This window comes from Cyrtonyx montezumae, unplaced genomic scaffold, assembly GCF_038088225.1.
Source record: "Cyrtonyx montezumae isolate F1298 unplaced genomic scaffold, pur_monq_1.0 scaffold_18, whole genome shotgun sequence".
Classification (NCBI taxonomy): Eukaryota; Metazoa; Chordata; class Aves; order Galliformes; family Odontophoridae; genus Cyrtonyx; species Cyrtonyx montezumae.
This window is the reverse complement of record NW_027071914.1, coordinates 17,025,450-17,094,111: the sequence shown is the minus strand read 5'-3', so window position 1 is coordinate 17,094,111 and position 68,662 is coordinate 17,025,450. Positions and strand designations below refer to the sequence as shown.

At 54.1% G+C, this 68,662-nt stretch overlaps 3 protein-coding genes across 3 annotated transcripts in view; 2 read left to right on the top strand and 1 right to left on the bottom strand.

Moving 5' to 3' along the window:
- Positions 1-5,142, top strand: part of LARS1 (leucyl-tRNA synthetase 1) — a 21,776-nt gene extending 16,634 nt beyond the window's left edge. The window contains exons 27-31 of the mRNA XM_065734923.1: positions 305-415; positions 1,735-1,839; positions 2,925-3,020; positions 3,724-3,856; positions 4,779-5,142. Coding sequence (XP_065590995.1) covers positions 305-415; positions 1,735-1,839; positions 2,925-3,020; positions 3,724-3,856; positions 4,779-4,984 — 651 coding nt within the window. The 3' untranslated portion in view covers positions 4,985-5,142. The remainder of the gene's footprint in view (positions 1-304; positions 416-1,734; positions 1,840-2,924; positions 3,021-3,723; positions 3,857-4,778) is intronic.
- Positions 5,143-8,240: 3,098 nt separating this feature from the next.
- SH3RF2 (SH3 domain containing ring finger 2) lies at positions 8,241-25,168 on the bottom strand. Its single transcript, XM_065734929.1, has 8 exons — positions 24,777-25,168; positions 16,320-16,589; positions 15,019-15,114; positions 13,559-13,870; positions 11,947-12,041; positions 10,650-10,831; positions 9,248-9,579; positions 8,241-8,675 (listed from the first exon to the last, which is right to left on the bottom strand). Exons 1-8 carry the CDS (start codon positions 25,146-25,148, stop codon positions 8,409-8,411), a joined length of 1,926 nt encoding a protein of 641 aa, XP_065591001.1. The 5' UTR covers positions 25,149-25,168; the 3' UTR covers positions 8,241-8,408.
- A 7,778-nt stretch (positions 25,169-32,946) lies between these two features.
- On the top strand, positions 32,947-35,674 carry GRXCR2 (glutaredoxin and cysteine rich domain containing 2). Its single transcript, XM_065735016.1, has 3 exons — positions 32,947-33,216; positions 34,669-34,884; positions 35,495-35,674. Exons 1-3 carry the CDS (start codon positions 32,947-32,949, stop codon positions 35,672-35,674), a joined length of 666 nt encoding a protein of 221 aa, XP_065591088.1.
- The last annotated feature ends 32,988 nt before the right edge of the window (positions 35,675-68,662 follow it).

Sequence of the window (68,662 nt, the reverse complement as noted above, 5' to 3'; positions counted from 1 at the left end):
GCTCAAGGGTGGACTTAAATGTAGATTTAAAATTCATTTCAGTCAATAACTTAGGTACACTAATCTGTTGTTACAGACAGGAGTAAAGACTAGCAGGAGATGTCAGTGGGTTTTGGCAAATTTTACTTTTTGAATGTTTTTTAAGGATAGGAAAATGAAAGTGTAGAATCAATGATGGTGACAGTCCTTGATGGTATTTTGGTAAAGCATCAAGGATATATGATACTAACAGGCAAGTATTCCGGTTTGTTTCTTTGTTTGCTTTCCTGATCCCTATGTTTAATGGATATTCATCAATATTTAGGCCACTGGAGGTCAACTGCCAGACAATAAAGTAATTGCCAGTGAGCTTAATGCCTTGCCAGAGCTGAAGAAGTACATGAAGAAGGTTATGCCTTTTGTTGCCATGATTAAGGTAAGTGTCAGAGGGACAGCTCTCATGCTGATGTTATCCTGACCCTGCATGAAGTATCACCAGCCAGTTGAGGGACTTGGTCCTTCTGCTCTGTTCTGCACTGGTGAGACCACACCTGTGATACTGTGCCCAGTTTTGGGTCTCCCAGTACAAGGAAGACATAGACTACTCTCCCAGTAGCTCTAAAACATCTCTTCAGAGGAAAAGAGCACAAAGCAGCTGCTATGAAGCTTCTTGCTAAGAGAATTTTCAAAAGAGGTAGTATTTTATTATGCCAGCTTGTTTGCAACAGATCAGCTGAACTTTGTCATACAAGCAGATCAGTTCTGAATTGTACCTTTTTTATTATTATTATTTCTTTAGTCTGGCAATCGTTAAAGATCCCATTGCATGCAGGGAATGGGTTGGCACGCTGAGACTTACCCAAATCATCCCTGTGCTTTGAAAGAAGAGCAGTAAGCAATTGCATATAAATACGTACGAGCTCAGGTTCCCCAGACTGGTATGTTGTTCTCTGAAACAGATTATTCAGCAGTTCCAGGGTCTAAGAAGCATTTCTGCTTGTGCTTCCTATTTGTCAGAAGATAAGGCTTTGTGATTTACCAGGGGAAAGCAATTCATTGTTAGTGCAGGGGGATCTTGCATGTTAAACTGATGAGGGAACCATGGCTGTGCTGAATGTGATGAAGCAGAGCTTCAGAGGAGACAGCTGACAGGGCACGTGGAAGCAGGAGACTTATTAAATTCCAAAAAGGAAGTTCTGCTTTACTTCAGTAAAAAAAGTAAAGAAGTGGCTGTTATATTGCTTTTAATACTTTAACGATTGTTACTGTTGCTGTTGCTTTTCTATACTAATTAGTTTACCTTTATGTTAACATATAAAGTGGTTATTTCCCTGCAGAGAACTGTTTTATGACTGTTGTGGACGTGTTCAGCTGCTGTATGCTTGTTCTTTATTCTAAACTAGGTCACAAGACTGAGTTTCATGCTGTGAAACAGCACTGAAGTGCTGACTTATTGGGAGAATTCTCAACTTGTGCATTAAGTGGAGATTACAAGTGACAGAATATAAAACACCTTTTGAATTCTGTATTAAAGATGTGTTATAATTGCTTTTACTCCTCCCATCAGTGTCTCCAGCTCCCTGCAGAAGATACCCTGTTACAGGAGAGTTATTGCCTCTGTGCTAGCATGTTATGCCAGCAGAGAGCTTGCATATTTTAAAGCCTGGTCTTTTCATGACTAATACAGTTGGACTGCAATTTTAAAGCATCATATTGCTGTATTAGATGGTTTTAATGCCTTTTTTCTTCTGGCAGGAAAACCTGGAGAAGAATGGTTCACGTGTTCTTGATCTGGAACTGGAATTTGATGAACGGGCAGTGCTCATGGAGAATATTGTCTATCTGACAAATTCCTTGGAGGTTAGTATGAGCAGGCCAAGTACATTACTTGGTTCTTACTGGGGGAGCTGGAGGACCAGCCTTTCCAGTGCCACTTCTGAAGAGACATTTTTCTCTGACCGAACCGTTCAACTGAAGGAATTAGGGCAAGTTTACAGGCATCACTGGTACGAGTGAGCACAGCTCTTAGCCTCAAATCCTCAGACTCTTATAATGGCACTTGTGAGCTGTAGCAGATTATTTACCCTCTTCAAGGAGCAGAATCTGCTCAGGGCTTTTAAAACTGTTTTGACGTAGAATGGCAGTCTAGAGCAAGCTATGCCAGCTTAGTATGATCATCAGAATATATACATGAGGGCACAGCTTGGGCAGCTTTGTGAGAAGCGTCTGTAACTCCTGAAACAAGCTTTCAGAAATACTACAGAACGTCACTGTTTTGAGTTGAGTACACTTTTATTTCATATTGCACATTTTATTTGTCCTACATCAGAGCAAAGTCGAGAGCAAGCAGTACCTGCTTTAAAAATAGCTGTGAATTTGCTACCAGCGCTGAACTCTGGAAGGAGATGTCCTGCTGCACAGTGGATCTTTCATGCAGGAGAGATGAATTGAACTGCTTTTTTACACAAAGTTTAAAGGTGTTGTCGTGTTCAGAACCTTGGCATGTTTCTGGGTGAGCTGGGAGCTGGCTGGCAATCAGCTCTGCTATGGAAGACTATGAAAGACAGCTGTGGGGTAGTCAAGTTTAATCCATGTTTAATGTGAGTGTGTGGTTGCTGCAAATGAGCCATGTCGTTTGTTGACCTAGATTAGAAGGAGTTACCTGTATAGAAGGTGATCTGGCAAGCCAGGGGAAACCATCCCTCCCAGCTGTGCTGATCTCAGACTTGGAGAATGTGTCAGTGTTCTTCCCTCCTCCTCCTTCTTCATTCCCTACTCCTTATTTTAGAAGGCACGATGAGAAACTGCAGCTTGTTGAGCAGCAGACACTGAGAATGTTGGTGTGAACTTGAATTGCATGGAGATCTGGTAACTCCTCTTGTTCCCTCTAAAATGATCAAGCTTCTCTTGATTCCCTCCCTTCTCCCTGCCCACCTTTCCTGCAGCTGGATCACATTGAAGTGAAGTTTGCTTCTGAAGCAGAAGATAAAATAAGAGAAGAGTGCTGTCCTGGAAAACCGTTCTCTGTATTCAGAACAGAGGTAAACAACAGCAGAACTAAAATATTCAGATACTGGAGGTCTGAAAACTTGAGTACAAACAAAGCCTCAAATATGGCATTTGAAAGCTTACTTGGAGATGTAAATGTGCTTTGCCTACTGCCCTTCAGATAAGGTAGATTGTTCCAGCTAAAACACAGGCTGAAGAGTGGAGAGCTGGGAGCTCCTGGTCTTGCTGCTCTGAATTTCACTCTGTTACTTACAGCTTCTGCTGGTGCTGTACTTGCTGTGGGGCATTATAAGCTTCCGTGAGAAACTTTCACTTGCTGAATTATGTAGTTTTTTTGAATGCTTTCAGAGTTCTCCTGTTAGCTTACAATGGGTTAATAAATTGCATTCGTTTGCATAAGAATCAAATACTTAAAGCATTCTTCCAGCTCAGTCCTGGAGTTCTGACAGTACCAGTGATAATGCAGAGGTCAGTGAAACTACCACAGCAGTAACATACACGAGTGTTTCTAGCTCTAATACTTCTCAACAGTAAAAGTCACGGATTGTTTTTCCACAAAAGTGTCCTAATGCTGCATATGCAGCATCTGTGTTGTGAAGGTCTGTGTGTGTCCTGCTGCTGGCCTTCCGTGCTGCCCGGGACACGTGGTGGTGGGTGGCTGGTTTTAGCTGCTCGTTTCCTGAGGCTTGGATCACAGACATGGGTTCCCCTTTCATCTTTTATTAACTCTTACAGCCCGGCGTGTCGGTATTTTTGGTGAACCCTCAACCATCAAATGGGCACTTCTCTACAAAGATTGAGATTAGGCAAGGAGATAATAGGGAGGCTGTGATCAGGCGCTTAATGAAGATGGACAGAGGCATCAAAGGTAAGTGCTGTGCTGACATGCAGCTGCCCGTGCTGGTCAGGTTCACGTTTCCACGTGAGGTGGGTGCAGAGAGCTGCTGTGCCCGTGCCACAGTGTGAGTACAGTACAGGTGCAGCCACGGCTCAGAGGGATGTTTCCATGCAGAAAGAAACAGCTTTCCTAGGGGAACAGCCGCTGTGTTTCTGTTGAGGAGTGCAGAAAATAAGAGTGGAGAAAATCTGAATCAGTGTAGAACTGAGATGTGGAAATGTTAACGGAAAATTGGGCTTAATCCAAGAGCTTCTGACAGCAGAGAAATCTTTCCTTGTTTTTGTGCAGCTTGTGTTTATAATAATGTTTATTTGTCAAACAAAGAGCTACTGATGGATGGTGGTGCACAGGGAGGTGGATGTGATAGCGTGTAGCACAATGCATGCAGAGGGGAACGTCCTCTATACAGAGATGTGTGTGCATATCTAGTGCCCTGCTGCAAGGTGGGGATTTTGAAACGGTTGGAAGGGACTCTTTCCAGCTCTGCATCTCTTCCAGAAGGTGTCACTGTTCTGCTGGAGCACAGGAGAGAAAGGCTGTGTTACTGGAAGTCCTGGGCTTCACAGCGGGCTTTTTCTGCTCTGCTTAGCAGTGTTCTGTTGGTGTGAATATTGGAAGGGAATTGTATTACACAAAAGTTCTCACCTGCCTCTTTCCCCCAATCTCTGAAATTGGTTCCTCAAAACGAAGGCACTGCTCATTGCTCACAGCTGACACGAGAACAGAGACAGCTGTGGTGCTTGGAGCAAGGGCTTGGGACTTGGAGATTAAAAAAGGACAGAGGTGCAGTATGTGCTGCACTGGATGTGTGAAGTGTTGCTTTGATGAATTCTTTCTGCCCTGCAGCTTGTGTGTGATCCCGTGTCCTCATCAGCTGCCTGTCTTATTGCAGATCTCTCTAAAGTGAAGCTGATGAGGTTTGATGATCCCGTGCTCGGCCCTCGCCGTGTTCCAGTCCTTGGCAAAGAGGAAGCAGAGAAAACTGCAATTCCTGAGCAAGCCATCTTCCACATCGACCTGGCTGGGAAGCGTGTCTGCGTCACAGAGAGCGGCCTGACCAGGGACGTTGGTGACACCATTGTTTATCTGGTTCATTAATTATCTGGTTCGTTAAACTCCCTGTGTGCAGTTGCTCCCTGGCAGTGAGAGAGTTCATAGAGTGACTTTGGAAGCATTCGTAACAAAGATGTGAAATCGTCCTTCAAAAAAAAAAAAAAAAGCCCACAAAAAACACTTTGCGTGTGGATTTATCCTCGCTCTTTAAAATATGGATATAATGAAATTTTCCTCTGTCCCTTTGGGTTTTTTGAAAATAAACAGTTTTCCCAAACATGAATGTGGCAGATCTTCCTTTCCCACTGGGTCTGTGTGCTCAGAAGCATTCCAGTGCGTCAGGGTTTGCACTCCTCTCTCCCAGCCAGACTGAGCTCCAGGCAGAGAAGTTGGTTGTAAATCTCCTCCAGTATAGAGTGAAAAGTCACTTGCAAACTTTGGTACTTTGCTTTTTCAATGACACGAGTGACTAAACACCATGAGGGCATTTCTGCATGGACTGTCAGGTCAGAAGCAGCTCAGTAGTGGCAAACTTTGAGGTAAAAGTTAAGTGTGAAAACTTCCATGCTGCTTAGGATGTAAAGTAAGGGCTAAAACCTGACTTTTCTTTTTCTCGTGAAGCTGTTCATAACCCTTCCCTTTGAAGTAGGTTTAGGTATTCTCTTATGGGTCCCTATGTTGTGTCTTTTGGAGTGGAGGGCAGCACTGCTCCCCGTGATGTCAGTGCTGTGAGATGGGTGCTGCTCTGCTCCCCTCCCTGCAGGGCCTGGCAGCTCTTCCTGCCTCGAAGCCACGCCTGGTGTTAGGAGCTGGTCCTTGGTAACTGTGTTATTATAGAAGTCCATATAGAACCCATTAGGGTGATGGGATGGCTGCTCACCGTTGCACACCACGCTGCAGTACTGTGTTTCTGATGCTCTGTGTGGGGATGGTGTTGCTTTCCCCAGGTCTGCTATGTGAGAGGAATGGGGTCAGTGTGTGCCTGTGGTGTGTGCGAGGCTCCAGCTCCTCACCCACAATGTGGCTGCCCTACAGCGTGGGACTGCACACCTGTCCTGCACATAGCACGCTCCCAGGGCACCTGTGCTGTGCTGTGCCTGTGCTGCAGCTCTGTTCTGCCTGGTGCTGTGCAGTGGCAGTGCTGGGCCCACCTGCAGGCTGCGGAGTGACAGTGCTGTAAGTAGATGCTTGTACACTGCATGTTTTCAAACCTTTGTTTCTCGGTTGCAGAAATAGAAAACAAATATTTGAGGGCGAATACAAACCAGAAAACGAATATCTTTTTGTTTATTGAGTTTTCTTCTCCTTTAAGAGTACGTGAAATTGAAAAAGCCTTTTTAAAAAAATGAACTTTGCATCGTGGAAAAAATACTGAGCATTGCTGAATTTGTACGGTGTCTCCCAACCATGGAGCAAATGTCAGTGCTCTGTGTGCTCCTCCTGCCCGTCGCTGAATAAGGAAAGATGCTGCATGTGTGTTTGTGGGCATACCCTGTCGAGCAGTCCCTGCTGTGCTCTCCTTTATAGGAACAAGGCTGCAACATTTCCCTGCGGTGTTCACTGTGCTCAGTGCAGGAAGACATCAGAATTCATGGCCTGGGGACCCTGGGAAGTTACTGTCCATTGATCCTCGGTGTCCTCTGGAGGTGTTCAGCTCAGGGCTTTGATGAAGAGGGTCCTTTGTCCTTTCAACTGTCACCCCCCCATGGCTGAGCTGGGGGGGGTCCAGAGTCTGCAGTGCAGCTGTGCTGAGCGCTGCCTGCACTGAACTGTGGCCTCTTAAACATGGAAGTACTGAGACTTGGGGCGACTGGGAAGGGAGGAGGAAAGAGGAAAGGAAAGGGAAAAGGGAAACCTAAAGTTTCTATAGTTACGGTTACATCAGTTATATGTATTTTGAACAGATGAACCTCAGGAGCCATTCAGCAATGAGTAAACCCTCTGAAGTACTGATAGGTGTACACGTGGACTTGCCTGTTCTGGGCTGCTCTAGGGATGGGTTTTGTCTTTCTGGGTGCTGCCTGGTGGCTTAAGGAAAACTAAGCAGGACCAGGTTGGGAAATAAAAGACTTGGAAGTACATTTGAGGGCCTTGGGGCACTGCTGCTGCAGCCCTGGCTCAGCTCCCAGGGTCCTGCAGGGGGTTCTCCTTCAGCCTGGGGATGGGAGGATGGTCCACCCATGTGAGCCATCTTCCTGTGGTGCTCCTCAGTGGGGTGTGCAGCCCAGGTGAGCACTGAGCTGTGTTCACCTGTGCATGGCTGTGCCACTGATCAGAGCTGCTGCTTTATGTGGTGGCCTGTTCTCCATTGTATGACCATGGCATCAAAGCACCGAAATATCCTTTGAGAGAAACTGGGAGCTGCCCCAGAATAGCATCCTGCTCTTACCCTCTGTGCCTTTCCCCGTTGCTGCCCACAGCAGTGGCAGTGCCTCTCCTTTCCCTGCTCTCTGGTTGCCACCACACAGTGGGGTGGGGCTGGGGGAGCTCTGTGGTGCTTTGTGTGAGGTCTCTGCTGCAGGATGGGCTGCACAGCTTTGCAGGGCCCTGTGCAGTGCTGCTTTGTCTTGGAGGACGGGGATGGTGCTCTGCAGCAGTGATGCTGTGAGCAGGGGATGGCGGGAGCACTGTGTGCTGTCACAGTCACGGACAATCCCGGGCATAATGTGGTTCTGTTCCTCTCTGGGTGTGTCTGGGATGGGGCTGTTCATGGCTGTAGAGCTGTTGAGGTTTCTGGTTTATTTTTAAGGGGATGAGAGGAACCTTTGGCAAAGCACTGCTGTTTCCTCTGGGCTGTGCAGTGCTGCTGAGGGCATGGCTGGGAGCTGTCCCATTCACTGCCTGCTCTGCCCCTTGGAGCTGGGAAAAAAAAGCACGTTTTCAGTTTGTTGGGATTTGATGCAGGAGCTCAAACAGTGCAGTGGGTGAAGAACTCAGAGCTGCTGCTTGTGCTGCTGGAAATCCCTTCCTGCTCCTCGAAGAGAAAGGGTCCCCCAGAGCTGAAGTGCAGGGCTGTGTGCTCGTGGACACTGCCATCAGCCCCGCAGTTTGCTGGGGCTGCACGAGGGCTGTGCTGTTCTGCAGCACCAGCAGGGCTGATTCCACGTGAGTGGTATGTCATTAATGGCTGTGATTGCACAGCAGTCTGGGATCGATGTTCGCTGTGGCTCGGGTGGAGATTGGTGGTGTTAACAGCAGTAACGAGCATGTGGGACAGAGCCCTGTCCGGTGGGAAGGTGGCATTTACTGCTTGGACCCCCACGGGCGCTCCCAAAACCCCGAGGAGATCACAGCACGTGGCTCTGTACCCCCTGTGCACATCCTCCCCTCTCCCTCCATCCCCGGTTCCCTGTACGGAGCAGCTGCTGTGTCACTGCACTCCCAGCCCAGTGTGGCTCCTGGGGGGGTCCCTGAGCCCCACACTGCCCCCCAGGATGAGGAGATGTGTGTGGGGCCGCGGGCACTACCGTCAGTTGGCGGAGACGCTGCTGTAGCTCTTCCTGACGGGGAAGGTCAGCGGGGCCGACAGCTCCAGCGACGCCGCCCGCGGGTGCAGCGCAGTGCGTGGGTGCAGGGGGCTGATGCTCAGGCGTGGGGAGGGCGGCTCGGGGGTCCCCTCGGGCAGTGGGGGCTCGGCCGTGGGCTTGGTGCTGCTGCGGGGCAGGCGTGGGGAGGGCTGCGGGCCGTGCCGCTTGGGGGGCGGACTGTGGTTCTGGAACCGCACCGTCTTCACCTGCTGTAAAGAGAGCAGCACGTCACCGTGAGCCCCAAGCACTGCCCTGCCAGCCACGGGCCTCCTGTGTGCCGGGGGGGGAAGAGCTGTCCTCGGGGCGAGGGCCTGACGCCCAGCTCTGGGGTTTGCTCTTTCAGTAGTTGAGGGTATTAGGAGAAATTACTTCTCTGAAAGAGCAGGCAGCTGTGGGAATGAGCTGCCCGGGGTGTGGGGCAGCCACTGCCCGTGGTGGGGTTGGAACTTGATGGCCCTCGGGGTCCCTTCCACCCCGAGCCATTCTGTGGTCTGTGGGCACAGCGGGGATGGGTTGGGGTTGGACTTGGAGATCTTGGAGATCTTTTCCAGCCTTAACGGTTCTGTGATTTATGGGGACCTCAGTGGGGTTTGTGCCTGACCTGAGACTTCAGAAAGCCTCAGAGTTTGATCCCAGCCGCTGACCCCATGAACACGGGGTCACTCTGAAGGACACCCTGCAGCACTTTGCCTTTCTGAAGGGCTCAGTTCCAATGGTCAGCAGCACCCACATCTGAGGTTTGAGGCAGGCTCCCAGCCCAGCGGCCGTGCTCCGGCCCTACCTTATCGCTGCTGTTGCGGGAGGTGTCCGGCTTCACCAGGATGGATGGCGGGGCCGACGCAGGCGGCCGCGGCGCTGCCTCGCCCTTCGCCGTAGGGTCCGCGGTGTCCAGGATCACCGAGCTGCAGACAGATGGGGTCCTGCTTTCCCCTCCTCTGACCACGAGTGCTGGTGGGGCTTCGTGGGTGAAGCCGGGCCTCGCGCCCACCTCGGCGGCGCTGCTGTGCGGTGGGCTGCCGGTGTGCGGGTACGGCTGCAGCCCGGCCGTGGGCACGCGGTGCAGGGAGCTGGCAGCCTGCAGCCCTGCCTGCCCCGGCCTCTGCAGGGACCCATCTGGGGGTGAGAACAGGGGAGGAGGGTTAGCGGGGTCCCAGCGGAAAGGCGTGGGGCAGCAGCGTGCAGTGGGGATGGGCAGCCCTGCAGGATGAGCTCCTGGCTTTGCCTGACCCCCCTGTCCTGCGCTGAGCCCCCCCGAGGCAGCACACTGCAGACCTGGCGCTTCCCATCCTCTGCCATCGTGTTTTTGGCCACGCACACCACTAAGTGTGACCCTTGCACCCGAGCCCTTCCCTGGTCCCCCCGGTGGCTGCTCCATCTGGCAGCTCCATCCAGGCTGCAGGGCTGGGAGTCTCACACGTTATTTCCTTGACAGTTCCTCACTGTTTGCAAGATGGATTTTTTTAAAAGAGCCACCACAGGTGCGTGGGCTCCTCTACAGTAAATCAGCTTTTAAGGTAAACCCAACGTTGAGTGTAAAGCCTCTGCTGGAGCCCCTTGCAAATGAGCCCCGGGCAGCATCACTGCCCACCTGCCCCAGCCTGGCAGGGCACGTGCTGCACAGCCACGGTCAGAAGTCAGTCCCGGAGCAGCACACCTCTCCAGCTGCAGCCTGCTCCTGTCTGTGCACCTTGGATGTTCCCAAGCTGTCGGACTTGGCTCCTGAAATAGAACGCTTCCATTCTCTTGCTCATCTTTCCGTGTGCTTACTGCTAATTTTACTCTATTCTCTTTGGGTATTCTCTTTGGGTTTTCAGAATAGGAGAAGTATTCAGGATATGAGCTCACCAGAACTCCTACGGCAGCGCTGCTGGGTTGTACCCTTTTGTTCTCAGTTTCTTTCTTAATTCCTGAAAATACCTTAATTTAACCTTCTGTAACTGCCTCCGTGCACGGAGCTCCCAGGGCACCCCGTGACAATTCCCACACCTCTCTCTGGAGCACCACAGCCGAGGCAGAGCCCGGTGCTGTTAGCACAGCCGGGGCTCCTCGCTCCCCGGGCACACAGTGATGCTCAGCACCGTTCCCGCTCCCTTTGCCCGATGCTGGCAGCCCCTCGTGGTCCCTGCAGCCATCCCCGGCTCAGCTGTGCTGCCGCAGCCCCCCATCCCCCCCCCCGCACTCACTCCTCCTGGTGCAGCCGCGGCCGCGCCGCAGCGATGTGTGCCCCACGGGCAGTGCCGCTCTCCACGCGCGGCTCTGGCGTTGGCCGCTCTCCGGAGCGCTGCCCTGCGAGGACAGCGAGGCGGCCGACAGCGTCCACGAGGCGTAGAGCGTGGGCAGCTTCGGGTCGGGCACGCTGTGCTTCCTGCGGGCAGAGCAGCGCGTGTCAGCGCGTGGGGGGGGCGTGTCAGCGCGTGGGGGGGGCGTGGCAGGGCGTGGGGGAGGCGTGGCAGCGCGTGGGGGGGGGGCTCAGCGCGGTGCAGCCCTCCGGCCCTGCGCTCTCTGCGGGGCTTTGGAGGGAACTGCAGAGTTCGCTGTCACGGTGGGCGTGGGGTCCGCGTGGGCACGTCCCCGCAGGGCTGAGCGGTGGGCGCTGCTTCTCCAAATAGCGGAGTGGGAATCCAGGGGAGGTTTCCTGGTGGGTCCCCACATTCTCTTTGCAGACACTGTTCTGAGCTGGTTGGCCAGGACTGTGCCCCTCTCCGGTGCATCTCAGGGAAACTGAGGGCGTGGGCCATTTTTTATTGCCTGTATCTGTTAATGATTGCTCTTTCTAACGCATTTGCTCAGTTACATCCACGGCTTCCAGCATCTCAGTGCCTGCTCTAGAGACAGTGATGCCACTGCGGGAGCAAGAAGACAGCATCCTGCAGGTCCCCACCCCTCTCTGCTGTCCTCGTGCCCAGTGGCTGCGGCACTGCCTGGGGTGCAGGGCCGTGCCCTAAGGTCCTCCTGCAGCCCTGCACTGCTCCTGGGGTGCTGCTGTTACTGCAGAGAGAACTCGCAGGGAAGATCCTGCCTGCAGCGTTCAGCTGGGGGATATGGATAAAAGAAGGGCCGCCTGGGCTGAAGAAGAGTACATCTTGTCACAGCATCTGTCCCTGAAGCGGTAGGCAACCAGCCAAGGGCAAGGGGAATGCTGCTGTGCCACCCTTCCATGCAGGTGCCCATTGGCAAGAGGGATGGAGGACTAACGAGCACATGGCAAAGCACCACGAGGAGTGCAGATGTGTGCTCTGCCCGGGCGGGGCGGTCAGAATCTGTCTCAAACCTTTCCAGTACTGTACCTAAGTTCTTCCATACTCCTACAGCAGCCTCTGCCCCAGCAGTCCCTGCAGCTCCTGCTCAGAGCAGCTGACACCAGTCCCAGGCACACAGCCCTACACCCCAGTGCCCTTCCTGCAGGTGGGACCCCAGGGAGCTGCTGGGACGGGGGTGGGGGCGGGGGGTGTGGAGTGGTGCACGGTTTGCCTTACGCACGTGTTGGCTGAGAGGTGATGCTGCAGGTGGGGGAGAGTGACGATGGCCGCCGAGTGCCTGAGTGATCCCGGGGCAGGATAGTAGGATGCACTGACCTAGGGGGAGGAAGGAGACAGACAGCAGTATGTTAATGCGAACAGGGGCTTATTTTAGCCCCCAGAGGAGCCATTGAAATCATCCGTGCTTCCAAAAAGACAAAGAACCTCAGTGAGCTGCAGAGGGATGCAGCAAACAAGGCACAGGGTCGTTCAGTGAGCACAGGCTCCTCTGGGGAGGATGGACCCCGTCCTTGCACTTGAAAGCAAATCTTTCAAATTGCAGAAGCAAAACAGTAGAGACAGTGAAACGTTACAGGCTGACACCGCCCCACCCCAATGTACCCCAGCACAGCGATGTGCCCGGGAGCAGTGCCCGGGAGCACAGCCCTTCCCGAGCATCCTCCTGTCACAGCTCCACGCCGCTCCCGGGGCGGTGGAACTGCTGCCTCTTCTGACACCTTTCCATGCTCCCACCGCCCCAGCTCCGTGGCTGTGCCCACCCCAGGCAGCCCAGAGCCCACACAGCACACGGACCCCGAGCATCTCCTGGAGAAAAATGGCTGCTCAGAAGGAAGGAAACCTGAGCGGTTCCAAGGCAGCACCTCAGCACATCTGTGCTGCTGCTTTTGCTGTTGACAATCGCTCACACTGAGACACTTTTGGTGAAATTATATTGGGGTCATGAGGCACGGTACCATTTCAATTGAATTATGGTTCTATTGTAGGGCTTCATTTCCTCCCACATAAAAGAGGGCCTAATATCCAGGGCTCTTTGCAGGCTAATGCGAAGCACAAAATGCCTGCTGGGTTTTATTGCACGGACACCGAGCACCGGGGCTGCCTTATTGCTTTATAAAACGTTGGAACAGCCTTCAGCGTGAAAGATGCCACATAAATCTAAACAAAACCTTTCTGCTCCCATTTCCGATGATCTGTGAAGATCCTGTATTGAGATCTTCAGGCAGAGCATGAAGCAGTAACGAGGCTCTTTTCCCCTGCAGCCAGCAGGGGATGCACTGCCAGGGTCAGCCCGGACCCCCAGCAGCTCGGCACAGCCGGGGGGGCTGCAGGTGGGGGCTGCCCGGGGAATGCCCTGCATGGCAGGAAGCAGAGAGCTGCAGCAGCAGTGGATTCAGGATAGGGCAGTGACCCCGATTCCCATGAGGCCTGACACTGCTGCTCCTGCAGATGCTCTCGTGCTGTTGCGTTTGCCCTTCGTGCTGAAGCCTGCCCTGCGGGGACAGCCCAGCGGGTGGGTGCTCCCAAAAGCAGGGGCTGCAGTCGGGCTTTGATGCTGGGGCTCAGGATGATGGGACGGCCCCCGGGCCCCCTGGTATCCCACTGCCCCAACAGTGCCATTCAGAGCAGTGCCCAGGGCCACGTCCAGGAGGTCTGGAGATGTCCGAGGATTGGACTCCAGTCCCTGTCTTTCTAAGGGACTCTAAGAACGGTCTTTTCCTGTTCAAAAGTGTCCCCAGCAGCCCGCTGAGCTGCCATCCTCGGGCGCTGCCAGTGCCACACCGTCACACACACACTCTGAGTGCCCACCCCACGCCGCCCCACAGCAGCCTCACCTGGGCGGGGGTCCCGCGGGGGGGATCCTGCTCGCTGCCCGCAGCGGCCACGCTGGGGTTGCTGGAGCTGATGAGCACCGGGGAGCTGATGCGCAGCGCGGGGCGCTCAGCGGGAGCGTGCACCATGCGGTTCAGCGTGTTGAGGGCGGTGGTGATGGAGAAGGGCCGCAGGCTCTTGCGCCGCGTGTCGGGCACCTTGTGCAGCTCCCGGCCCTGCGCCCGGGGGGAGGCCACGCTCAGCGGGGTGCAGCGGAGCGGGGTGGGCCAGGAGCCCCTGCTGCTCTGCAGGAGCTGCCGCGCTGTCGTGTTCGGCTGCAAGAGACAGAGGGGAGGTCTGGGGGCCGCTGCGGGTCCTCCTCCGTCGGCAGCGCGGCCGCGGGCAGCACACAGCAGCTCCACCGGGGTCTGTGGGACCCAGGGCTCGAGCGCTTCCCTGGTGTCCTTCCAGCGACCGGTCCTGAGCGCCCAATGACCGGCGCAGAGCTGGCAGCCAAATTGAAACTGGTTCAAAGAACACGTTGCTCAGAGCCCGGCGCTGCCATCGAGGAGCCCCCACTGCCTGCAGCTGCACGGCCTCCGCGGCACTGCTCATGGGAAGAGCCCGGCCCGGAGCTCACCGAGCCAGGTTCAAGCTGTGTGTCTTGGAAAGTGCTGATCACTACAGCATTAACACGAAGGGCATGTGGTGACAGTGTTTTTCACCAGGATGACTGCCAGGGGAATTCATCACGATTTACTGCTGACATGAACAAATTGCAAAACTTGGAGATTCTCACCCACTCAAGTGAGGCAATGCGGCCGGCTGGGGATGAATGGGAGCTGGCGTGGGGCAGGGAGCTGCTGCTCAGCGCTGTCACTCTGCAGCACGGACTGATTCTGCATTTCCTTCCTCCTCACTTCTTACAGCAAGGCTTAAGAAGAGTCATGTGTGTACATGTACACATACAGGGTGGGCACAGCGTCATTTCTCTGTGTAATTAAGCTGCAGCCCGAGCCCAGCTTCTCTGCCTACTCTAAGAGCAGCGTGCTCAGTAAAGGGCACAGATGGGAGCATCGAAGCTGGGAAAGCCCCGTGCGTCCCACAGCAGAGCCACCACTGCCTCCTCCGTGGTTAATTCCCAGCTCCTCGGTGGCACTGTGTGGCCCTGGCTGGCTCATTTCTGTTAACGTCAGGCTTAAATGAGTTAAAATGATTTAATTAAATGAAAAGATGTTTTACCAAATCTATTAGAGTTCAAACAAGACGTTCTACCACTGTCCTTTTATAAAACAGCCACAAAGAGGTGCTTGCTGTAATTATGGTGATTAGGAGCGTTAATTCTGTTTCTAGGAATTCTTGTTGGTGCCACACTCCCACTCTCCCGCTGCACCACAGGAGCACAGTTTGTGTCTGGAGCAGTGCTGTGAGGGCTCTGCCCCCCCCCCCCTGCACTGCAGGGCTGTGCTGGGGCCGTACCCACCTCCACAAACAGCACGGGGAAGATGCCCACTTTGTCTCCCAGCTTGCCCTCGGCCCAGTTGCCGTCCACCCTGCTGATGACGGTGATGATGTCGCCCTGTAAGGCAGAGCTCTGTTAGCAGGCGGCTCGCCCCACGTTTCACAACGCTGCAGCTCAGTGCTGCTCCCCTGCCAAGCCCTCTGCTCCTTCTGCTCCGAAAGGCAAGTCCTTATTCAGCACAGTGCTCGAGCATGGCTTTAGTTTAAAGGCATGGATGAGCAGGGTCATGGGCACGAGCCTGGGGAAGGGGGTGTGGGACACAGAGGCACTGTTTGCAGGCTTCCACCACGTGGAAATGTTTCTGCAATCCCCATGCCCAGAACGAATAACAAAAATGGCATTTTAGCCCCAAACGAAGCAAAAGCCCGACGTGAGTGGTGGGGCAGACGGTGTCAGGCTGCCACAACCCTCAGACCAATACTTCAGGAGCTGAGATTGCCCGATGCTATTGCAGTGCATGTGTGTAGAATGATGGCAGGGGTGGGCGGCAGGCGGGGCTGGGGAGTGGGGGTTGGGGCAGCTGTTCCCAGCACGGGGCTGCTGCACTGCAGGGCTGGTGCACCCCACATCCAGCCCTGGCCTGTCACAGCCCGGACTGCCCCGAGCCTCCTTCAGCTGCCGGAGTGCAGGGAGCATCTGTGCTGTGCTGGGGACGGATGGTGGCTTCTGCAGGGACGCTGCTGCCTCCAGGCACTGCTCTCTGCTGTGCTCTGCACTGCCTCACCTCCTCCTGACGGCACAGGGACAGCTGACTGCCGCGAGCTGCAGTTGCACTGAAAACCATATCCTGCAGCCGAGAGCAAACACAGGCTCTGCAGCCTTTGGGGAATGAAAGGAAATAGAGGAAAAGTTCAGGTTGTGCCTCCACAGCTGCCTCAATGTGTTGAGGCTGCGTAAGAGAAATGCTCTCAGACCTGGAAGCACTTCTCACTGATACGTCAGTGGGCTCTTTTCAGGCTCTCCTGTGTTCTGAAGGGAGAGCAAACATCCACCGGCAGCTGCTGCTCATCAGCTCCAGCAGCCGAACCCGGGCCTGGGATGGCTGCTCAGGGTCGCACTGCGCTCTCGTTCTGGCAGCATCCGCTCACCCCCCCGGGGGAAGCAGGGTCTAGTCGCTGCTGTCCCTGTCTGGTGGGGCTTGGAAACCTTCCTGGCTTTCAGCAGAGAGCTGCTACGCTGCTGCGGGGCAGCAGGACGCAATCCGAAGCAGAGAACCGGCCCAGCCCGTACTGCCCATCCCTGCCCGCGCAGGGCGGTGTTACCTTGTGGAATGACAGGCAGTCGTTGTTCTCGCTCTTATCCCTGCTCCTCAGCTCGAAGTTGTACAGAGCTCTGCAGAGGGGCGGCGGCAGGGGCGGCTGCTTGAGGACCTGCACGGAGCTGGCGGGCACCGCTCCGCTGACGCCGTTCAGCTCTCCCAGGTACCAGCTCTCGTCCAGCTGCCGGAGCAGCACGATGACGTCCCCCTTGTTGAACCTCAGCTCCCCGGGGTTGTGCCCCCGGTGGGAGAACAGAGCCCTGGCTCTCGGCACCTGCGGGATGGACAGCACAGAGCTCAGCCGGGCAGCGGTGCTCAGCACGCACAGGGATAGGGATGAAGCACGCGCTGCCACCAACCCCCCCCATCCCTTCTTGGTGTCTTTTTCTAATGAAAACAAGCTCCAAAATACTTCTTCTAAACGTGTATCCGGATGAAAAGGAGGCTGAACTTGTCTGAGAATATTAAGAAACAATTAATGCCTTAAAGCAGTGTTCCCATGGGATCCTACTGCTGCTCTGAGTTCCCTTCTCATGAAATCTGTCTGGGAATGAGGTTATTTCTGATCCGGGGTGGCTGGAGCTGCCCACAGTGCACATCGGGGGAAGGGCTGTGGCTTTATTTGGGTCTTTAAATTGGGGTTACGGGAACAGAAGCTCCTTGATGTTATTGTTGCATTGGTATGACATGAGGAAGAGGAGATGTGGCAGAACCAGCAGAGGAGAGGGACCTTTAGCACTCTGACTCTCATCGAAATAAGCTCATTTAAAATAACAGCCTTCCTGGCCCTTACCCACTCCAGAAAACTCGATTTTCCACAGCAGGCAGCAGACCACCACGCTGAGTGCAGGCGGGCCCGCCCCGGCCGTGCTGCAGTGATGGGGAGGGCCGGCAGCAGGAGCTGCTGTCCTGCTCCTGGTGCCCCTTCCCCGCTGTTCTGTGCTCTGCTGAGCAATCCGAGATGCACCTCTGCAAATGAGCAAGCTGGAGGTGTGCTTGTAGTGCTCGTGGAGGACCGATGCAGATACCTTGAGCACTGTGCTGTGTCCCACAGAAGCACATCCTACCCGAGCACAGCGACCTGCAGTTGTGCTCTGTGATGTGGGCATTGTTGTGAAGCACAAAGCACAGAGTGAAGTGGCTCAGCAGGGGCTGTGCTGTGCCCACACAGGAGCTATCAGCTGCTGCACGATGGCAGCACTCAGAGCTGGGGAACCGCTGTCCTCCTGGCATCGGTCACACAGCTCTGCTGCTTCAGCACAGACCGCGTTCGGACGCTGGATTTCCAGCAGGAGAGCTCCATCTGACATCACACCACTCCCCAGACCCGTCCCTGGAGCAGCTGCCCAGCCTGAACCCTGCGAGGGCAACGAGGGGAGGAGGGAACACAGCACTGGTTTGTTTGGAGCACCCAAAGGGCCTCAGGAAGTGATTGGGGTCTGGGGGAGAGAAATGCTTTCAAATGCTGAGGAGAAAGGAACCAGGAGGAGAAAAACTGTATGTACTGCATCTTCCTCAAAGCATTTGGAACAGGAAGCAATTAGTTTAATGTTTCGTTCTAATTGACTCATCTTGTCTGTTAATTTGCAGTAATAGTAAACACATGCACTTGGCTTAGTAACACCAAAAAAAAAAAAGGGAAATCATAAAACCCAAATCCAGGAGAGCTTCACTGTGCTGTCCCTGCTTGGTGACTGGGCTGCAAACACAGTGCCCGAGGAAACCCACCACAAATGCATCACAGCACACGGCCACGTGCAGGACACAGTGCCACGGGCACGCAGCGTGTGTCAGGAGCACCCCAAGAAAAGGATGGGCACACTGTGGAAGTGGGCACGTAGAGCAGGAACAGGAGGACGGAGAGGATGAGAGTGGCTGCACAGCAAAGTAAGGCTGCGCATAAAAGGCTCCAAGAACGAGTTATGGAGATGTACTGAAAAGGATAGAAACTGAAATGAAATGCAAACCTATTACTAGCGGGAAAAGTTGAACGGGTGATGGGTGCTGAGAAGTCTGGAATGTTCTCTCTTCAGCAAGAATCATCATATCTACAGAATTCGTTTTAGTCCAACAGAAATTGTTTAATTATTTCTGGCATTTGGTATCAGCTGCTCCAGGCAGCCATCCAACACGTCCCATGTGCATGCGTGTGTAAGGGAGCGGCTCAAAGCATCTCCTCATAGCTGGGAGAAAGTGCACCGTGGTTATCTCCAATGGGCTCGTTATCACCTCGCTGTCCCGGCGGGGGAATGTGAGCACGTGGTCACAGCACTGAGATACTGAAAGTGCAGAGAGGGTCACAGGGGAAAGCAGCACCGGGAGCTGCTGCGGGGGACGGCATCCAGACATGGATATCCCCATAGCACCCAGCGGCCTCGTGGGAGGAGCAGCTTATTTCTAGGACAGTGCTAATCTCTGCCAAGAAGGGAAGAAATCCAGACCCGGGCATCTTCCAGCTCCGCTGCTCTCCGCTGCTAGCTCGGCCTTCCTCCCGGGGCGGAGCTCCGCGTTCCCCCCGACGGGGCGGGATCCCCGCCTGCCTGCTTTGTGGCAGCGCGTTGTTCGGGGCTCCTCGGGATCCAGCCGGGTGAAAGGAGACATTTGAATGTAAATTAATTGCCGCTGCAATTCTGTTTTTCTGCTTTTAGGCAGAGGAGATAACTCCCGCTTTGTCGCGCAGAACAAGGCCGTCCGAAGCAAGCCTGCCGCTTCCGTCTCCTTCGGGTAATTACGTCTGAGGGCTCAGACGGAGGCATTTCCGCGTCCCCCCCCCAGGTGTGCTCCCACCTGCCAGGTGCCAGCAGCCGCTCCCAGCGCCGGGACCGTGTTCCCGTGGGGCGTGGGGGCTGCGGGCACAAACTCGGGGCCGCAGCCAGGCGTGGGAGCACGGCCCGCAGCTGAGGGCTGAGAAAATGCAGGGCGAGCCTGGGTGCGAGGAGAGGGCACGGAGCATCCCGCACAGCGCGGGGGGCGGCGGCGTGGGGAGAGCACTCGTGTCCTGCAGGTCCACGGCCCTCGGCATCTCGCCTCTTCTCAGCTCTGCCCGCTGCTGACCTGGCTCGCGCTGCAGGAACGGGAAACGGAGACAGCGACGTCAGGAGGTGTAGGGCAGCCCCTATGAGGGCTCTGCAGCCGTCTGTGACTCAGTGCCGCCGCTCCCGGCCCTGGGGCTCTGCGGAGCTTTGCGGCAGCTGTGGTGGAGCACATGGCCATATTAGGCTTCACCGGGCCCGTGTGAAGCCACGAGAGAGGTTCGAGATGAGCAGAGCCGGCGCCAAGCCACAGCAACGCAGGCGTGACACCTGCGCTTGGCCGTGTCCCAGAGCTGCGTGCTCCTCGCTGCAGGCAGCGTGGCAGTGACGTGGGGCTGAGGGCCGAACCGGGGCCGGATCAGGGTCCCCACACCCGGAGTGGGGCCGGGGCTCTGCTGCACCGCCGGGCTCTGTGCACGGCTGCCCTGTGTGGCTGCTGTCAGGTGGCAGTGCCTGTGCTGCAGTCAGCACGCTGGGATGTGGTGTCACAGCTTCGGGCCGCACGGAAAACAAATGTGTCAGCCCTCCGTGCCCCGTCAGGACGCGCTGCTTCGGGGCCACGTGGGGCTGCCATGGCTGCCTGCCCCAGCGCTGCTCCTTCCACTGCACCACGCGTGTGCCCTGCGGTGCCAGAAGGGGATCTGTGCTGGGGGGCAGTGCCAGAGCTGCAGAGGGGCAGAGGCAGTGGCTCACGATGTCTCCGTGCTGTGTCCTTGCCTCTGATAAACCTGCCAGGTTTTTTGGTTTTGCTCTGCCCTGGCAAGGTTTCGCCTTCGCACTGTTTCAGAGGAGTGCTCACGTAAGGACGGTGCATCTCTCCGTTCCTCCGGGACCTCTGCCCAGCAGATGTTTTGGTGGTAAGTTTATGGCCACCGTGCAATCCGTGATGAGCTGCCCTTGGCTGACCTGTGGGTCGGGACTGGCACCGCCCCTGCCCATGTGCCACGCTCGCTCTTGCCCAGGCCTGGATGCTGGATGAAGGAGCTGCTCTCCTCCTTCTGCATTCTGCTTCCAAAAGGATCCTGACTGCCTCTGGAGCCAAGGTATGCATGATCCCAGCAGATGTGGTTTCCCAGCAGGTGAGGCTTGCTCTCCCTTCCCTGCAAAATCATTCGGATATTCTGTGTTCCTGGTTGTCCTGGACACAAAGGAAACCATTGATTTCTGACAGAGAGATATCTGTCCCTCAGAAATAGCACCCAAGCTGTGTCCTACCTCCTGGCAATGGTAGAAGAGGGGCCTTACCCAGGCCAGGAATAGAAAGCTGGGCTCAGTCACCCACTGACGGGTCCTAAGGGAAGAGTTTTCTTAAAATCCATCACCATTCAGTTGTACAGTGCCTTGCACAGCGCAGCCCTGAGCCTAAGTGGACTCTGAGTACCTGAAGATTAGTAACAGCAGAGGAAATTGCTGCACTGAAGGGCAAGCAGTGCAGATTCCCACATGAGGAGGGCAGAGGAGAGGTAAAGCAGAGTGAGAGCGGGCCCAGCCTGAAGCATGGCTGCCCCTGCTGCGAGCCGTGCTCCTCTTGGCCGCCGCTGAGCTTCGCCTGGCAGAGCAGTGTGAGCTGTCCCCGTGCCAGGGAGCACCACGGACTCCATCCAGGAGCAGAGCTGCACGTGCCCCAGTGCGGCCGGGCAGCGGTGGGCAGCAGAGGTGGGGAGCTCAGACTTTCAGCCTCCTCGCTGACCGCGGCACTTAGAGGTGAACGCGCTACCCTGCAGAAATCCTGCTGTTCTATTCCTGACTTGCCATCTGAGTCTGACTCATTGCCTTGGTAACAAATTAAAACACTTTCATGTATTTGCAGCTCAGCACCTCATTTTGTGGAACCTGGGAAACTGGCTCCTGCTGCCGGCCCCAGTGCCCTGCACGGAGCGGCCCCGGAGTGCCAGCCCTGCTGTGCTGCCTGCGCTGCCGCTCCGTGCCACCTCGGAGCCGTGTGGGCTCTGCATGGGGCACCCAGCAGCCTGCCTGCCCCTGGCTCCAAGCTGCTGTTCTGCCTGCAGGGTCTGCCCAGGACGGGAGGACGCCCTGGTGCCACGCTGTGTAAGTCCAGCTCTGCTTCACGGCCACAACTGAGAGCAGTGCTATTGACTGCAGCTCTCACGTCGCTGGGTGATCGATACTGATGTGGCTGACCTCCACCATAGACACAAGAAGCTGAAACCACACATGGAGGAGGAAAAAACTTCGCAATGGTGAACGCGTGTGGGGCGAAGACCAACACTCGAATCACCCTGACTGGGGCAACGGAGGTGAACTGTGGCAGATCTCTCCTCCCAGGGCATCACCAGACCCCACGCACAGCACACAGCAGCACCGTGCAGGTGGGAATGGCCTGGGCCAGGCTGGCCCTGCGTGGAGCTGGGCTTCCCCCCGCAGCTCTGAGCCCGGGCCTGGCACAACAGCACAGTGGCCAGCTCTCCTCTTCCAGGGCGCTGAACAGTGAATGGGTCAGGGATGTGTTCACCCCTCCTGGGTGCAGCCACGAGCGTGGTACCGAGTGAGGTTTCACAAAGATCCAGCGATCCAAATCCTGTCTGTCAAATTCAGAAAGGAGCTGGAGATGTTTCTGGAGGAGCAGAAAATACCGAGCGCGGGCACTATATATAGTGCCCATGTGAAGGTGGCACCGTTGCAGCGCGGTGTATTTTTATCCCCGCGGAGCTGTTATCTGCCCGTCTCCCACGGCGTGCGGGAGGAGCGGCCGCAGCGCGGCTCCTGCGGGGGGCGGCTGAGGGGGATGCGGTGCGGAGTGCTCTCCCTGCCAGCTGTGGGGCTCACTGCCCTCCCCCTGCAGCCTGCCTGGGCCCCACACGTCACAGCCCTGCTGCCCACAGCGCCGGGCGGGTGAAGGGATGTTTGACGGAATCGCATCCTGCACGCGGCTGGGGGCGGCTCCGAGGAGTTCAAAGGACTCAGTGTAAATAATTTGCGCGTTCACCTCCTAGCAAATGCTTTCATTCCCGAGTTCCAGACGGTTTATTACGTGGGGATCCTGAAAATCCAAAGTCTTGTCCTCAGCACAGACGGTGAAGTCCTGGGGCCCGGGCAGACGTCCCTGGGCAGCGCCTCGCAGCACGGCCACGTGCACCCAGCCGGGCTGTGCACGGAGGCACTGCGAGAGGGCTCCGATGGGCGACGAGGGGAGAGCTTGGGATGGGCTGCAGTGCAACTCCCGGCTCCTTGCAGCTCCTTGCAGCTCCTTGCAGGTCCTTGCAGCTCCTTGCAGGTCCTTGCAGCTCCTTGCAGCTCCTTGCAGCTCCTTGCAGCTCCTGGCTGCAGCCTGCTGCTGCTGGTGCACGCGGAGAGGTGCGGATCTTTGGTTTGCTTGCCACGAGGGGATTTATTTGATGCTTTTTTCATGCATGCTTATGTGGATGAAGAGCAACAAGCTGGCAAGAAAGCATCTCTGGGAGGCGAAACTTCATTCGAACTTGTGATTTCTCAGCTCCGCAGAGTAAAGGAAGTTTATTTATAGATGGTCTTTTTTGTAAAGCAAAACGCGTCCTGTATCCTGCTGCTGATGGTGTACCAGGCTGCAGCACAGCACGGTGTGTGCTAATTTTATTTGCTCTGTAGCATGAGGTGGTGCACAGTCCCAGTGGTGATCAGCAGTCGGGGGGGGGGGGGGAGGGGTGTTTCTGTGGAGACCCCACCACCTCCCAGTGCAGGGAGTGCTGCACCAGGGATCAGGGAGAGTGGGATGCAGAGAGCTGTTCCCTGGGCTCCCAAAATAGAGCAAGCATTTGGGGGTGGCTGTCTCACGGGAGCACAGCATCAGCCCCACAGCAATCCCAGTGCTCCCTGAGCAACTGCTGAATGGCTGTGGCCAATCCAGAAAGTTCCCTTTAGGGCCACACGACCCCAGCAGGGACGGGATGGGACAGGGACATGCTGTGCTGCCCGTGGGGTGGTGGGGACAGCCACGCTCCTGGGGACTGAGTGCAGTCCGGGGTGCTCAGGAGCTGCCTGCGTGGGGTGGCTGCCTGCACTGCTCATCACTGAGTGCTTTTGCCCCTCCTTTGGGATTTTGGTAATGGGGTCACTCCAGGAGTGTTAGCAAAGCCTTGAGGACGCTGAGGGAGGAAAAGTAAATCAGCTCAGTTCAAACTTTTCCACAGAAGAGGTCTAAAAATAATCGTAAGCTCAGATTTCTGTTTTGGGAGAACTGTGCTTGTTAAACAATGTTGATAATAATAATAGTAATAGTAGTAGTAAGTGCAGTATTACAGACTTCTGCTGCCTTAGCCAGGCCTGTGGAGAGGTGCTGACTCCGGGCTGAGCACAGGGTCCTCAGTGCACTGTGCTGTCACTGTTTGGTGGCCCTGGTGGTGGCAGCTGGCACAGGGTCACACCGTGGCCCTACAGCCCCGTGGGCACTGCCCCCACTGCGTGCCACCCGGAGCCATGAGCTGCCAGCAGGGAGCTGCCACTGAGCAACACCGGCTGTCCTGAGCACCAGAATGACAAAGGGCTGAGGGAGGAAAGGTGCAACCTGTGTGCTGCACACCCTGCAGAGAGCTGCCCTCCGACTGAGGCGTGTGCTCCTGTGTGCTTCGGGGCTGTGCTGTTTCCCTGCAGGAAGCCCCAGGAGCTCCAGATGTTGGCTTGGAGCGGGGACGACCCCCTGGTGGCACCGGGGCCCCCGGCCACACACCATCCCCTGCCACACAGTGCTCCACAGCTGGACAGCAGCACGGCAGTGACAGATCTGCTGCAGGTCTGCCGTGTCTGCAGGGCTGAGCAGTGCCCCAAGTTTATCAGAGGGGTGGCACAGAGTAGTGCAGGTGGAAGAAAAGGACAATCAGAAATACAACCCCAAACTCAGGCAGAGGCAGGCCCCCTTCGTAGGTCTCATGCCACATCCTAATTATTGCAGAAAAGCTTTCGTACTGTTAGAGATGATGAGGAACAGCTTACAGCTTTAAAATTAGCCAAGGAAAGCATCCCTGGATAAAAGGAGAGCTCAGTATTTTTCATCACCAAATCTTTTGCTAAGGACACAGATGTCCCTGTGCTCTTCCTCCTTAATTCTAGGGACACTGAGGTGCCTTTCTCCACCCCCAGTAGTTACAGCCGCGCGCCGACCGATCTGATGGCTATCAGACCCAGTGAACCGCCTGGAAGTTACAGCATCAGAAACGCCCCCTGAAGGTCAGGAGGGACCTGAAAGCTGCAGAGAAAAGCAGCAAAGTTTGCGTTAAGGGGAAGGCAAACTGGTTTTGTGTGAGCCCGGGACTCAGCGCAGCTACTGCTGCGATGAGCTCCAAATAGAGAAATATCCCGAGGAAACAGCAGCGAGATTTGCAAACGAGAGAACGGTCCCTCTTCCTCCGAACGCCAGCGCGGCAGTGCTGGCACGGGAGTGGGGCACTCGCGGCGCACACGGAGCCCCGTGCTCGCGCAGTACGGGCGCTGCTTACCCCGTCCGCGGTGCTCCTGGGGGCGGCGGGCGGGCGCTGCTGGGTGGGCTGCGGACCCCGCGGGGCCCTACGGACGCAGGCGGGGGAGGACAGGAGCCCGGAGCGCTGCACGGAGCCAAAGCGGGGCGCGTTCTGCCCGAAGCGGACGCCATCCAGCAGGCGGATGAGCAGCAGGTTGGCCGGCAGCTGCTCGATGCCGCAGAGGACGAGCGTCCTGCACTCGGGGCACCGCAGCTCCTTCTGGGACTTGAGGATCCTTTGCAGACAGGGCTTGCAGAACGTGTGCTGGCATGGCAGCACCTTGGCCGTGGCGTCAAGCTTTTCGAAGCACACCGGGCACTCCAGCAGGTCGAGCAGGGCCAGGTCGTCCATGGTGAGCACCGAGCCGCCGTCACGGCTGCGCTGGAGACGTCCGCATGGCAGAGGCAGAGGCGCCGGGCAGAGGCAGGCACCCTGCGCGGAGGGGAGGAGGAATCAGAGCAGAGCTCGGCTGCTGGAGCCTGCACCGCATCCCACCTACATGGCAAGGCAGTGCCTCACGAGCCCATTTGCAAATGCCTACTTTGCACTCCCATCCAAGCTGCGGTGAGTCACTGCTGATTCAGGAGCGAGGGGGCCGTGCCCAGCAGCCCCGCGTGGCACCGCGCAGCGGGCAGGGCGGGCACCGTCCCTGCTGCACCCCACGAAGCTCCGGCCCTGCTCTGCTCTGCGGGCACCTGGCGGCACGGCACGGCACGGCACGGCACGGCACGGCACGGCACGGCACGGCACGGCGCGGCAGCCCGATAAGATCAACCTGAGCTGTTTACTCCCGGCTCCGGGAGCAGCCCCTCGCACACCCATGCACCGCCTCGCTCCTGAGATCAGTCCTAATTAAGCTCTCTGCCTACCGGTTTTGACAGCAGCTCTATAAAAGCCCTCCGAACACAGCTCCGGTCCCGTTTTACCTTGCAGGGCCGCGGGGAGCTCTGTGCCGACGTTCCCACCCGCCAGGCTGCCTCGGCTCCCGCAGCCCAGCGCGATTATTCCTCCCACAGCACGAAGTCACTCAACCCGTTCGGCTCCTTCGGGCTGCGATGGTTGCACTCTGGGCTCAAGTCACAGCTTGTGGGAGAGCAGCAGCTCCAGCGTGCTGCCCCGGTGAGAGCGGTGCCGCCCGTCCGAAACCTCCCCTGGAGATGGTGTGTGAGCACAGAGGTTTGGGGCTGCGAGCTTCCCACCGCTGGGGCTCCTCCTGCCTCGGTCTCGGGATGCCCATGGCCGTGAACACCCTCACACACAGCCAGGCCAGGGCTGGGCAGGATGGAGCTGCCAGGCTCGGAGCTGCGGATGCTTGTGCAAAGCTGGAGCACTGCTGGGGATGGCAGCACCCAGCCCTGAGCTGCCTGAGCAGCGTGGCTCCGTGTCCCACCATGAGTCCCAGCGGTGGCTGCAGCGGCCTCAGCTGTGCCCACGTCCTCACTGCACAGTGGTGGGCTGGCACACCCAGGAGGGTGCTGCAGCACCGTGACACTCACACACCCCTCCGCAGCACGGGGCCACCTCCACCTGCACCGCCACAGCACGGCTTTCACGGGGGGTGACACGGGTGGGAGGGTGCAGCCCTGTGAGATTTATTTTGCGGTCCGATTCCTGGCCCCAAAGGGGAGCACTGCAGCTGCCAGGCTTTGGCCCAGGGGGGCTTGCTGTGCAGGCAGGAGCTCCGTGTGCGGCAGTGATGGCTGTGATCTCAGCTGTGCATTTGCAACCCGTGAGTTAGAGGACAGGACTGTAGATGAAAAGGATTTCTTTGTGTGTGTGCTTTTCCACAGGACGTACTGCACTGCTCTGAGCAGGGCTGCGCTCACGAGTGCTCAGCTCATACCCTGCATGTGCTCCTGTCAGTACCTTTTCCCCACGGTGATTCCGTCGGAGCAGTTCCTTTTGAAAGGTGTCCATGTGGATAAATTAAAACACTGACAGCCATCTTCAGGACAACACACAGAAACTATTACTTCACTCCGTTTCACCTCAGGTCTCCATTTGCTTTGGTATTTCTTTGTAGTCAGCCATACGTTGGCTCGTGCTTGGCTGACAGCTCACACTCCGTAATGAACGATGTTGAAAACAACATCCTGCGTTGGACTGCTGCTCTGAAGTGCAGCGTGTGGCATGAGCCACACTGAGGACGGTTTTACAAGTTATTTTTTTTAACATTTTCTTCTCTATTTCTGCTCTGTGCTTCACACACGTGGTGTATTTTCATCTGACTGCAAATGAAAGAGAATTACAGAGCTCCGCAGTTGGGATGTGGAGGGGGTGAGGCTGAGCCGTGACCTCGTGCTCTCAGAGGCACTGCTTTCAGGTGCAAGTTGTTCACAGGTCCTTCAGAATTTGTTTGAACTTTTCCTAAGTCCTGGTTTGAACTCGCTGCGGTCAATGGGAGGGATGGAAAGCTCTCATGAGAGGGTTACACACACCTCACACCACACACTGCTCCTGCATTTCCATGAAAACCTGTGGGTGCTGCACAGGAGGGTGACTCAGTGCTGCCCTGCATCCTGGCTGGCCCGACACATCCCAGATACATCTCAGCTGCATCTCAGCCATATCCTGGCCAGTTGCTCCCAGCCATGCTCTCATTGGGTTCGATCTGTGCTGGGTCTCAAGTTCAGGGCAGGAGCCAGGTGCTGGGTTCAGGTGCTGGGTGCAGGTGCTGGGTGCAGGTGCTGGGTGCAGGTGCTGGGTGCTGGAGCCAACTCCAGTGTCTGGGAGCTCTCCGAGAGCTGCTTTTCTTTCTCCTGAGCAAAACAAGTCTGTTGGAAGCAGGTGGTACGTGCTATCTCCTGAGAGTGCTGCCATGTGCTACAGCTTGGGGCAGCCCTTTCTTTGCCATGGCAGTGCCTGCACAGCTCCCTGTGTGCTGTGCACCACGAGCTCTTTGGCAGGGGCAGCAGTTCTCCTGCCCAGGAGTTCCCAGCTGCCCTGCCTGGCGCAGAGAGGCTCTGGTCCTGATTGCAGTCACAATATAAAAAAGCGATGATTCCAACACAGCATCATGCGACTCCTTAAATCTTCAGAGTGCTCTTCAGATACTAATTCAGCTGTGGGATGCCCCTCAGGCTGTGTGTCACCCCCACTTTGCATGGAGGAGCTCAAGGATGGGGCCACTCAGCAGAGCAGTGCCCGATCTGGGACTGGGCCGTGCAGCCTTCCTGCTTCTCAGTGCTCACACTGTCCCGCAGAGCTCTATCATCTTCCTCTTCCTTGCAGTGAGCTCATAACCGGGGTTAAAGCACAAAGGCAGAGCCGGGAAGCTTCTGGTCCTTCCCTTTCATTTAAGAAGTCTGCGCTTGATGCCGATGCTGTAATTAGCTCCGGGCTGGATGCGGCCAGGAGCTGCTCCTCTGTGGCTCCACTGCTCTGAACCTGTGCGGCCGCACGGAGCTCCGGCGCTGGCAGGGAGCCACGCAGTGCTGGGAACCACAAGTGACATCCAGAGGACAGGGCTGAGGGGCTGTGTGTGCCCGACCGCAGAGCTGCAGCCCCAGCACATCCCCACAGTCCCCCATCAGCACCGAGTGGGGCTCTGTCCGGCCAGGTCAGCCCCTGTGGAGGAGGGAGGTATGGAAACAGCATTTCCTTCCATCAGCTCTGAATGTCACATATTGTGGCACTGCTGACCATTTTGAGTTCCTGTGGCTGTGGGTCACTAACACACAGGAGCCCAGGTCGGCTCCAGGCTGGGCTCAGTGGGGCAGTGGCAGTGTGTGGCAGGGCACAGGCTGCAGAGCTCTGTGGGGTTTATAAAAAGCTGCTGTCACCGTATACATCGCGGGTGGGTGTCACATGCCTCCTCCTCCAGGAAACGAGGGACCCTTCGTGCTGTTTTTAGATCCTGGAGGGCAGGGAGAGGGGGTGCCACTTGCAAGCAGCTGCAAATTATAGCTCTCACACTAACAGCTTGTCCTCCTGCCACCCACGGCCCAGGCACAGCGAGCAGCTCCGTGCCTGCGGGGGACGCGAGGGGCCCCCCGCCCCAGCCCCACTCAGGGACGAGGTAACCACGACGGCCGCGTTCCCACGAGCTGGATGGGGAACGTGGAGCCAGGCGTGGGGACAGAGCCAGCACGGTGATGGCTTTGTGCCCGGAGGGGCTGGAGTTGCTCCCAGGGAAGGAGGGGGGTGTGGGGCACCAGGAGCCCCGTCCCTGCAGCTCCGTGTCTGTGCAGCTCTGCCTCGCCCTGCCCCGGGCACTGCTGCTGGTACCCACGGTGCAGCAATGGGACACAGAGCAGCAGGGCTGAGCACCCCTCCTGCCACCTTCCCGAGAAGGGCTGAGCCTGCAGGGGGTGATTTTCATTTTCTGAGATGGGAAGAAACGAACGCTTTCAAGCAGCAGTGGGCCCGAGCACCAGCCCTGTGGGCCTTTGAATGCTGCTCTGAGTGCTTCTCAGCTGCTGTTCGCACAGGGCTGACTGCAGACAACGCCAGGACTCAGTTACTTCATTAAACACAGCTGCCAAGAGCAGCGCTACTGCTGTCCCTCGGTGCTGCCAGGTGCTCCCGGTTCTGCGTGCTCGGTGTGGATCCGTTGCAGCTGTGCAGGGATGCTGCCGCGTGTGTGTGCCGTGCTGCCCCTTTACTCGGGGCTGCTGTGGCTGGAGCTGGGCTTGGCTTTCGGACAGGGGGATGTGGGGGGTGGGAGCAGAGCGGGGCGGATCCCAGCAGCCGTTCCTGGAGCCGCCCCACCTCCGCTGCACGTCTGACTCTGAGCAGGTGATGGAAAACCAGAGCTGTGCTTTCCGGCTGCAGCCACCGTGTCCGTGGAGGTGCTCGTGGGGAAGTGCTGCTTTGCTCTGCGCTGCTGTTTTGCTGTTTGCTGCGTTTCTCTGAGCTCTGTCTTCGCCGCGCAGCTCCCGGCAGCTGGAGGGCTCTGCTGCCCCGGCCCTGGGAACTGCCCTCTTTGAAGCGCTCTTTCCTGGTTTTTGTTGCTTTGTGACTTTAGGATTTTTGTGGATGCTCAGGGCTCTTCCCTCACCCGTGCTGTTCCCGTGGCCAAGGCCGTCAGCAGGAGCAGCAGGGCTGTGTCTCCCCCTCCCCATGAGCTCCCAGCAGAGCAGGGCAGCTCTGTGTGGCTCCCCTGGAAGCGTGGGGTCTTGTGGAGCATTAATGAGCAAGGGAGCGTGGAGCTGTGCCTCTGAAATGCTTTGTGGCTCACCACTGACATGTTCTTCTGCTAATGTAACTCTGGTCCTGCCCTTTCTGCCACCTTTCCTCAGAATCACTGAAATGCTGTAACTTTCTTCAGCACAAGTACACGTGGCACAGTGCTTAGCGGAGAGAGGAGAGGTGAGATAGGGCTCAATAGGGTTCTCTAAGTGAACTGCATGCTCCCATTTGCTGCAGTGGAGCTTGGCTCCTGCTTCACCACGTGGGCAGAGATGCAGAAGGTGTAGAGTGGATCCATGTGGACTCACGAAGCATTAATGGTCCCAGTGCGGGAGCCCTAGAACAGAGCATGGGACGGATGGCTGCAGTGTGTGCCCACTCCCCGTGCTGATCTGATCTCACGTGATGCTGGAAGGTCCCCACAGATGGAGGTGCTGCACATGGGCAGCAGCCACTGTTGTTGCTGTGGCTGGAGCTGCAGTGTGCTCCCAGCTGCTACGCGCTGCACGTGGTGGCAGACTCCTGCTGTTCCACTGTTCCTTGAGAGGTCCCAGTCAGCAAGCACCATGCCTGTCCTGTCTAGGGGTGCTTCTACATCTCCGTGGCACGTTGGGTGCTTGCAGGCTTCTCCCCACACAGTTCAGGTATGGGGATGGGCTGCCCCTGCTGCGAGGAGCCTGTGGAGCAGCACAGGGAGGACAGCTTCCTCCTCTTGCTCACAGGCAGTTATGGTTAATGTGGTGTGCTGATGTTTCCTCATTTACCACCATTTTTACTGTGGTAATGCCACTATCCTCCCCCCTGTTGGGTCTCACAACCTTCCTCTTTGTGTCCAGGAGTGTCTGAGTGCTGGAGAGATGTTTTTACACAAAAATGAACCTTTTCTTGTGCCAGCAGCAGGGAGGCCCACTTGTGGCCCCATCTTTCCCTCCTCCTTTCACTTCCCTCTCCTGCACACGGAGCCCTTTCCAGCTCCATTAGACACTGGCTGCAGCTGTCTTCCTGCCTGCTGCTCCCAGCGATGCAGGAGTGGTTTGGGCAGTGGGGCACAGCCCGGTGTGTGTGCATCCCTGCTGCTGCCAGTGCCTTGGTCAGGAGGAGCAGCGCAGTGCTCGCTCCAAGGAAGCGAAAACGAGCAGAGTGCAACAAAACATTTCTCAGCAAGATGTGCAGGTGGAAACATGTCTTCAAAGAGCTGCAGAGCAGTTCACCGCTGCTTCTCGATCTGTCCTCCTTTGTACACATCCTGTGTTGTTGCAATAGACCTAAGGCAACATGCTACACTCCTTAGGGTAAGGCTGTCTGCCTTTGTTCTGCAAAGCTGCAGTACGTTCCCAACAGCCTTCGGTGCTTCCTGCTGTGCAGAGGGGGTGCAGGGTGGCTGCGTGCTGGGAGGACACACTGCTACAGCCAGCAGACAAAAGGCTGAAGGGGTGATGATGGATAACCGGGTGATAATGCAGGTCGTGCACAGGATCGCTGCTGTGCTCTCAGGACGGAGCCCAGCACGGTGCTGTGAGCAGGGCTTGGCTCAGCCCGCACTGTGCTGGTGGCTGCAGGGCTCCTGGGAGGGATGCCATGGGAATGCTGGGCCCACCGAGGGTCTGCAGCACTGTGACTGCATGCAGGAGCTGCTCTGCTCCGCTGCTGATGCGGCCGTGGCAGCGGTGGTCTCATCGCTGCTTTCAGCTTTGTTTCCTGTTTGATTTTTCTCTTAATCAAAAGGAAATGAACTCCAATTAAGGTATCTTATGAAGTGTGTTTCATGGCAATTGAGACCGCCTCTGTGCCTTTGGACAGTGGAGCTGTGGATGCTGTGTGGTGTGGGACCACAGGGAAAGGGGTGGATGGGGCTCCAGGTGCGCGCAGTGAGCACAGCCTGATGAGTGCAGGTCAGTGCTCCTGCAGTGTGAGCTCCTCCTGTTGGGATGGGGTGGGTGGTGGCACAGGCACTGTACGGTGCTTGAGAATGCAGAGGTGTGCCCGGCTGCACTCCCACGGGCACGCTGCTGCACGTCCACGGCACAGTGCACAGCATGACTGGGGGGGGATGGGGGCCCCTTCTGGGACCTCCTGGTGCTGCATGGCCAACTCCTAATAGACATAACGTTCTCAGTACATCCATTTATTAAGCGATGAAGCTCTGGAGGTGAGTGATAAGCATTAGCCTCGGCAGGATATAGGCAGGATGCTCCACTCAGGTTCCAGTCAACACAACTGCCTTCAGCAGCAGAAATGCACTCAAATGCTGAAACTTGAAAGGGAGAGCTTCACCTGCTGGGTGTGCGTGGTGTAAACAGCTGCCAGGGCATCTCTGGGAGCTGCCAGCAATTGCTCCATTTTGTACCAAACACAGCCCTCCTTTCCCTGCAAAAGGAAAGGTGAGCCCTGCTGGGAGGGGCGTGTGGGGCTGGGGGAGGTCTGGGGACTGCAGCCCCCTCTCCAGGCTCCTGCCCCATCCATGCCCCCTGGATGGAGCTCCATTGGAGAGCGGGGCCGGTGCCCAAAGACTGCAGGAGCTGCCAATAGAGGCTGAAAGCAAAAGAGGACGAAATCTTAATTGGATCTGCACTGCCCTGCAGAGAAACGCGTTTGGATTAAAATGAAACGGAGCTCTGTGCTCTCAGGGCTGCGGAGCCGGAGTGGAAGAGGAATTATTCCCAATTCCCATTTGTGACAGAGGAGAGCTTTTCCTGTGAGCTCGTCTTTGGGAATGCTGATCTTGTCAGAGGTGGTGGTGAGCTGTGTGAGGGTGCTGCGGCCCCAAAGCGCGGGCAGCCCCCTGGGCGCCGTGACCCCGCTCGCTCCGTCTCAGTTCTGCAGCTCAGACCCCATCTCTGCAGAACTCACCGCGTATTTCTGTCTCTTCTCCTGGCGATCTATCAATATTTAACACGGCAGTGTCGGTTGTGCTGTAAGACGAGAGGAGCTGCGAGAATCCTGAATTATTCATGGCGCGGGGGGGTCGGGGAGCGCTCTCTGCTCCGAGCTCCAGGTCCCGCAGCGCTGCCCCGCAGCCATGGATGAGCCCCAGCGCAAACCCGAGGGGCGGCCCCGCAAAGTGCGGTTCCGGATCTCGTCGGCGTGCAGCGGCCGCGTGCTGAAGCAGGTCTACGAGGACGGGCAGGCGCTGGAGCCGCCGGCCGTGGAGCAGTCCCGGCGGCTGCGGCACAGCTTTGAGCCGGGGGTGATGCCCGAGGGCCCCGCGCTGCCACTGCCGCGGGGCAGCGGCTGCGGGGAGGATGCGCGCGGCCCCGGCTGCCCCCCCGCTGGCAGCGGGCTCTATGGGGTGAGTTGAGCTGTGCCGGCCTCAGCCCTGGCGCTGTTGGGGTGGGTGCTGGGGGGTGACGTGGCCCCAGGGACCGCGCGTGGGGGTTTCCTTCGGGTGTAACCCACTTTGTGAGCAGTGTTTCAAATGCGTGCCCATAAATCTTCGGCCTCGTCCCATCAGTGCTGTGGGGTTTTGCTGGCAAGCGAGCAGCACGTGCTCTCTGCTTCACCCTCGGTCCTCACCAGACTGATTTGCATCTGCCTGTTTTGTAGAATAAGATGAAACATTTCCACGTATACCAATATCACTCTAATGCATCCTGAGCATTCTGATGCAAGGTGGATATTATCTCAATTAGCTACATTTCAAGTATTAGAGCTGCATGACTTGTGCTGGCAGAAAGGCTGTGCCCGTGACATAGTGTCTTGGAGCAATCCCCCTGGTAATTACTGGTGCTAAATCAAGCCTCAGATCTGCATGTAGGAGCCCTGGCTTGCTGATACTTGGATTGTACCATGCTTATACCCTGGGCATCTGGTTTAACAGAAAATATTAAACCACTGTGAATCTCTTCTGCCCAAGACAGAGCACTGATGTGATCCTATCTATGCCATTAATTGGTTCTGCATTGCTGGGTAATTCTCATCTCCATTTCCCAGCCTCCCTCATTGTACGTACTCGGAGTAACCATGCTGTCCAGCACTGGCTCTGCTTTGTGTCCCTGCACTCAGTCATGGGGACACCACAGCTGTGCAGACGTGGGCGCTCCATGCTCACTGCTGTGGGAGGATGGGTGCTCAGAGCAGGTATGGGCAGCAGTGCCCAGCTGCCAGCACGGACAAAAGGTGCTCTTAGGAGAGCATCGCCTCTTGACATGGATACTTAGAGCGAAATATGAAGAGTATGGAAAGCCATAGGATGTGGTAACTGCCACGTGATACCTGGGAAAGGTGAGGGAAAGAATGGCCAGGAAAGCAAAATGATGCTTTCAGATATCTGTGCCCGGACCAAGGTTGGTTTTAAAACTGTTAGAAAAGAACACCAATGCAAGTGTCCCATGGGTGGCTGCTCAGGATGGCTCGGAGCACAGCCTAGTATTGGATAACGAGATTGTTCTACCCCATCTGACCACTTGGTCAGCATTAGCAAACTACAAAGAGAAGTTTTCATTTAAATCTGGAACCCCCACCGAATGCTGCCTCATAGGTAACCATCATCTGAGCTACTTCCACGCAGAGCTGTGGACAGTCCCCCCCCTCCCCCTGAACTACTCAGCCTTCAAAGAACTGGTCCTCAGTCCCCTGTGCAGAGGCTTTTTGGCATGTGCCAGCTGTGCCGCCCTGAGCGCTGCACATTTCTCAGTTCTTCTGAGTTGAAATGAGAATTTCCACCCCAGGAAGCTTTCCCCCCCAAAAAACGTGTCTGCAGAGTTTGTTATACAGGTGGGATGCTGATAAGATCCCCTCACAGGCCTCCCCAGTTGTCGACTTTGGTAAGATCATCATCTACACCAACAACCTGAAAATCATCCGCGCGCCAATGGACCAGAGAGAGCTCATGAGAAGGATCATCCAGACAGAGGGAGTGAGCGACTGGGCCGTTGTGTACCGGGAGAGGAGAGAAAGAACTGGTGCTGGACATAGAAAGGATGTGGAAAAGACGGTCGTCTGCAACCAGTACATGCAGGTGAGAGAAAACTGGAGGCACTTCTGTTTCCTGCTTCTGGTCAAACCGCTCTGTGTTCCCATCCGAGCCCCATCTGTGTCAGTATCTGTGGCTTCAGCTGCAGTTGGGTGAGGAGCATTGCTTTGTTCCTCTCTGGCACTCTGGGGATCGCTGTCCTGCTTCCAGTGCCCTCGTGCCTCCCGCTGGGCTTTCCTTTGGAGATCACTGACGTTCAGCAGTGTGGCTGAGCTCCGTCCTCCGTCACTGAGAGCAGCCTGTGTTTCTGCAGCCCGGTGAGGCCGAACACAGCTGCCATGTGGCTGAGACTTCTCCAGGCTAAAATTTTAATGTCAGCTGAAACGAGATTGTGTCTTCCACTTATTTTCTCACGGGTTAGTCTTTGTTGGTCAGAACCCCGATTAATCTGACCGCAGTTTGATCCCACAAAACAAATGCTGTCGTGCAGGTAAATACAAAGCACTGCAGCTTTGCCAGCCTGAAACCGCCCTGCTGTGGGCAATGCAGTGCCCGGGATGCTCTGCTCAGGGTTTGCTCCCAAGGAGACCCTGCAGCAGCTGAAAGCAGCCCAGGACGCCGAGTTACAGGGTTGTTTGTGATCTTTCTGTTGCAGGAAGGAGATGCTGAGCGCACGTGCTCCCAGTGTAAAGGATCGGGCTCTGCTCCTTGCTCGCTGTGCCACGGCAGTAAGTTTTCGATGCTGGCAAACAGATTCAAGGAGTCCTACAGGGCTCTGCGGTGCCCGGCCTGCAACGAGAGCGGCGTGCAGCCGTGCCCGGTGTGCGCTGCGTGACACCGCCGCGCCGCACCCACGGCCGTCGGGAACTTCGTGCTGCTTCACCTCGAGCAGCTCTGGGAACTTTGTAAAGCTGGGAGGAGCACGTTACGTGCGTTCACTGTACGTACGAACACGGCACCTCTGCTGCCCCTTGTTCCTCTTGTCTGTTGCCCATGCTTCTCAATCAGCCCCCTGTTCTGCAAACACACTTCGTGCAGCCCCACGGGGTGAACACGGCCACGGGGCACGGCCTGTGCTGGGTGCTCAGACCCTGTGGAGGTCCCTGGCACCTGGAGCTCAGTGTGGGTCAGTGCCTGCAGCTGTGGGGGCAGCAGCAGTGGGCACAGCCCGGGCTGCAGCACGGAGCCAGAGCCGTGCTCCTCTGGGCTTCAGGTTGCTGAACATTTTAACTTTTGTCTTTTGTCATTACCTCTGAGCTCGCAGTGTCACAAGCTTTTCCTGAAGATTTTGCTGTTTCTTACATCTGTTTTCATGGACACAATGATTCTTTCTTTATGGGGTTTCTTATGGGGGGAAACTGGAATCTTTTCCCAAATCCGGAGCTTGAGAAGTGTACAGTAATTTATTATTACAACTAGCAATTAATAAGTTTTTAGCCTACTTACGAGGAAGTGCTGAACTGAAATTCCCCTCTCTGCTGCTCAGCACTTTTCTGGATCAGGCTGGCAGCGAGCAGGACTCCAGTTGCCCAATATTAATCCCATGATGTAATCTGCAGAAGGTAAACTCTAATTAGTTAAGGTGGAGCAATGATGCTGCGTTCTTTGCAGGCTGCCTCTGGTGGTGCAGAATGCAGGGGATTCGGGAGGTGGAAGCAAACAGGGGGAGATGTGTTTGTGGTTTTTTTTCCCCTCAAAGCCTTAAATCATTGTGCTGCATATTCATGATAGTGCATTCACTTGCTGTTCCGTGGGGCTGTGATGAGCTCAGTGCTGCCCACCCGTGCTGTGCTGAGGCTGCAGGCGCAGCCGGGGCGGCTCGCTGCCAAGTTTCTGTTTGGTGGTGGCAGGCTGTTTGGTTTCTCCAGGCTGCTTAAATGGTTGGAGGCAGTGCCCTCGAAGCCCTTGGACTTCCACTTGTCTACCGCCGGATTTTTTCGGTGGTACGAAGCACACAGAAATACAGCTGATACTTGGCTTGCTTCATTTATCACGCTGGGATCTGCAGTGTGAATAAGCACAGCCCTTGGGGTATTACTGAGGGCAGAGGAGTCCGTGTGGGTCAGAGAGCGACGGCTGCAGTCTCCCCCACAGCGGCCCTGTGCCATCCCTGGCGGGCGGTTCAAAGCTCCGGGCTGAGAACAAAGCAACCGAGCGAAGCTGTTCCCTGATACTCAACGTTTACAGCAGAGCTGATGCCAGCACACGGTGTAAGGTCACTGCCTCCTCCTCCTCCTCCCCCATTGCTCCTCGGCCGCCGCCCCACGGCCGGGGCTGTGGGTGGCAGATGAAGGCAGCGATGTGGGGCTGCTGGGTCAGACAGACCCGATCTCCTCAACAAATGCTCTCCTATTTTGCAGGGGGTGCTTGATCTTTCCTGCAGCAGTGCCATGCAGTGCTGCAAGCACACTGGGGCCCCACACGTGATGGTGACACGTGGGGCGATGGTGCACCTCAGGTACCCATGCCCTCCTGGAGCAGCATGGGTGAGCTGTGGCCTTTCTCACCTTGCCCCTGCTGCAGCTGGGTGCTGTGACTGTGGGGTGAGCAGCGGAGCTCTGTTCTGTTTGGTCTGGCCATGTGTGTTCAATCATTAAAGGTGAACTGTGGTGCTGCACAGGGTGTTTCCTTGGCACAAACCCCAACAGTGTGTGGTGTTTCCATCAGGATGAGATGTTTAATCTGGTGCTGACCTGGGGCTCAGTTTGTCAGTCGCTGCGAGGTGAGCGTGCTGGGCACGCAGAGCTGCCCCTCCTGCAGGTGGTCTCAGTGGGTCCCCTTCGGTCACTGCACGTGAGACGATGGCTGATGAGATACTGACATCTCTAACGGATGTGGTGGCATGAGTGTGTGTGCTCGTTTCCACTGACCACCCCTTCTCGGTGTCTGATGGCTCCTTACGAACGGAGCTGAGTCCCCGTGGCAGTGCTGTGGCCTCTAACGAGAACAGAAATGTCCTCCGTGTGGAAATGTCACGTAGGAAGAAGCCGAATTTCCTCGTGGGCTGAAGTGCAGAACGCTGGTACCCGTGCTTAGGCTGCAGTCCTTCTATTAATCGCCTGTTTCTCTTAATCGCCTACAGCTGTTCTTTCATTACCCTCGAGGAGGGCTACGGCACGGATGCCTTTAAGGTTTTGCTTCTGTCTTTTCAAAAAAGAAGCCAAACTCGCCGTCGTGCTGCGGGAGTGCCGGGCCGTCCCCGCCCGGCTTACACTGCCACGCGATGGCTGCGCGTGGATGTGCTCCGGCACAGGACCAGAAACCTCCGAGCGGAGCTGGGGAGGGGACGGCCCACGGAGGTCACCGGGGGAGCGGGGCTGCTTTATTCCACCGCGCAACGGATGAGCCGGCATAGAAATGCAAATAGAAATGGCACTCAGTGTTACGTTTCTACGGACTGAGGAAGGGCGGTTGGAGGTGAGCAGTGAGGCTGATTATGACAGCCCGAGGCGCAGAGCAGGGAGGTTAAAATAATCCTCATTTCTGCGTGCCAGCGAAGTGCACCACTTGCTTTTAGCCGGGATCTCTGTCTGACTGAAGGGAGGATTGCCATAGTTACTACAAACCCCGCAGTGAAGGCCGACCCCGGTGCTCCTGCTCCCGTTCCTTCTGCCGGGGCTGTGCAGGTGGGGCCGTGGGGCACGGGGGCTGCTCCCAGAGGGGGGGTCCCGGTCCTGGGGGAGGGCTGTGCCCACCTCCTGCTGCCCGCGCCGCGGCTGCTGGGATGCTGCCTTAGAGCCCCGTTTCCCCTCAGCTGCCGCATCTGTGGCACAGCGATAAAGTGAAGGACCTCGGAAAGGTTCCGTCGATTTCACAGCGTCCTTCACTTCCCCGCAGCCGAGAAGGAAAGAAAGAGTCGGGATGTTTATGAGTTTAACCACTATTCGCAAGGCTTCGAAGCTGCCGCTTTGATTTATTTGGGCTCCGTTTGATTTTGCTGTAACGCCAGCCCTCTGCTGCTTCGAAATATTTCGTTTTTATACAAATCATTACGTGTAACCTGCAGTGATTTCGGCCTGCTGCTGCCGGGAGGGGCCGGCTATTTCCCCCACGTAACTTCTGAGAAACATCGCCGCGGTTGAAAACCGCCGCCTCTGAGGAAGGGTTCCCTTAGGGGAGGCACGAGGGGTCTTAATTCCCTGGATTCAGCATAATGAGTAATGGAATCAATTCTGTTTGTTGTTTCTGGTGGAAAACAATCGATGCATTTGCAGGAGGACTGAATGAGAGCAGGAATTACTAATTTTAATTGTCTGTTTTTGCAAGTGGAGGATGGGATGCTCCAGTTCCGGTGGGCAGTGGGATGCGGCGGAGCCGGGCTGTGCTTGGAGGGGGCACAGGGTGGTCCGGGCGTGGGGCTCAGTCCTGGGCACAGAGTGCCACGGAGTCCGGGGAGGACTGGAGGTGTCCATGAGCTGCGGAGATGTGGCAGTGGGGCGCACGGTGAGTGGGCGCGGTGGGGGCGGGTTGGGGTCGGGTTTGGTGATCGCAGAGGTCCTTTCCAACCGTAGCGGTTCTGCGATTGCGTTGCGCTCTGCACCCACGGTTTGGGCTCTGCCGTCTTCGAGAAACACTCCCGACCACCATCTGCAGTACAAAGACGCGCGGTGCCGACGGCGCTGCGGTTCTCTGCCCGCGATTCGCTTGGGGACCTCTGGCAGTGACGCGGGGCCGCTCCGGAGCGGGTGGGCCGAGCATCCCGCAGCGGGGACCCCCGCCCCGCCCCGCCCCGCCCCGCACATCGGCGGCGCTCAGCGCGGCGCTGCCCGCCCGCGGCCGCCAGGGGGCAGTGTTCGGCTGCTGCGGCCGCCGCCAGCGCCGCGCCCGGGCGGGGGGGGCGGAGCGGAGCGGCCTTCGGCTGCGGGCCGTACTAAGGAGCGTGCGGACCGGCACTGCTCGGCTGCCCGGCACCGCAGCTTAAGGGCTACGAGCGGCAGGAGCCGCCTTTGTGCGTTCCCGAGCTGGGGCGGGCCTGGGTCATAGCAGCGGCTGCAGCCGGGCTGTACTGGGCTGTGCCGGGCTGTACCGGGCTGCAGCCGGGCTGTGCCGGGCATTACTGGGCTGTACCGGGCTGCAGCCGGGCTGTGCCGGGCTGTACTGGGCTGTGCCGGGCTGTACTGGGCTGTGCCGGGCTGTACCGGGCTGCAGCCGGGCTGTGCCGGGCATTACTGGGCTGTACGGTGCTGTGCCGGGCTGTACCGGGCTGCAGCCGGGCTGTGCCGGGCATTACTGGGCTGTGCCGGGCTGTACTGGGCTGTGCCGGGCATTACTGGGCTGTGCCGGGCTGTACTGGGCTGTGCCGGGCTGTACCGGGCTGCAGCCGGGCTGTGCCGGGCATTACTGGGCTGTACGGTGCTGTGCCGGGCTGTACCGGGCTGCAGCCGGGCTGTGCCGGGCATTACTGGGCTGTGCCGGGCTGTACTGGGCTGTGCCGGGCATTACTGGGCTGTGCCGGGCTGTACTGGGCTGTGCCGGGCTGTACCGGGCTCCCGGCTTCTGCTCCGCTGGCGGACGTGTCACGATCATTTATTTGTCTGTGCTGCGCAGGAAATTGAGTCTATATTTAAACGTAAATACTTGGGCAATAGAGCCCGCTATTTAGCGGGAGATGGATGTCAGTGGCTCTTTGTCTCACGCCGTTGGGCATCGCGGAGCCGTGCGGCTGCTGCCGCTCAGAGCTCGGGGATTGCTCTGCTCTGCCACGGCCGAGCCGCGCAGCGCGGCACTCAGCAGCGGGAGAGCCGTGCGTGGAGCAGCCCACGCTCAGCCCGACCCGAAGTGCGGGACCCAAAGTTCTGTGCTGGCATTTCAGAGCTCCCGGAAAGGCCCTTCGTCATTGCGTTACCCAAACGGATTTGGTCTTAAAATGCAACTCCTCCTTTTCTACAGCTTTGTAATTATTGAACACCGATCGTTATTTGGTGTTCAGTGCTTCTTCAGTCCGTGTCTTTATTGTTGTAGACACTGCAGTAACTTTTAGCTGTCGTTGTTGATGTGAGTGCTGAGTGCTTCCTGCAGTGGGAGCCAGGTCCTTGCAGCCCCATCTCGGTTCCAGGGCTGTGGGAAACCCACACACCAACGAGTGCTGCTCCTGCCGCAGTCCCCCGTTCCTGCACAGCAAGAAGTAATGTTTGCTCTGTGCATTTCTATGCCAGTCCCCTGGGTAAGCATGTCATGGCTGTAGAAACAGTGGAAAAGAAAACAGGTAAGCTGCCTGATCTTTTTTTACAAAGCTAATTAACACTTCTCATGATCCTCAGTGTTAATTAATTAATACTTGAATTGCAATAGAAGCCGGGCAGTGCACACAGACCTGGGATTCCTGCGTGCTGGTTGTTGTATAAGTGAGACCAACAGGACCAAACCCACCCCCAAAAGCACATATATTTCCCCAGAAATAATTCTCTTCTTCCACATACTGGGCCAGTGGTCAGTTTACTTGCAGTGAAGTCAGGGCTCGACTCCTTTTAGTTCCAACCACCTGTGGATGCTCCTTGTCATATGTTTGGTGATGTCTTTTGTCTTAGAGCTCGGGCTTAGCAGGGCCCTTAATTCCAGGGCTGTGCTCTCTTGGTAAGCAAGTTAGTGAGCGTGCTCTGAGATTACAGAGAGCAGAGCATCAGAGCTGCCGTGGCAGTTCTACTGCAGGCAGCAAAGCACTCGTCCTGGAGAATACTTTGCTGTTCTCCACTCTGTGAAGATGCTTCGTATTACTGATGTGATGTGTGAGTTCTGAGAGCCCCACAGACCCAGCCCGGTGCCATTCGAGAACATGCTTTTATCCCTGCTGAGCCCTTACCCCGGGCTGCCTGCCAGCTGCCCTCGTGTTCTGCACCGTCCCGAGGTTTCTGTTCTTCATCTGGCTCATTAAATATTAAAAGACAAAGTGCTCCTAACAGCCGGCCATTTTTTGGAGGTACAAAATAACTGTAATTTGTTTCCTAGTAGATAGTTTTGTCCTTGTCGTTGGTCCAGCTCAATACAGAAACGAAATGTGTAATAAATGAGATGGGGCAGTGCTGTAAATCCAGTGTGTTTGCCCACAGAATGGGCTTGAGAACGTGAGCTGGGCCGTGGTGGTGATGAGCACGAGCCTCAGTCCGTGCTGCAGCCCGGCTGCTGTCACACAGAGCAGTACTCCTTACCCTTCAAACCATAAAATCTGCTCATTTTCCAGCTCTCCTGCTTGCATGTTTGCTGTGCTTGCAAAGTCTTCCAGCAGCTGTTTTTATTAAAAAAAAAAAAAAGTAACCTCTACTTCTTTAACTCTTCTCATATACTTTTATCATCAGCACGGTATCATCACATGGCTATGGAAACTCAGTGCCTCACATGGACACTGTACGTGTCCCTGAATGAGAGCTCTCTTTTCAAGGAGAGCTGGGAAAGCCCGAACTGCTGAGGGCCTGAGTGCCTGCTGTGCCTGGGAAGTGCTGTCCGTGGCCTTTTGAATGCTGGGAGTGAAACCCATTTGCTTTGCTTTGTCTTGACCGCGTGTGAAGCAGTGCTGCTGGCTGTCCCGTGGCTTTCTGCTGGTGCCTTCAGGCTCTGGGTTAGGTTCTCTGGACAGAGCACAAGTAATGGCTGCAAATTAATCTTCCGTGTGCTGCTGTTCAGCCATAGAAGTCTGCCCTGCTGCTCCTGCTCAGCAGGCACAGCCCACAGCCCGGGCGTCCGCTTTGCTCTCATCCACCAGCAGATGCTCGGCCAGCAGTTACAGATCACCAGCTTCCTCCTGCTTGCCAGCCACTGCCAGGGAGTGCTCGCACTCCTGAACGGTCTTCTTCCTCTGGTGTTGGGCGTGCTGTGCCACAGAGATGTAAGCTGCCATGGGACTTTGCCTGGGAGAAAGACATCAGTGTTTGTGCAGAGTGGAGCCCAGAAATGTCTTTATGCAGATTTCTGACAGGGTCAGAGTGGAATTCTAATTCCTGCAGCAGTGAAATAAGCAGGTACGTGATACATGTGACTGTCTTTAAAAACCATCCAGCTGATGTCAGCCCCCTTAGTTCTTACTGTGCTGCGGTGTCTGCTGTGATTATCATTACTTCTGCCTTGTGCCGTTCCCGGGGGAGCGTGGCACAGCTGTCCGGCAAGGAGCTGCTGCAAGCTGTGAGGATGTTTAATGCATCATCTTCTGACAAAGTTCAGCCCTGTAGTGGGACTTGGCCATTTGAGGACGAGCTTCTCTTGGGTTCTGAGCCATTCTGTTTTGGAGGATTGCTGGGACCCCCCTGGGCAGTGCTCCCTCCAGGCAGGTGGACGTCTCCTCCCACCAGCACAGCATTGCAGCGCTGGGTGCTGGTGCTGCGGGTGCAGAGGTGTGCCCACAGCTTCCTTCTGGCTGCCCCGCTCTGGAAAGGTGCTGTCCCTGGTGTGTGCCTTGCTGCTTCCCCCAGGCCGTGCAGCTGGAGCAGGGATGTGAGGCGCAGACTGGAAGTGGGCTGGCTTCAGCTGCATGGATGCCTGCAGTGGGGTTAGCATCTGAATAGAGGCAGGAACTATGCAAAAGGCAAAATATCAACATCCTAGCGCTGGAGAGAAATAAGAGAACTCGCAATGAGGACACTCCGGTGATCTGATTAGTGTGGAAATTGTACACTGTGCCCCTGAAGAGAGAACAGTGCTATGAAAGAGATGAGAACCGGAGTACAGAGGGACCCCCCTGTGCATGGAGCTGCTTTGTTTCCCTCCCACGAAGCGCTGCCGGGCGGATTTCAGCGGCAGCTCCATGGAGCTCTTCAGGGCACTGAGAGTTTGAGGAGAGCAGAGCAGCACATGCATTGCGCGGTGCCACGGTGCTCTGCGCGCTGCCTGAGCTGATGCCGTGCCCTGTGTCAGTAAGCAGGGCACAGCTGAAGCGTGCAGGGCGAGCAGAACACGAGTGGCACGGGTTATTAATCCTGGTGAGCTGGGGAGAACCTGGGCCGAGGAAGATACTGCTCTCCTGTCACAGCTTTGGGTGATTTCATTTTTCTCCCTTTTGTTTGGGAGCAGTGCAGTGGTTGCTGTCCCGGTGCTCCTGCAGCAGCAGCTGGGGAGCTGGGTGCCACTTCTCCTTTGGTTTTAGGCTTTTGAAACCCTCCTTGATGCTACCTGAACAATATTGCTTGACTTTTTATATGAAAGGCACTTTAATTAAGCTCCCATCACAAAAACAATTAGACCAAATTTGCCGCACTTAACGAGTCAATAATTCAGCGGTGGGGTCTCATTAATAGACTTCTCCCTGTGACGGTGTCGTGAGGATGCAGCGCTGCCAGCTGTGTGCTCCAGAAATCCATCAGAGATCAATACCTTCCTTGAGCCGCCCTTTTTTTCTCCTAGAACAGCAAAACAGCAAAATTAATACGTAATGCCAACCAGCACAGCCAGGTTTGGTGCCGGGCATTCGCTGCTCACATCCATCCTGCGGCTGCAGAGACCTCGAGGCTGTGGCTCTCTAAAGGAGAGTTTACAGTTCAGATTTCCCGAGTAGAGAGAGAAATAAATTGCTGCCGCATTCCTGTTTTGTGGGATAAACTTCTTGCAGAAAGGCAGGGCATCAGTTCCGGGGCAGTTTGCTCCTTGTTGTGTGTTGGAAGCTGTTGCCCATTAAAAGAAGAAGTGAGGAAGGTAGGTTCGTTTATTCCATGAATTTCTTCCTAGAATTGCATTGTAAATGGTTTCAAACCGCTTCGTTGTCCGAACTTGGTGATTTAAGTGGATCCCTTCCATCTTTCGATTGCTGAAACAATATGTGACCTTTTCTTTTGTCCGCAGAGAACAAGAGGAACAGAAGTGGGTTTAGTTCTGTTATGGTAATAGCTTTGTTCCGAGTACATTTTACAGCACGGTACGTATGCCTGTATCACTGTCTGTAATTTATTCTCATTCCTGATTTCCCCTAGGCATCAGAGTGGTTTTTCTTTCTAATGTCTCACTGCACGAGCTAATGCTGCAGTAACAATTGGCGGTTTTATAGCACCTTTGCACTGAAACAGTCACAAATAGACAGCGTGGATTTACATCACGTTACCCATCGTAGATGTTTCTGGCAGTGTGATGTACGTCAGAGGCCGCAGAACCTCTCCCGTAGCGGCTCTGCCTCTCAGCAGTGGTTATGAAGGCGGATGGGGCACACAGAGGGACGTGTGGTGCTGGGGAGTCCTGGTCTGGGACATTTGTGTACTGGGGAGATTGGGGGCTCAGGCCGTGGCAAAGCTGCAAACATTTGCAGCTGCTGTTGGAATGAGAGAGAGAAGTCACTGTGTCGGTGTGTGGATGAGGGGGTTTTGCCTCCCCCTCAACTTTTATCGTGTTTGTGATGAACAGAGGTGTCCATCTGTGCCTGTTTCATGCAGCAGTTCTGCAGTTGGGTCCATGAAACTCACGTGTGCAGAGCTATAGCAAACCCACACTTCTATTTATCTTCTTTTCCATTCTCTAATAGAGAAGTATGCCAGGTGTACTTGGAAGCCCACAGTGCAGGTGCGACTATTATTTGTGGAGACCAAGTGGGTAACACTTGTACAGGTTTTCTCATTTACTTATACTTCTATTTTAATGTGTCCTTCACAGCATCCTGTCTTCTCTCCCATTGCATCAAGAGCCGTGCCCCAAGGACTGAGGATGGAAATGGAGCTCAAACCACAGCACGACCTCTCATTCATCCGCTTGTTCTTGAGAACTGTAAAAACAAAACAAACCAACAGGAAAAGAAAGCAACAGTAGACATCTCTGCCAGTGTCAGCAGTGGCAGTGAGCAGCAGATCCTGCCTGGCAGGCTGAAGGCAGCACACAGCACGCAGATGAGGAAACTGCAGCGCGGCGTTGGTCGGTGCACGTTGGAAATCTGTTAACAGTTCTGGCTTGTGTTAAGCACTCCAAATGTCAAAGCAGTGTTAAGGCTGAGCGGTAACGGAGCCTTTCTGGCGATACGTTTTTATTGTGGAGATATGTGGTTTATCCATTGCCCCTGAAATGTTGCAGCATTTCAGTCGTTTTCGCTTCTTGATTTCCTTTTTAGATTCCTTTCCCTCAACTTAAATGTCTATGGAGTGGAAAGTAAAGAAAGGCTGTAATGTAGTGTTTGCTAAATGGAGCCGAGCTGCAATAGCAGCGTTTAACTGGAGAAGGTTTTGTCACGGTTCTGGAGCAGTGGAAGCTGCTGGTGCTCGCTGCAGAGCTGTGCCGGTGCCTCGCAGCCCCTCTGCTCCTGTGCTGCGGGTGGGAACGGCACTCTGCTCTCAGTGTCCTTCTCCTGCATGTCACTTATGTCAGGAATGTCTGAGATAATATTTAGCAGACGGGATCTCTGGTGAAGGAACGTTTAATTTGTGATTGCAGTGGCGGGCGTCCTGCCCACAGCAGCACATCTATGGGAACACCATCACAGCTTTCATACTTTTTCCCACAGACTTACCCTGTTTTCCCACTGGCTGGGTATTCCATGTTCACAACCTTACCAGATTTACATTTGCTAATTACATTCTGACACTTGTTAATTCGTATTCTACCTTGTGCCAGCAAAGGTTTACATGTGGAAGTTACGTTCTGATTCTTACTCTGTCTTGCTGCCAGCCAGTCACCACCCCAGGATGTCTCAGAGCTCTCTGTACTGTATTTACACGGTGATTCTCTCCAACGCCTCTCCCTTCTGTCCAAGGGACATCTATTTTGTTAAACAAATAGCTCGGGGGATGCCTGGACTGGCAAGTTCCAACTTGCACTCACTTCCTTGGGCACATCACGCAACAAAATATTACACACACATTCATACTGGCTAAACATAAACTGTTACTAGCTATACCTGTATATTGCTCATCAATTTACAGTCTTTATTTCTAATTTCTGTGATGCTGGATGACCACAGAGCACCATGAACTACATTCTTGTCTTGTTCTTCTGCAGAAACAGCATTCTATTCCCACACTTAACCTCTCATTTAAAGCTTACAGGGTCTGTGAAGGTGTGCGGTACCTTACGGGCATCGTGTGTGCTCTGCCCCATCCGCTGTGACTCCAGCTCCTGGCACCTGCTCTGGGTGTGAATGCAGCTTTTCGGCAGCTCTGTGCCGAGGAAGATGGAGCTGATGATGGAGCTGATGAGCTTCTCTGTGCTCCATCAGCACCCGGCACAGCGTGAGCTCTGCGGGCACTCGGGGCAGGGCAGCTCCCAGGCAGCGAGGGGCAGCCCCTCTGGGACGGAGCAGCGAGCCACGGCTGTCAGACAGCAGCTTTTAAGGGCCGTAAGAGGCAGGCAATGTTCTGCATTTCGAGTGCATCACTGCGCTCTAAGTAGTGCAAATTTAGCTCCTTGAAGCCTCATCTCCTGGGGCTGAGATTTAAGTGTCTGAACTTTAGTTGAAAGGAATATATTGATTAGGCTTTGATTTAGTCATTGCTTGCTGGAAAGATGCTGGATAATGACTTGTATCTGCCCGTTCGGATTTTTATTCATCGAATGGATTCCCTGCTCCTTCCCTTTTTCTTCCTCAGTGCTTTTCTGCCTAAAGTCTGCAGTGCTTAGAGGAGAAAGGAAAGAAAAAGCAGTTGTCACACTGCGAACATAATTGATTCAATAAACAACGTTGTTAAATCCCCCGGGGCAAACCTCAGAATCCTCCCTCACGTCAATTAGTGCTTTATTCTGCTAAGTGTGGCACGTCTGCTTGAGACGGATGTGCCCCGGCAGTTGGCTCATTGTCTTCGGCCGAGAGAAGCCCCGAAAGATGAACTGGTTGCTGCAGATAGAAAATACCTTGTTCATTTGTTATGAACACGTGAAAGGAAGCTTTCCTGACCTATCTGTTAAAGTTAATTGCCTTTTTTCTTTTTTCTTTTTTTTCTCTTGATGGCTCCAGCTGAGAAATTCTTTTTCTTTCGCTGCAGCAGAAAACATCCTGGGCTCAGCCTCAGCTGCAGCAAACCTGCAGGCCTGCTTGTGTCTGCAGGCTGTGAGCAGACCGGAGTGGCAGGGCTGGCAGATGGGCACAGTTCAGCGTGCAGAGCAGAGCTGTGTTTCAGGTTTTCTTCTCTACAGAGTCAGTGTTTTGGCTTTTTTTTGCTTTGTCACCAAATACAAAGATGTTTCTTTGACACTACGGAAGCTTGGACTTGAAACCAAATCAAAATACGAGCAGCTGGGCTGTGGAACAGCACGTCTAGCTTGGCACCAGTAACAGCAGAGCCTGCCCCAGTTGGGGTGGCTGCTCTGTGGGAAGCAGTTCAGTCATTGCTGGGTGGGAAGCACCTGGGGCTCAACTGCTCTGCACCCCAACAAACCAACACCCAAATGCTGCTTTATTAACAGTTTATTGTTTTACAGTTCCTCTTCTCTTCACAGATCCTCTCTGACAAGAAATGTTCACCCTTATGGTTCTCTGGTGGTGTATATGACTTTGTTCTCTGTTTGCTTTCCTGCACTACGTTACTACTGATGCAGAGAACTTCAATCATCGCAGACCTGACCGCTCACAGAGAATACAGCCATGGGATTTCTGTTCTGAGGGCATCAGGGTGCAGGGAGAAGTGGTTTGGTCCCAGCAAAGCAGCGGTAGAACTGGAACACGGTGTGTGACCCCGCTGAGTGCCCTGGCTTCACACTGCCTTGGAACAGTGCGGAAGCTGGATTGAAAAACGCTTATTTTCTTTGGGGTTTTACTGTGCACTTTGGGGCTCCTCTTTCTAATGTGTGAAATACTTAAGTTGTGTGCAAAGCTGCCATTTATTTGTGCTTTTTTTTCAGGGTTTCACATAACATAGAGGCTTCTTCAGGAGCAGTGTTGCTGACCACACTCCGTATGAGCTATTGTAAATGCAGCATCCGTCTACAGGTGAGGAAAATGGCTCAGAATCTGTGACAGGTACTGCACTCTGTGCTTTCTGCAGTTGTAAAATCACACGGCCTTTTGTCCATTGAGAATGGCACATAATTTTTGCAGAATTTTCAAGAAAGGTAACCATGTTCTACCCTGCTAAGCTGAATAACATCCCCGAGCTTCTCAGCAGTGTGTTAAGATAACTTCTGCATCTTTCGTCCTCTCCTCTCACTGAGTACATCACGGTGTGGCACTCTTAGGAAAATAGGACGTTGTTTCTGTCTGAAGATTTCCTGCTGGAAAATGGTGCCTTCAGAGTTTGTCCGTGGAGGAGAGGTGTGCTCAGCTCTGTAAGCAGTTCAGAACCAGAGCAAATGGCTATCGATTACCTCCTCATACATGTTCTTCTAAAGCCTATGTTCTCTGCAGGAGAAAAAATGTCCACGTTGTTTCCTGGGATCAGTGTATCTCCACTGCCATCGGAATTCCGTTATCTGCTCTTCGCTGGTACCTTTACTGGGGAGAGAGGATTCAATGATGTGTGAGGAGGGGGAAAAAGGGGACACCGCGGACTGGAGCGGTGATGGTGAAAATCGCAGAGAAACAAAGGTGAGGTTGGAAATGGATCTTGTTGTGAGTTGGTGCTGCCGTCTCTGGAGAGCCCGCGCTCCACCAGGGAACGCAGAGCACCAACACAGACAGCGGTCGCTGCAGTGAGGAGCTGTGTCTGCTCCTGGGACAAGCACGGCCCGAGCACTGCTCACTGCTGTGACAGGGACTTCATGCACCAAAACAAAGCCCGACTGCAGCAGAGGACGGGGCTGCTCCTTCCTGCTCCACTCAGCATCGCTCATTACCTCAGCCCTGATGGCGGTGGTGGAGGTGTTTGGTTACCACGCTCCCATCAGTGGAATTATACCCAACTGCAAAGACACGCCTCCGTGCAAGTTTCACATTACAAGCCTCTGGACTCTTCCAGGAAGCATTTCTGTCCTGCTGTGTCTGAGCGGAGGAAGACGGCTGCGGGGGGACCGCAAGGTGCAGAAGTGCCCACCCGAGAGCATCCCTTTGCATTTCCTCCTTCTGTGACACGTGCGACAGTAGAGTGTTATTTCAGACGTTGCATGTGGAGTTCAGAGAGCACAGTCCCGCTCCGCTGTTTCTGGAGCTGGCTGCATGGTGCACTGTGCTGGGGATGGGCTCCGTGCTGCGGGCCGACCCCACGAGCCCACAGAGGAACAGAAGTGCCCGGTGTCCTGCGTGGTGTGTTCCAGCTGACTGCTGTGAGCTTGGAGCCTGAGCTGAACACTAAATATTTATGAAATGTAATGGCCAAGACTACATACATTCATTAACATATTGATTCTTCTTGAGTTACTGCTTTGAACGCCTGGGGAAAGTACCAAATGACTTCTATCCCAACTGCTGCGTGCGATTTTAGGATTAATGGCTTTATTCCTGCACTGCTCTGGCTTTTGGGATGAGGACAGTAAGCAGTCGTGTCCTCGTCCGCCCTGGAAGCAGGAGTTGTACGTGGCCAACACTGGCACAAAAGGCTGCGGTCCCTTCCAGGGGTTCCCACCCGATCTCTGGAAGATAAATGCTGTGTGCTGAGCAGCAGTTGGACTTCAGTGCTTCATTCACAGAGCGTTACACAGACACTGCTGTGTCCGTGCAGTTCCTCACGTGCTGTCTGCTGCCTTCTGGGTTTTGTTCTGAGCCTGCAGTCCTCAGGGAGCGTTAACTCCGCAGCTGTAACGAGGTATTTCCACAGTGCTGTGCTCATTAGCACCTTCCTTGTCAGGTGTGTCCCACTGAGCAGGGACGGGGCTCAGGACCCTGCAGCCCACCTGGGAAGGCGACAGGCTGCCTAACAGCGACTGGAAGAAGCATGGAAAGAAATACAGAGAAGTTTTGCCTCAATCCTTGGCAGCTGCTTCTGCCTCCTGGCGCAGCCGGGGCTCCGTGTCCTGCTCTGTTGGCTGCAGCCGCATGCAGGAGCCATGCACTGCTCTGCTGGCTGAGGCCCGGGGAGCTGAGTGCTGCTCACAGCCTGTGTGCTTCCCAGCCCTTCCGTGCTGTGACATACGCACAGCTCTGTGTATCCAGAACGATGACACATTTTGTGACGTGGGGAAATAGAGAACAGTTGGCGGAGGAAAATAATTTTGCTAGGAACAGGTTTCTGCTCTAGATATTTAATTGCAACACTGCCAGTGTCAGAGTTTGATCGGTAGCTTTGGTTTGCTTTTAGAAACAAAGCCCACGGTGTGTTCCAGCTGCCAGCCCTGCTGCTGTGCGTGGGGTTAGGGCTGCCTGTGCAACCTGGTCCAGGGAGCTGCTTTGGCAGTGGGGTCGGACTCGATGGGTCCCTCCCAACCCTTACCGTTCTGTGATTCTGCTGCCCAGCGCGGTCTGCTTCTGAAAAGCAACTTTTGACCTCACTGTGGGATGGCCCATGGGTGCAGCCCCCCTCCTGCACAGCTCAGGGCTTGTATGGTCCCTACAGCACCGTCTCTGCTCCCCCAGCAGCCGCTCTCCTCCACCCCCAGGAGCTGGCAGCCCTGAGGACGCTGTTAGTTCAACTGTGCAGCTCTGAACCTGCTGCTTTACAACTGCTTGTTCCCAGTTATCGAGCGTGTATTATTTTCTGCTGTTTATTTCTTGCTTTGTAAATTCTGTTTCATGTTTTTCTCACTAATGATAGCAACATTCCCGTAGGAGTGGCATGATTTAGAGCACTTAGCTGCTTTGCTGCCCGCCGGCTGCCTTGCTGGGAGCAGCCAAGGGCCTCGGGGAGCTGTGTGTGCCATTCCCTCGGCAGCAGGGAGAGCTGGGCCTGGGGGATGGGAGCCCAGCACCAGGAGGGGCTGTGGGGAGCACCCAGAGCCCACTGCGGAGCACTGACACCCACTGGGGAGCACTCGGTGCCCATAGGGGTGTGTTCAGCACCTGGCACATCCCCACCAAAGTCACTGTGCTGAACTGCACCAGAGCTTGCTTTGTTTTTCCCAGTGAACGAGTGCTTGCTTTCCTGCAGCCCAGAGGACCTGGCTTGGCTGGGAGCCGAGAGCAGCAGACGCAGGCAAGCAGCACACAGACGAGAGACCAATTAAGCACAGACCACTCCAAATCCATCTAGTGCCATTACGCTGTATTTTGCATTAGCTGAAGAAACAAAGTGCCCAGATAAACATGGGCTCTGCAGTCTGGCACTGATCTTTTGTACTCTTGAGTGAGCAAGTTTTAGAAGCGCTGACTGCACAGTGGATAGCATTTTCCTTCCAGAAAAAACAAAACTCCCTTCAGTTATGTTTCAGTATTTAGAAGGAGATAATGAATATGGAGCACTCGGTCCTCGTGGAGAACAAACGATGGCATTTGCTCCCAGGGTCGGTTCGGAGCACCCTGTGCAGAGGGGCACTGCGCTGCGAGGAGGACCCGGCTCTGAGTGCCACCTTGAAAACACATTTGCTGCTGCCTTGTAAACAAAACGCGCTGCGAACGTTTCTGATGTTTGGAACTGAAGCTCAGCGGCATCTCTTGGTGGGAGAGGACAGAGAATGTCCTGGTTGCTGTTACCTGCCAGCTGCCAGGAGTACAGGGCATGAATGGTCCCAGTGCTGGGTGCTGGCTCTGCCCTGTGCGGGAATTGCAGCTCCCCCTTGGAGGTGCAGTCCCTCCATGTTGAGGGGGCTGTCCCAGAAGGCATGGCTCCTTGCTCCTGCCCACGTCACCCACTTTTTACTGACTTTTGCTTTGGTTCTCATTCGTTTTAATCATCAGAGAACCTTCATCCAAAGCTGGCAGGGCCCCCTTTGTCAATCCTCTTTAACCAAGTGTGAAGCAGCATTGTGGTGCCAGGGCTCAGTGTGCTTTTCCCACTCACCCCGCTCGGAAGGCCTTGCAGTGCCATTAATCTGCCTTGATTGGCTCATTCTCATTATCAGCCCCGAATTATTTGCAGAGGTAAATGACAAGTCTTTATTTTCTCATAGCTTCATCTTTTCACAAAAAGCACCCAACAAAGCTGCTAATGGAAAAGCTTTTAACCTTCCGTGGCCGTGGGCGCTCTGTGCCCGTTCACATTGCCATGGGACACACGGAGCTGTGAGTGCCACAGAGAGCTCCCACTGAGGGCAGGGCCACGTCTGCTGGGCAGCCCACGGCACAGCCGTGTCCCCGTGTGTCAGTCCTGGCTGGAGGAGCGGGATGCACTTACAGCATAAGGCTCAACGATCCCCGTTTCATTCTGGCAATTTGTCCTGCAACGATGGCACAGATGGGGGGGGAATATTAGGAAAATTAGATCAAGCTGTGATGTAACGCCGTGAGATGGCTCAGTTCGATTACGGTGTAGCCTTACAAAAACAGGACGCCGGACACAACGTACTTTTTAGAAGAGGTTTTTTTTTTTTTAGTGCTGCTATTCCTTTCTAAACTCTGAACAGACACTTCCTGACCCACTGCTGCGCGGTGCTGGGCTCCTGGCGGTGCTGCAGCTGCCGGCGCCCACGGGAGCCGTCCACGGTCTGCCGGGCATCTCCCGTGGGTCAGCGACAGCCGCGGGACCCCCCCAGCCCCGGTGCCTTTCTGAGCACTTGGGAAGAAAGATGCAACTCTTGTAAAGAAGATAAAAAGCTCCTGCGAATGTTTATGCACGGAAAATGGATCTAACTGCGATGAATCGCATTGTAAAGAACAATGTGAGCGCGGCAGCTCCCAGCCCTGGGGCAGAGCTGTGCCGTGCACAGCGGGGGGAGGCGATACCACGCGGGTGTGGGGCAGGGGAGCGGTGATGGGGCTGTGATGGCAGCACCTGGGGCACTGCCGGGGATCCCATTTATTGGATCCCATCAGCGCTAACGCGCTGTGGGTGTTGCTGCTTTTCCCAGCACTGGTTTGGTCTCAGTGCCTGCAGCCCCTGTCTGCCCCCAGCCATGGCCTCAGGTAGGAGGGGATGGGGGGGGGAGGTGAGTGGGTGCGTGGTGGCTGTGCCCCGTGTGTCCCACGCAGCTGCGTGTGCTCAGCCTGGTGTGGGTTGTGCAGGAGGTGCTGCTGTGGAGTTACTCCAGGCTGATGCAAGCCGAAGTTTTCTATCAGCTTATTGTTGGCAAATTCCTTTCCTTTTCTTCCCGTGTTCAGCTTTTCTCCTCTTTACGACTCAGGAAGGATGCTGTAAATGCGATGGACTGGGCATCATTGTATGAGGGCTGTGGAGGTTCTGAGCTGCTGTGCTACCAAGAAAACAAAGTGCTGGAGTAAATCTCATTAACGAGTAACTGCAGTGGGCACTGTTGTGAGAGCACAGCTCTGCTGTCGGCTGCACAGCACAGATCAGTGAGGGCACTGCGCGGCCCTCGGGTCCTCCTTTACCGGGAGAAAATCCAAAGCAAGAGATGGCATAATTAATAATGACGGTGTGAGGAGAGCTCGGATAACCAGAGGGGCTCTCCCCGTGTGTCAGCTGAGGCTGAGCCTCCGGGAGAGGGAACCGCAGTTGTGTTTGAGTGCACAGCAACAAATCGCCATCAAATGCTGTCTGCACGAGTCTGGATCACCAATATTTCCTCGTGTTTCCCTTTGTCCCATCGAGTTTGGTTATGGTTGTAGTGCACGAAATGCCGGCAGCTCCTGGGCTGTGATGACAGCAGTGGGGCCGTGGCCCCGGTGGGGCACTGTGGGGCTGGGGGTGCCCGGAGCCTTTTCAGGCTCTGAGATGACCCTGGGTCCGCACAGCCCGTCCTTCCCCCCCCCCCCGCTGATCTCCTCCCTGCAGGGATGTGCGGTACCTGGAGGCTCCGTGCACAGTGACCTACTTACAGCACTATGTGAAGCACCGGGAACGCGGCCAGAGTGCCACAGAGGGACTGCTCTCCCGACGCTGTGCCACTGCTGCAGTGCAGAGGAGTGGGGTGCAGTGCTGGAGGGGAGGGCCTGGGGTGAGCTGAGGAGCTGTTGGTCCTTTATAGAGTGCAGGAGCGCATGAAAAAAGCATCGCCTTCTCTGTAAGATCTGCTCGATGTGGTGCTGGGGGAGGAATGACGTTTGCAAACAGGATTGCTGTGTTATGGCAGTGGTGGAGCTGGGGGGGGCAGGAGCTGTGGGTATCCCCGTTTCTCGTGATGCTGGGGAGGCACAAAAACTGTTTCCTTTGCTTTGCTATGGAAATCTGTTGGAGCAACTGCTGCAGGGGTTGGGATCTCCCCGTCAGTTTTGGTGGGAGAGAAGGGGAGAGGTGCTGATACCAATGTGGCTCTTCCAGCTCAGAGACCCGAGGGCACCCGTGCCTCTGCTGCCCCCCATCCTGCAGAGCCCTGCACGGCCCTGCCCTGCCTGCTGCTCCTCTGCTGTTGTCACCCACTTGAAGCGGTGTGCAGGGCTTAGGTCAGCTCTCACCCCATTTTGTTCTGAGCAGTCTTGCTAGTTTCCTTTAGAAGGGAGGCAGGAGTTGTACCAAACACCACAATTAATCCGAGCTGTTTTCTGCAGCCATCTTCAGTGCTGCTGGAACACAAATGAGCGGGGGGTGAGGGCTGCGGTGCTGTGGCTCCAATTAAAGCTCCTTCTGCTCAGGCTCATGGCTGCAGGTAGCTCACAGCGAGTGCTCACACGCTGCAGTGTGATGGGAGGACAGGAGGTCAGCGTGCACCTGAAATATGCCCACTATTAGCTGCACTTCTTGGTGTTTCTGTGAGGCATAATTTAAAAACAATTTTTTTTTCTGAATTGCACCATCTGGAGGAAGAAAAAAAAATCAATACCGTATTTCCATGAGGACTGGTGGCTCCCACTGCCCTGCCGCGCGTGCTGCTCCTTGCTGTGCGTGGCTGTGCCCCGTGCTGCAGCAGGAGCAGTCAGGGAGTGCATGTCCTGCAGCCACACAGCCTGCTCATGGTGTGCAGCACACAGCCACGTCAGCATCCTCCCAGCTCGAGGGGCTGAAGGGAAAACCTGATTTACCTCTGTCTTTATTTACAGGTTTACATTTTTTTTTATGCTGTAGAGAGCGTGCCAGTAATTGCAGCCGACAAAGGCAGCAGTGGAGTTATACGTGTGCTAGTGCTGAAGCTGAGAACAAACAACCATAAATCCAACCCGTGGTTGTAGTGGTGCAGCTCTGTGGTTCTGGCTCCTGCTGGCTGCACGTCCCGGGCTGGCCCTGCAGCATCCCTGGTGGCACAGACCCGGGGGCTGGGGGTCCCCGCAGTGCTCTGTGCAGTGCCCACTGCCTCTCCTTGCCGTGGGCTCTCCAGGAGCTCTCTGTCGTTGCTGAGCCACTGGTGGTGAGAGCTGCCCGTGCTGTGCTCCCTGCGGTGGCTGCGGGCCGATTTCCATCGGGTGTGTTGGTACTGAGCCCTGTGCCATTACTGGGGGAGAGCAGAACTCGGTTGCTGAATCTGAGTGAAGTTCTGCACATCCGTGATCAATCACTATGTCATCTTTCTCTGCTGAATTTGCTTTTTATTAAAAATAATAACAAACTTAGAGATGGAGCATTAATACAGCAATGCCTTGTTTTGACACTCTTGACAGTGTTTAATGAAATGTTGTCAATGGTTATTTAAGAGCTCTGAATGCAGGGATGTTTTCCAGCAGAACACAGGTCTGGTGCAAACTTTCTGCGTGTGTTTGCAATTAGCAGTGCTGGCACAGAGGCACAGATCGTCTTTTTGTGCTCGGGCATATGGAAGTGGTGCTGCTGAGCGTGAGGAAAGAGCTGAGCAAAAGAGGAAGAGCTCATTTCTTTCAGAGATGAACCAAAGTGAAACGCTGATGTTTTATGCCCGTTCAGTGAACACAAAGCTCTGTTTGGAACAGAGCAACACAACTTAGTGCAAGTCTGAGTGCTTTGTGACCTACCCTGTGCCTTGGCAGCTCCGGGGCAGCTTGTGCACGGATTGGTGTTGGCACTGCAGGGCACGGGGCACCAGCCCCAGCCTATGCCATGGGGTGGGCAGTATGGATCTTCATTTCTGATTTTGTAACCCTTCCTGTTCTGTGCTGGTCCTTGTGCTCGTGGGGGCTGCAGGTGCTGTGGGCTGGGACGTGAGGGCTGAGCGGGTGGTGAGGCTGGAGTCCTGGCCGTGGGTACTGTGCCTGGTGTGGGGACGTGGCCATGGTGTGGGGGTCACAGGGGCTGAGAGCTGCGTTGCTGCATGTTCACTAATCTGCTCTTGGACTTCTGTCAGTGCTGCACGAACTGATGTTCAACTGGGAATGATGGCAGCCTTCGAGAATCTGTGTTTCTGAGGAGTGATGCCAGTTGTTTGGATGGAGGAAATCAGGAGGGTACCTCTTGGATTCAATTAGGCAGCCTGCACATTAATGTTTTTCCCAGGAGAAGTTGGGCTCATTTCCTCCTTGGATGCCAACTCTTTTTCTTTCTGTCACTGGTTTGGATGTGCGTTTATCTGTGCCTTCAGAGCCTGCAGCAGGTATAGGCATCCTTCTCCCACCCTGAACAGGAGCCAGGGCAGGCTGGGCTCTGCAGGCAGTGCAGTGCTGAGCAGGGAGCAGTGTGGTGATGGCACTGAGCTGCTCACATTGTTTAAACAGGCAATGAAAGTTTACCTTAGATTCAGGAAAAGCCTTGGAAGTATTACTTATCTGAGTTTCCTTAAATTGCTTCTGATGTGTACATACAACTTCCTCGTGTACGGAGCTGCCTGCTCTGCAGCTATCAGCCGATCATCCCATCGTGGGCCCAGCCCCCACTTTACAGGGCTGTTCTCCAGCTCTGCTGGCTGCTGCCACGTGCTGCTCAGTTTCAGGAGGGTGGTTCAGCCTGGCTGGGTGAGCAGAGGTGCCTATGGGCTGAGCCCCGAGTTTAGGGGATTTTCAAACGAATGTAGCAGCATGGAAATTTGAAGAGTGTATTTTAGAGCTTTAGTAATTGTAATGGGGTTGGGCTTGGCAGATTTAATGTGCCCCAGTGATGGGGAATGTAAAGATTTGTGATGCTTTGTGTGCTGGTGCAGTGGCTGCACCTTCCACGGGCAGCGGTGTCCTGCCACGGTGTGATCAGCACAGCCGAGTTTCTCTGGTGGGGATGCAATAAAACACCTCTAATTATGAACACAATTAGTTCTGCTGATGTTCATGGTACATTGTACGCTCCATTGAATGCTCCATGAATATTTATGCCGTTGTCCACAGATCAGAGTTGTAAAACGACTTGTATTGCACTGTGCTGCTCTGTCTCCCTGCTGCCTGTTGCTCCTCTGAGCATCTGGGAAGTACCCTTATGACCTGAGGAGCTGCAGGTCCTGTTCTTTCATTTTGATTGAATTTGGATTTGCAGATATACAGAGGTTATTTTCAGCTGTTCTGAAATACCAGGATAGCACTCTGCCTTCAAACACAGCAGTTGGATGAAGGTATAGCCCTAACCCTAAGCTATGAGGTAGGCATGTTTTCTGCTCCCTCCCCACAGGGACCCATCGCTGTGAGGCTGGGGGTAGGGAAGCCCTTCCTGGGGACCATCCGTGTTCAACAGGGATGGGAGTATTAATGTGGAAAATGTGGTGGTGTGACGTATGCACCTCATACAGGTTCAAAAAAAAAAAAAAAAGAAAAAGAAAAAGCAAGCCCAGCCAGCTGTGTGCCTGCTCCCCCCCAGCTGCAGGGCCTCCCTGGGGTGCAGTTCTCCTCCCTGGTGCAACTAGCTCCTCGCTGCTGGCCATTCACTGTCTGTCTCCCCTGTAAGGTCTGAGATGGGAAATTAACCAAGTTCAGCACGGGTCTCGGAGTGCTTTGCCATACATAATCACGCTTCGGAGATGTAGCAGGAGCCCTGTGAATACCAAATGTCAATTACTGGAGGGAAGGTAAAGCCCTGGCAAATCTGAGGCCCTGTGTCAAAAAACCTTTGGCTGTCATGTGTCAGCTTGCTATTGTTTCTGAGTGTCTGAGCATTTATCTTTGAGTGGGCGAATTTGGCGTGGGGGGTCAGGACTTAAAAGCTTAGAAAGACAAATGAGTGGTTGAGGTTTATTGGTATGGCTGAGACAGTTGAAATCACACCCAAGATGTAAATGCCCGCTTGACTTCATGGAGCAGAACCCTTGGTTGCTTTAAAAGAAAACTCAATGCAAACTGCATCCAAGTGCTTCCACTTGATGGAGGTGGTTTCCTTGTTGATGCAGTCCTGCTGCACGGCGATGAGTGTGTGGGTCTGGGCGGTGCAGAGTTGCCCTGTGCTCACCCCGTGTGCAGGGACAGCAGCCTGAAGTGCTCTGGGGAGAAATCAGAGCTGCAGCAGAAATTGGTGCTCCCAGGGCATCAGAACAGGGTGCAGTGAAAGCTCAGTGGTGCCAAAAGGGGTCTGAGTCCCTGCAAACCACAACTGGCCGAGCACAGCACCTCCATGGGCCCCAAGCAGAACCATGGAGATGTTCCTTTTTGCACTGTTGTCTTTATGTGGCTATGGGTGATTAATTGCATCACATTCCAGCTCATGCAAAATGTGATTTGAGCAAATGTCCTCGCTGTGATCTGGTAATTTAAGTTGTCCTGTCTGCAGGAGTTTGGTTCTGGGTGTTTTAACGTTAAGTGGTGTTGTCTGGGTGAGGTGTGACTGAGGCAGCCTATAGCTGGGTAGAGCTGTTGGTTGTAGTTTTAACTCCCCCACCATTGGTGCTGTTGCTGTGTGCACCAGCAGCAGATCATTCCTGGGGAGCGCTGCTGCTTTGCATTCCTGTCTGCTGAAGACCTTTCCTTTCCCTTTGTGATGCACATCTCACTCCTGCTCCTGCGATGTTTGTTTAACTTCAGCTGTCTCTGGTTACATAACGCCTCACTCTGCCTGCAGTTTTCAAGGTCAGATTTGGGTTTTGCTTGAACAAACAGCCAGTGCCCACACGGGGAATAGAGAGCTGCAGACAGAATGTGTTCCCAATGTAATGCGGATACCTCCGAAGTCTGGCTGCTAGAAGGGGCTATTGCAGCTGTCTCACATGCTTTGGGAGGATTGCTTTAGAGCTGGAAAATAGGTTAAAATCTTAATTCCAAGATGTATGTAGTTGAGTTTTCTCCTTTGGCCATCGTTTCATCAACTCAGTGTCTTCATGGGCAGGGTAATTCCTTTCCTTTAAATACAAGGAAGTAGTGAAACCTGCGCTGTAGGTAACTTGCCCTGTCACCACTTCATTAAGAACCCAGGTGGGTCTGGTTTTGTGAATACCCATTCATCTTCTGCGGGTTCTACCTGAAGCTGTGAGCCTGGGCACGTGCTCACCTGTCCCTGTTTCCTCGCTCGTGGCTGCAGTGCTTGCAGCTGCTGAGGCACTGAGGGGTTCGGGCAGAGAGCAGTTCTGGTGCTCGTACTTCCCCATGCTCACCTCGTGGTCCTGACCCTCCTGGCCTCCTGCAGCTGATCTTCCTAAAAGTAAGGGTAAAGCTGAAGAAGACAGTTACTCAGAACCATTTTTAGGTGCTTTCCAGTGATCAGAGGTACAAAACGGGCAGTTTTGATTATTGGCTTAGAAATTGCAGCAGAGTGCAATATTGGCTTGGGCATGGTGGGCTTTCAGGTTGGGCTTGAGGCTGGCTGCAAAAATAAGTGTGGCTGCACCCCTAGAAATAGCACACTGAAGCAATCCATGGGCTGCAAGCAGTGCTGCAGCAGGACCTGCTGGGGCTCTGTGGGGAGTGCTGGTGGAGCTCTCATCCTGCAGAGCTCTGATTGTGGCACACTGAGCCTTTGCCAGGCTCTGGGGAGGAGGTATTCATGTAGGTCATAATGGGCGGCATGTGTTTCAAAGGTGTCTGGGAGTTCATCTGTCTGACAACATCACTTAGTTTTTCTGGCTGAGCAGCTGCTCGGCCAGCTTGCTGGGAGCTGATTGACTGCCTAGCTGGAGGGGAGAAGCGATTAGACTCTCCCACCCATCAGCCCTAAAGGGAGAGTGTGATAGATGGGACTTAACTTATTTCCAATAGTGAAATCTTGATTTCTCTGCGCGGGGCGCTTGCAAAACATCGTTCCTTGCTGGTCTCCTCATCAGTAGAGCTGCTTTTGGCTGCCAGGAGCAGCAGGGCTCAACCCTGAAGTGACCCCACAAGAGCTGAGCTTGGGGGCAGGACTAGGCCCTCATCTCCTTGTAAGGAGAACACCGTGTGTTTGAAACCTCTGAACTGCAAGCAGCTTGGAAACCTGACAAAATACATTGCTGCCACCTCTACTCTCTGACAGATAATTTTGTTCTGTTATACCTGACTGCGTGGCTGTAAATACTTCATACAGCACGGATTAATGTTGTGAGTGTGCTGCCAGTCTCAGAGAAACAGAAAGAAGAGCTGCAATAATAGAACATAATGCAATGTAGGGATGAAATTTAACATAGACAAACTGCAGCTGATTGAGTTCGTACTCTCTCAGGTGAAAATTTGCAAACCACTCTTAATTGAAGAAACAGAGCAGATGAGCTCCAGCTTTTGTACGTAACTCCCTGTTTCTGGGGCTCCTGTTTGCCCCAGGAGGGGACTGCTGGCTCTGTGCAGTGGCTCATGTGTGCTCATGTGAATGCAGACTTTGGGAAAGCCTCCAGCGTGGATACGAAAGGTTGAAGATGAGCAACAAATAATAGCAAACAGTGGGCTCTGAGACGTTCTGCTGAGATGCTGTACTGTTCTCAGTGCTGTGCAGCTGACAGTTTTCTGTTTTCAATATCTTAAAGTGGAGCCATAGAATTTCAATCACCTTCCATCTTATGGAGAGCCAAATTCCTTCAGAATAACTCAGAGGAATTGAGTGAACCGTACTTTTCATGTTTCCCAAATGAGCCGTGCTACAGCATGGAAATTAGGATGGAGTGGGAAATAGAGGGCTGTGCTACCTCTGTTCTTCTGAGATGAAGGTCAAAGACACCCTCGTTCTTCTCACCACTTCTCCTCCCAGAGGGGATGTAAATAAGATCACAGCCTAGTGCAATTAATTGTGACTAAACCTGATTTCTGTTGCCTCTTAGCAGGGTTGAGAGCAGGTTCTTCTGGTTGCATTAGGTGCTGTATTTGGTAGTGTTCTCTTCTTGCTATATTTTGGACCTTGAACTGATTTATATGAGAGATAGCAAGACTGAAAGAACTTGTGCTTGACCTCTGTATTATTTGCATGTTTCTATCCCATTATTGCAAGTTCTGCAACATGGAAAAAAAAACATTAGGTGGCTGGGCTGGAGAAACCCTCGCTGCCATGGTGTGCAGACCTGTCCCTGAGCAGCCCGCCTTTGATCCCTGGTGCTGGATGGTGAAGTTGGAGATAGCCCTGATGATCTGTCATCTTCCTGTATGTGGAAGCTTCTTCTATTCTTTTCTGTGGGACACGGGTCGAGCATCCTTAGGTTAAACAGAGCTCTTAAATTTGGGTACGTGCTACTAAAGATCAAACACGGCTTTTGCTGCATGTGTCAAACAGAAAGCAGTGCCCTGCCTTGTACTGAGGGCAAGAGGTGAGGCCTTGGCTTTGTGTGACAAATTACATGCATGTCTTTTTCTGAAGCCTCTGTCTCGTGCTGCTCTCTTATCTGAAACCTTTCCTTTGCTCGTGGTACTGCTTTGCTTGCCTTGGTCACAAAGCAGAGAGATCATTATTTCCTCACGTGTAACGCTTCATTCTATTTTTGTCTGAAATGGCATGAATGAATCTCCCAGACAATGGCATGAAGTTCTGCCTCCTCCTGCCACTAACAGCCCTCCAGCTGAGGTCAAAACCCTGCCGGGTTGCTGTATGTTTGGTCAATGTTTTGTCATCTTTCAGTTCTCAGATACTTAAATACTGTGTTAAACAGTGTTGCACAGGGTTAGTAGTTACAGTGGGAAGCAATGAAAACCAGTTGCAGAAGCTGGGTAGTGGAGGTTGCTTCCTCAATAAACCGGGCTGAAGTTTTCATATGATTTGTCATTATTTGAATGAGTTTCCCACCACCACCCAGCGTGTATGAGGTCTTCTGGCCTCACTGCCTCATGGTCTCACTTGCCTAAAATAAGGAGATTTGGAGCATTTAGGCAACCTAAAGCCTATGTAGATACGGTATGTTGACATTTAAGCTTTCCCCTGATTGCCACGAAGACATCACATTGAATGCATCCATTGTAAGCAAGGAGAGGGTTAAGCTGCTGAGCACAGTGAAACCTTTAAGCTGTGTTCATAAAGCAAAGGAAGGATTTCTAAGTAATATACTGCTTGAACTCATTTTAGCCCTCAGCCTTTCTTAGGGCAGAACCCATCAGCTGTGCTAAGAAGTGTAGGTACTGCCCATAGCCGGAGGGTTTCAGCCTTCCCCCAGGAGGAGTTTGGCTAACGAGGTGGTTAGCTGTGCATATAGACTTGTCTGTCAAGCAGTCAGTGCTCTGCAGAACCCTCACATAAAGAACAAATAAAGGGGAAAAAAGGCGGATGGAGCGTGCAGTTTCCTGCATCCATAAAGCACCATTTCTGCTCTCAGTGGATCACTCTGTTTCGCGTCAGGGCTCCTCTGGAAGGAGCTGTTGGTGTTGCTGTGGTCTGACCTGCTGAGTGCAGTGCTGTACCAGCTGCATTATTTCTGTGCCTCCTCTGTTATGTAAGAATCATTTTGAGTTTAATTTAAGCAAAGTCTTGTTTATGTGTTATACATAAGTAGAGGATTGTGGTCGGCAAACGGTCGCAGTGCTTGTCAGCTTTGAGTTATTCGTAGCAGTGCTTTATGACTTTTCTAAACCAAAGACGTTTCGACTCTTAAGCATAGCAGCTTATAGAATATACAGTGAAATCAGCTGCAATGAATTAAATGACAGAAGGCTCTTGAACTTGCTTATGCTAAAAGTTGAAGACAGTCCAAGTAAGGATTTTGAAAGCACACGCTTGTTTAACAGGAAACATTGCAAGAGACTTTATGAAGTGACATTAAATCTACATTAATTTCTATGTGTGGATGTTTAATCAGCTTCCAAAATCCTTAATTTGAGCCAAAGATCTGAGTGCAGAGCACGCAGCTGATGGCACAGTTTTCCTGTAAGCATGGTGCTGCAGAGCGAGGCCCCTTGGAGCCAGCAGCACTGTGCTGCTTCGTGCTGCACTGCTTCCCCGTGGCACATGTGGTGTTCCCTTCTCTCTGTTCCCAGGAGGGACTGAAATCGGGAACTGCTTTGTCAGGATAGCATTTGGCTTCTATTATTATCTTTGAAGGGTTTGGTCAGTTAAATGGCAATGTGTTCAAACCGCAAAGTCCCTACCCATATTCATGCTTCTACCCCCAGTTTTGAGTCTGTTTTCAATATTGTTTTGACAGATTGAGAATAAAAATCTAAGAGTTGAAGTCTTCAGATCTGAAATCTCCCGGCAGCCAGTGATCCTGTCAGAAAAGGGAACGAGTGAGTCACAGGAAAAGCCCCAGGGGCATCTCTCTGCACAGCCCAATTCCTCTTCATCTCCAAGCAGCCGTGTGCCACGGCACAGCAGCCGGGGTCGGGCACCCGTGGGCAAGCTGAGCTGCACCAGTTCACCTCCTGCACTGCCCCTCAGGGCTCCAGGACACGGAGGTTTGTCTGCTCGGGGCAGGCGGACCATTGGGGAGCAGTGTGTGCTGTGGGGATGTCCCACCTCAGGATCCCCAACCACACGTTGGCCACAGTGTGATCCTCCTGTCTGTGCTGGAAGCTCCTTCTGTTCCACTGGTGCCTGTCAGGATGTGTGCCCAGGGCAGCAGTGTGCTCCCAGGGAGCTGCTGTAACTGTCCCTCTTCCTACCTGCCAAAAATCCTTCTGAACGTGTCTGGCCTGAGCACTCTAGGAAAGCAGAACAATTTTAAAGAGAATGGAAAATATCTCCAGCATCGCTTGTGGTACAGAACAGCCTTTCCTTAAGCCAGAGTTTAGAGATGCTGGGAGCACCAAGCGTTACTGAGGGCACTGACGTGCCCTGTTTCCTTGCTGTCAGACCGCGTGGGTTCGGGATGCAGTCACCCCTGCTGGTTCACCAAATAACAGAGCTCTGCGGCTCTGTCAAACAGTGCGGCCGTCGGTGTAGTGCTTGGAGGGCATTTGCAGTTTCAGCCTTGATTGGACCACATAGATGCTGCGGGGTAAGAGCGTTCCTGGGAAGTGATCTGTGTGTGATGCGAAGCACAGAATAGAAACGCAACAACCGTGTTGGGAACCTCGCTCAAAGTAAAATCAGCTGAACGTGAGCCCTCTCCTCTGTTGGGTGCATAACTGAGTGGGCACAGAATGCAGCCTGTGCTGGCTGGAAAGCGTGAGGCTTGCGTATGCAAAGCTGTGTAAGTGGGACGTGGTTTGTTAGACTGGAAGGCCCATGGGTGTGCGTTTGGTTTCTCTTTAGTGTGTTTCTACCTGTACAGAATTTGCACACTTTGATCAAACAGCCACGAGAAGGTGCCCTGGAGTACTCCTGTGGGTGTCTGGTGCTGGCATGGATCTGTACAAGTGGAGGGATGAACCCTGCAGGGAAACGTCCCCATCTCTGCTGCTTTGATGTATTGGCAGTGTGAAATCGTCAATTGCACAACGCTTTTTCGGTCCCTGTAGCACTATGTTACCAAACCTCTTAATAATGGCATTAGCAAACTAGAATTGAATTTCTCTTCATTGGTTTGAGCTAAGTTTGTGACAGCTGATTTATGCCTGATTCACTCTTGTTCACCACTTTGCAGACCCCTGATAAATCAAACTCTTTGAAAGCATTGAGATGTGTGTGATTTGCATCTATTTCATGAGAAGTGGGAGGAATTCAGTTCCTCATAGGATGGCAGCACTTCCCAAGAGATCAAGTTCTGTGTGTCTTGCAGAAATTCACCATCCTTAGCACTGATCTCTGCCTTCCTCCCAGATCTGGCCACGTGAGAAGCCCTGGAGCACCAAACCCACGTCTGTGGGTCAGCATGCTGCAGGGCTGGGGCACTGCACAGGGCTGTGAGGTTTGGGTAGGTATGGCTGCATGAAGGAGGAGTCCTCTAGAAAAGCTGGGTGCTATTCGTTTATAAGTTGTTCTTGGTTCTAGTTATCAAGTGCTGTTTTACAGTGCTTAAGTATCAGAAAAGGATCGTGTGCACTGATATCTAAACATAAAGCAAAGAGCTTCTGCTGCTGGTAAACGTGTCAGCCAGGAGCACACAACAGCCCAGCTTACTATTGCATGTCCTGTAGCTTCTGATATGGCTTTTTCTTCCCTGCTCATCTACCGTGCTGAGGCCTGTGGGGTTGTAAAGTAATTCTGAGTTCAGCCATTTACATTTCTCTTAGCTTGAATACTCTTTTCTGCACTTATAACTTTGCAGATGCCATGAGGTATCGCTGCACACGGGCAGCTCTCACTAAGGAGCCCATTGTGTTGGTATTTCCTTGATTGCACCATCCTCCCAATCCTCTCTGTGCCACTTGTTAAAAGGAAAAAAGCCCTCGGCATGTCAACGCAGCTGGATTGGCCTCTTGCCTTTGATGTGGAAAGTGCTCAGAGTGCTCTGAAGGAGAAGCTGCGGCAGAAAGGTTAAAAAAAAAAATGTCACTCCTTGTTTCCATGTAATTCCGGGGTGGATTTCCTGCTCAGGTGTGCAGGGATGCAGCCGTGAGAGCTGCAGGAGCTGTGCAGTCGTGTGGAGCAGTGAGCTGCTTGGTTGTGCCTTCCCATGTGGGTAAGAGCACTCCTCCACCACGACCCACAGTGCTGTGGGGAGGCAGGGCACCCCTCGTGTCATCACCCCTCGTGTCTCCGCAGAGCTCTGTGAGCACTGGGTGCCCCCACGTGTTCCCCTTTGCTCCGGGAGCTGCATTAGCACCGCCGTGCTCTGGTTTGGGAAACAGCAGTGAGAGAGTGCAGGGCTGAAGTGGGTGAAGGAGGGTTCGAAGGGACCTGTGGGAGGATGCAGGGTCTGTTGGGGTGTGAGTGGGGTACGTGGGCAAGGCCCCAGGGCGAGCTGTGGGAGCTGGCACTGTGTGCTGCGCTGAGTTGGGAGCTCCTTGGAGCTGTACTGCAGAGCTGTGTGATGGAGCTGGCTCTTACAGCACTTTCTGTTCTTCCTTTCGATTGCTTTCTGCATAACGGGCACATCCTTTAATCTTCTTTTATGTTATATCAGCGTGTGCCATAACAATATTTCTGTAACTCTTAACTTCAGAGAGACTAATTGCCTTACTGCATTCCTTTCAGCGAGCCTTTTGACATCTACCTCTCAAATTCTTTTTCCTCTGCTCCTTTTCCTATGACACAATGCAGCACTGTGGCCATCTGCGTACTGACCAGAGCTGTGTGCTCCCAGCAGTGTGGGATAAGTTTGGTGATGCTCTGGTGTGACTGCAACTGTGCTGTGGGTTCTGTAAGAAATGGCCTTTACAAAACGTTTTCTTGATCAGGAGCTTCAAAAGGCTTTTAAATTGAGATTGCAACAAAGACCTTCATGTTTGTTATCCTATGAGGTTAAAAAAAAAGAAAGATGAATTGTAGTGTTCTTAGGTCATTATTCGGTACTCTGCTCACTGAGGAAGGAGGTTCAGTCTTCATCCTCTCTGAGACTGAAGCCAAAGGCTTTTTTTGCAATAGAAACACAGTCAGAATGGCACGGCAGTGAATTTTAATAAAGCCCATGCACACATTTGCATACAGTAAATATCTGCTACCCACTTCATGTATTACGTTTTCTGCTGAGCCCGTATTAAAAATGTAGAAATGTAAGGTCTGATGCTCATGGCAAAAAGCATCTTAAGATCAATGTCAAGTTTTTTTTGGATTGTAGCTGGTGAAACCTGAGTGTGGTTGGAAACTTTTACAGTGTGAATTCCAATTTCTTGGTTTGTGTGTACGGAGTTCATCTGCAGCCGGAGCAGTTCTGGAGTGGTTAGAGGTCGGGTGGTCGCTGCAGTGATGCAGGGCACTGTGTGCAGGCGGTGGTCCCGCTCCTGGTGTTGTTTCCCTGAGCTCAGCTGGAGCACAGATTTCCCTCGCTCTTGAGCCTTTCTGGAAATTGTTTTGTTTAGTGGAATATGCACAGATGTACAAAGACTCAAATGTTAGAAGTGAATTGGATGGATCTAAAAGAAGTATTAAGGAAACCTCTTTTTCCTGAACCAAATGCATCCTACGGAGCGTGAGGGTGGGATGAGCAGCAGAGGGGATGGTTCACAGCAGCCCCCCGTCCTCAGGGCCCGGCAGGGTCGCTGCTCAGCTGAATGGGAGCACCGTGTGTCTGCTGCAGCTCTCTGGGTGCCGTTCCTGTGGCTGTTGAGTAAGCAAGCTCTCAGGAGGAACAGCTGGGGGGGTTCCTTACCATGCAGATGTGTTTTTTGCCCCGGCATGTGTGCTAGCCCCCACCTCCAGCTCTCCTGTTGTACTCAGATGGGAAAAAGCACACATGATTTTGGGTTTTCCGCCAGGTGCACTCAGTTCCAGTTTCTCCACACCTGATAACAGATGGAGAATGCCCATTTGCATTTATTTCCCAGACCGTGGCCTCAGCGCTTCCAAGATTTTATCCCATATGACTTTTTCTGACCTTGTGGAAATTGCTGTGATGGAAGATGCTTCAGCAATTTTCAGTCTTATTTCTTTTCTAGTGATGCCTATCAGCTCTCTTAACAGCATAATGAATGAGTGCACAGGTGCCTTTCTGCTCAGTTGGAGGGGAGCTGTACTTTGGTCAATGAGACAGACGACGGAGATGAAAGGTGAACTGAAGTTTACCTTTTTTTTGCCCGTGTCTAGCAGAATGTGACTAAATGTTAAAGCTGTGCTGCTAATTCTGTGGTGTTTACCAAAAGAAGATTTTCTGAGGAGTGGTTGTTATGGAAACAGCAGCCCTCTGTCCTTCCAAATGGAAAAAGGTTTATTTTAAGGGAGCTAAAATCCCTTAAATATTCAGTGAGTACAGGAAGGTGAGATCATGACATTCCTGGTGCGTGTCCTCTACGAAGCTCCAGAAACTTTAGTGGAGTGAGGAAATCGTGCTATGAAGTGAGGAGGAAAGGCCTGGGAGCCTGTTTTTAATGTGGGAAGGTGAAGGGGGGCTCCTAAAGGATAGAAGAGGGCACTCA

Coding starts and splice junctions, on each gene's coding strand:
- SH3RF2 (XM_065734929.1), bottom strand. CDS start 25,148: ATGGACGACCTGGCCCTGCTCGACCTGCTGGAGTGCCCGGTGTGCTTC. Junction 16,590..24,776: donor CCAGGAGCACCGCGGACGGG/GTAAGCAGCGCC, acceptor TCCATCCCGCAG/GTGCCGAGAGCCAGGGCTCT. Junction 13,871..15,018: donor TCCCCGTGCTGTTTGTGGAG/GTGGGTACGGCC, acceptor TGTCTCTTGCAG/CCGAACACGACAGCGCGGCA.
- GRXCR2 (XM_065735016.1), top strand. CDS start 32,947: ATGGATGAGCCCCAGCGCAAACCCGAGGGGCGGCCCCGCAAAGTGCGG. Junction 33,217..34,668: donor CTGGCAGCGGGCTCTATGGG/GTGAGTTGAGCT, acceptor ATCCCCTCACAG/GCCTCCCCAGTTGTCGACTT. Junction 34,885..35,494: donor TCTGCAACCAGTACATGCAG/GTGAGAGAAAAC, acceptor TTTCTGTTGCAG/GAAGGAGATGCTGAGCGCAC.